The 72,089-nt window shown below is 37.5% G+C and overlaps 1 protein-coding gene across 2 annotated transcripts; it reads right to left on the bottom strand.

Annotated features, from left to right (window-relative positions):
• Positions 1–30,866: 30,866 nt before the first annotated feature.
• Mcad (Medium-chain acyl-CoA dehydrogenase) lies at positions 30,867–71,761 on the bottom strand. Of its 2 annotated transcripts, none has more exons than XM_071589845.1 (11): positions 71,524–71,761; positions 71,127–71,220; positions 50,967–51,134; positions 50,351–50,451; positions 47,807–47,887; positions 47,354–47,484; positions 45,348–45,456; positions 40,897–41,037; positions 34,820–34,921; positions 33,265–33,435; positions 30,867–31,676 (listed from the first exon to the last, which is right to left on the bottom strand). In XM_071589845.1, exons 1-11 carry the CDS (start codon positions 71,536–71,538, stop codon positions 31,530–31,532), a joined length of 1,260 nt encoding a protein of 419 aa, XP_071445946.1. In that variant the 5' UTR covers positions 71,539–71,761; the 3' UTR covers positions 30,867–31,529. The 2 variants fall into 2 exon arrangements, with proteins under 2 accessions (XP_071445946.1, XP_071445945.1); XM_071589844.1 differs by lacking the exon at positions 50,351–50,451 and adding an exon at positions 50,196–50,296 and having other exon boundaries at positions 71,524–71,759.
• Positions 71,762–72,089: the final 328 nt, after the last annotated feature.

The raw sequence follows: 72,089 nt of genomic DNA, 5'->3' as shown, positions 1-72,089 counted from the left end.
TTTCTGTTGGTGACTAGATGGGTGGCCGAAGCTCAGGCTCCCAGAATAACTCGATGACCCATATCTCGCACAAGGTCACAACAAGCACATTTCGTGGATATTGAAGGAGATGATACACCTCGTCTTGCATTCATTCTATTCGTGTATGTCGCTGCAGCTGCGAGCTGATGATCAAACGTAATTTCATCACTGCGGACCGAGATTTACGGCCCGAAAGAAGAGGGAGCACCAATTGCACGCTTTGCAGAGACGTAATTCGTACGGAAAGTAATCAAGGAACGGTAATTTTTTTATCGGCTCGATGAACACATATTATGCAGTATTTTAGTGATCAAAAGTCTCAAAAATCAATTTCTGGGTCAGAAATGTACTCAAACCATGCCATAGAGTAAAACAAGGCATTGAGAAATCAATCAATGAGCTCAAAAGTGGAAAAGAAAGGTTTTCTCCCAATTTTCAATATCATTTTACGATATATTTCCATTTTTCTGCTATTTTACCCAGGCCCCTTTTTTCAATCATAATTTTCTCTACAGTCTGGGGTTACTCTTTGATTATTGTTCCGGTTAATATTTCTACAATCCATTTCCTCAGCTATCTTTCCTGTTTTGTCATCCTGAATATTGAGTTACACTATTAGTATTATATTATATATATTTGAATCCACATCTGCTCCCGGGAACCTTCAAATTAATCACACTATTCCAGTTAAGCTTTTATTTCTACTCATAATATTTTATCACTCACTTTTTTATGATTACTACGCTTCTCCCTACATTTTTGGTCATCATTATTGTTACCTCTTGAAGGCTCTATTCCTCTCCGATTTATATCACTCTATAACTTCATTTCATCAATGACCGCTATCTTCAGAGTCCTAAAATATCTTTATGTCCTCTCTTTTCTCGCTTTATATTTTCTTATCCTCAAAATCGTCCTTATGTTCGAAGTCCCTATTTTAATTGGTTTGGTCCTCTTCTGTTTCTCCTGTGGTACTGCTGTCGATTTCGGTTGGCAAAGAGTTCGTGAGATGACGGCCGCATAAACCTTACCTCTCCTGCTGCTAGGTGCCACACGCGGTCCAGCGTGTCCAATCCCATAATTGCCAGGATTCATGCTCTGATCTATGTCCATTATTGTATAGTAGCATGGGGTAAATAAAGGAGGTGGTTCCCCGTAGCCTTCCTCAATCGCGTTTTTAACGTGACATCATCACTGAAATGGCCGCCCCACTGTGGTCAGGCGCCTTTACGGCCGACTCACCACAGAACAGTGACGCTGAGCAGACTACCTTCCACCTGCCTTCTAACATTTAAACAATCCGGCATGAGTAACAACCGCAGCAAGATCAATTGTCATTACTCCTATCGTTACAGCCTTAGGAATCATCATAACGCATCAACCCTTTAACTACGCCAAGTTTTTAGTTCATAGGGTAGGGGTGTATGTATGCGTGTGCGTATTTGTATTTCATACTATGCCATCTGGAATTTGTAAAACGTTAATATTATGTTTCAAGTGCCTTTTTGGAGTAGTAGTTGTGGTAGCCATTGCTACATTTAAATGTTACGTGAGTGTAACATTGAAATCATGATAATTTTAATAGTATCACTGAATGTATTCTAGCATGAATGCCTTGGATGAGAATCTTAACTTATTCAAGAATGCTCTCCAAAAATTATTTCTTGCCTCTTTGGGAAGCTATGAAATATGAGTTCACCTAGCTTTACTTCCTAGGGATGTTCTAACATTTTTCTCCTACAATGCAATGATTATAAAACGTAAAAATCTCTCATCTTGGCCAAAATCCCAATCAAAGTGAACGATTTTTACACTTTAAAATTTTCGCATTGTCATGCAAATTAGCAGATGACTTTGTTAAAAGTTTCAAAGTGTCCCCGATAACTGCTGATTATTTTATTAACCTTTGAATCTCTCATGGCACAAACACTTTTTGTCCAGCAACATATCCTTTCTTAGCACCTCACACTAGACATCTCCCCCATGCTGTCCAAAATTATTGTTTTTCTCTTCCGCCTTATCCGCTTGCTAAATTCAACACTTTTTCCACTCCATTACTTATCCATTATAACCTTTAATATCTCGCTACCTCTTAAAATCTCTTCTGTTCACTTTTTCCGACTTCTGAGAATATGCTTCATCAATTATTTCTCTTTTCATACCATATCTAGATATCAACGAACTTCTTTGCCCAGCTAGGGTTACTTAGTCTGTTTTAACCCCAAACATGTACTTTTCTGGAAAATAGTTATTTATTTGCGCGAAAACAGGAACATTTCCATATAAGTAAAATACATCTAAGCAATTATAAATTTTCAGATTGAAGGTACCTTGAACCCGAGAGAGATGTTCTTTTTGCTCTCTAACCATCTACGGCATTCATAGTATGAGCGTGCTGAATTTTATATTTTTGTCAAATATTTTTATATCAGCCTGCAGAAAAAAATCTTTCATGCTAGAATACGCATATATTTAATTCCATACACATATTTTACAGCTTTTGTTTTTTTATATACGCACATATTTTGATACATCTGTTTAAGGCATGCCTATGGCTTGTATCAACCCAGCTTGGCCAGTTTTGAATTCTACATGAATTCAACAATACATATTGCATAATACCTCGCTTGAAGATTTCTTCTATGATTTTAGTCCGTCTATTCCCCTAAATTCTGACAGCCATATGTAAACCAAGTCATTCTAATTCTGTCTTTTTTGTTTGGTGCAGCCATAATGTCCGAAGAATCACCAAGGTGAGGTGTAGAAAACAATTACGGTACGTGGCGTGGCCAGGAAACAATTTACGAAGTCTACTGGCGCATGATTGCTCCTGCCGCAGAATTAACTGGTCGCGACAGGAACTTCGCCACCAACCTCCCACTCTAAACATGTTGACGGCTTCCTTTAATTTCGAATCCAACTGTAACTCGCAAAAAAATTTTTAAATTGCCGTTTTTGGAACATTCAGAAAAATGATATGTGAATGCAAATGGCACACGAAGGCCTTAGCGCTGGAAAAATTCACCAGACATTTCATCAACCAACTGCTAATAACATCAATTTAAAACTATGCGATAGCCTCGAGGGAATTAGATTAAAGAAGCAGAAAATGACTAATTCAACTGTTCAAGTTGGACGAAACCGTTGGCAGGAATCTATGAAAAATAGATCAAGCACACAAGTGATCATCCAGTGGTGTATCTCAAAGGATGGCATGAATTTAGTTAAGGACATAAAATGGAGATTCAAATGATTGGCTGTGGGAATATTTAAGAGGGTTAAGAATTTTTAGGAATTTGGCACAGATCAAGAAACGCATTTTTATCGCTATCTTGGAAATTGATCCTTTGTCTGTATTCGAACCACGGCCTTTGGATTGACTGGAAGTTTTCCTAAACACCGGAATAATTATGTAGACATATCATGCCATAATATAGGTATGTCATTCCTGCAAGATGTCACTTTGGCGTGTTGCGTCAATTTTGAGTACTGGAACACTAGGCTTAAAACGCATAAATTACGATTGTTTAATTGTGTACTGCCAAAAGAAAAATGCAGATGAAACAATGGTGTACTCGTGTTATAGATATCGGATTACCTCCTCCGTTTATGCCGAATCTGGCGCCATACCTTCTCCTAAACAAACCTAATGAGACTGCTGTTATTTTGCCCTCGACAACACGCCCTTGACTTTTTTGAGCGCAGGACGGAGTCGAATACAAGAATATCCTGGACCTATGACATTCAATTTTCGGGCCCGAATCCTGGTATTTACAGTGAGACTAGATGAATTAAACCGTCCACACACGGGCAGAAGAGATTCATTCGAGAGCTGAATAAAAAGGAAATATCGCAACTTCGCCTCATTCCGCAAGCAATACATTTTTCTCCGTCAAGTGGTTCACCTAAGCGAGACCGATCTACTCACGAATGATGAGCTCCCAACGAATCTGAAGGAAGAAAAACAATTGGATGGGTTGAGAAGAGAAGATCGTCCCTAATTGGCGCGTATGGCCTGTCCAATCACTCCCTCGTGGAAAAGATAGATGGACCGAGCTGAAGGCGCGAGAAGAAAAGACATCCAAATCGCTTTCTTTTCTCCACGTGCACCACTCGTAAGAAACGAAAATGACTGTCGGAGGATAGAACAAACACCGTAGCGGTGTTTTTTCTATCCTTCGCTCCTGCTCCCCCCCCCCCACCAGTTCCCCTACCGGCATCCTCCGTTGCCTTCCAAAATAGAACAAAACGCCTTGTGTGCGGGAATCGGGATTGTTTTGCAAAACTGCCTCTGGTTCCACGGGCTCCTTCAATACACCAATGAATCTATGAATTATTCCCTTCGGCGCGCCGCGACAGGCGCGCGAGAGCGGCCAGACGGGAAGTTATGCTCCCCGCGAGTCTCCGGAGTGGCGCGGGTGGTGTGAGCGACATCCGCGAATCGGATGCGCGCCCCGGCATGAGATAAATGGCGCTGCGCGATGCTCGACTTGATTTTTTCACGCTTGAAGCATGCAGTCATTCACATGTAAATGGACAATGTGGCACTCACTAAAATAATGACATCGAATTGCATTGCATTCACCTTGAAGCATCGATGTGCAACCTTGGTTTGTCTACCAACGGGCCAAAATGCAAGGGCTTTTCCGATCTTGCGGGCCCCATTTAAAAATGGCAGTAAAGGCTGTGCAATATCACTACTTTTTTAAAGTATGTCAGTCTCTCTATGGACGATTAAGTGTGGTTGATAGGTATAGGTTGGCGAATATGGGAAATATAGGGTGTTTATGATGTACGTGAAGGTATTAAAACATAGGAATACATAGGAATGAAAGATTATGGAAAGCATAGGCACACAAAATGGAACGAATGAAGGTGTATCAACCACCAACATATCCTAAAATTAGTGTATACATTACCTTTTACGTGTCTTTATATTTTAAAGATAACACCGTAGGCATGTAACCACTCAACGTCCGCTAATTATCCGCCACTCTTCCAAGCCTTAATTTTTCTACGTGACTTTCGGATCTCCTAACAGTTTAAACTCTAGATTGGAAAGTACGATCAATTTGATCAAAATGGCGATCAATTTGTTAATTCATATGTCGTTGGCATCGGAGATCTAATTTTGCTTAGTTAACTTTTACTGACATTTTGGCACCATAGCAGCGTTCACTTAATGGAGAAGTAATATTTAAAGATTATTTTGTGAAATTTCAACTTCGTCATGCCTCATTTTCGCATAAAAATCTATGTTTTTTTGTGAAAACAGAAAATACAAGTTTCATAGGCGGACTGGTAGATCCTTGACTTAATATAAGTTATAGCTATTAATGATTTCCAGGGGAACTGAAATCTGTGAAAAAATTACCACCATTGTTACGTGAGCTATGGGCTAAAAAGACACAGAAGAGAGGTAAATTCTGTTCAAAATACTTAAAAATAGGATTTAAACTCAATGCATAAAATTGAACCTTAATCTAGAGCTTTACCACTAGCAAAAACATCGAGAAGGGGTTTGTGCTCAGTATCTCCATTTTAGCTTTTTCGGCTCTTTTAATTCCCATAAACCCCAACATGACCAGGAATAAATGCAAAATTAAATTACTACAGAGAAATGGAGAGGCTGGCGATCGCATATCCTGGACGAGAGGATTAGGAAGGGAGAATCCGGTAATGGCGTTCATATTTTGTAGATAATGGAGAAGAGTACAGATCCTTGACCTAATTCTACTTCGTTCCATATTCTAGTTCGATCACTATCAAACCCCAGAGTTAATTAGATGCAACATGTCTTTATTCAGGTCACCGTTTACTAATTTTCTTCCGACCTCCCTTTGAACAGGAAGAGTTCTATTCATGAGCATACCCAGATTCTTTTTTCTAAATTCCCACATTTAATATACATCCTCACCATTATCTTCTTCATAAGTAATTATAGCTTCGAAGGGCTAGAGTACGAGGTGCCTTCAAATTCGAAGGAATCCTGATTTCTTTCTCAGGACTAGATATAGAACAAAAAATGTGTAAAGCTTAAAATAAGCGATAACTCTTCATTAATACAATACATAGATGTGGCTACACCATGCAGGGCACAGGGTTCTTATGGCTACCACTAGGGTGATAAGAGTTTTCAGGACTTAAAATGGTGTCGCGGTGTAGAAGAGTAGCGCATAATCACTCGTTTTCTCCATTTGCGCGTTTGAAAACCAATGGAAATCCATCGCCGATTGAGTGAGACATGCAGTGATGGTATTATTGAAATGAAAATTTGCATCTAAAATGTGAGATGGAAAAGTTAAAGAAGGCCAGGAATCATTAGAAATTTTTCAGCGGGCTAAAGGGCTAAGGAAGTACTTTCGGTGACCATGGAGTCATGATATGTAGGTAAAAATGTACACGTCTGCAAGAGTTTCAACTTAATGAAGTAAGCAATTTGCTAGAAAGAAATTAGGAAACCCTTGAGCCCGATGGTATTTCGTCACTTATCTTTCTACCCTTGGAATTTAATATTCCTAAGCCATATAAATTCGTATTAATGTGAACACAAATCCATTTCCAGGCAGTTAAAATTTTCTTTACTTGAAAACTACTTCCATACAAAATCAGTTAATATAACGGATTTTTTTATCACAACTTTGTTGCATTCTGCGACCTTTTCTTTTAGATTTTATCTAATCTTGCCTTACTGCGTACTTTTTATCTAATTACATACATTCATAAACACATATTGATAAATTTTTTCTACATACTATACATACCTCTCCACTGACGTTAAGAACACACATGAAAATAATTTCCTTTGCGAAGTTTTATTTCTGGATCGAATTTTCGAATTATTTCCGTATATCTTTTCAGAACGATTCAATTTCGTAATGCTATTCAAGCAAAAATACCATTCTCAGTCACACCATTTGAGACATTTACAGCTGACATGAACCACAGTTTCCGCCGCTCTTAAAAGTCATTAGATACAACGACTTCTTTTAGTGAAATAACAACGAATTTCAGTAAATACAGTAAATCATTAGCCCCCGTTGTTAAATTACCCTTTTCGGGGCAGTTTTAGGGAAAATATTGAAAAGAGAAACATAAATTTGCACAACAATTTTGTGAGCCGAAATATATTGTTTCAATATATTGCTGATGAGAGAAGAATGTAAAGAAACTAAGCCCAAAACAAAAAAATGTTTTGCAAGTCTTCAATCTCTTCGAGCTGCATATAGGTTATCATCTTACGCGCATGTTGTAGGTGGGGCGGAGTGGATGTTGCAATTGGATTACTTGGATTTGATTCCTTTCTGTTTTTCCTCTTGGGATCACATACTATATGCGGCGCTCTGCGTGAAACTCGCAGAGCGCCGCGAACCCGAGTGGAGTAGTTTTAAGGTCTGATATGAGGGGTTAAACTGGCAGCGAATCCCGCAATACATGCCGTAATGCATTAAGCTTATGAATAAATTACATAGGAAGTGCCGTGATAAATACGACCCAGTTATGAACGCTGAAGGCCGCGCAATGGACAGAAAATGAGGAACGATAAATTTCCAACGTTGAGTTAATTAAGAAGCAACGTATGAAAATGCGAGCGCTTGTAAGCGCGTTTTTTTAATACGGATAACTCCAATGATTTATTACTTGACGTGGGACTTATTACTATGTCAACTTAATGCATATTAAAAGAGGTTTCCAAGCTTGTGTTTCCATTATATATATATATATATATATATATATATATATATATATATATATATATATATATATATATATATATATATATACACACGAAATGGAACGCTCTTCGGCAACGCACAAATATATAAAAACACAGATGCAGATTTTTAGAAAATAGAGACACAAAGAGAGGACACTAATAATTTGTTATTTGACGTTTCGTTATTTGACAGCTCGGCTGTCGTCTTCAGAATCTGATCAGAATCATTTGACGTCGAAATGTCAAATAACAAATTGTGAGTATCCTTTCTTTGTACCTCTATATTCTAAAAATCTACATCTGTGTTTATATATATATGTATATATATATATATACATATATATACATATATACATATATATACATATATATATACATATATATATATATATACATATAAAGCCTATAATATGAATTAATTTAAGGTCAATTCTACCATGATGGTTGGGTTAATTAACCATTTTATAGTTGAAAAAATGAAGTAGTTATCATTTTGCGAATACAGATATTATGCATCCATATATTCTGCGTACCATAAACAAGGCTCAAATTGCTAATATTGCCGATTTTCACGATTCCAGCTTTCTTTTAGCCTTAATACATGTTTGCTCCAAAAATATAACATTTTGAGTGTATATTCAGGTTTATAGGCGATGTATCACAAATTTGTACTAGTTAGGGGAAACGACCAACAACGGAGAACACTTGCGCTATAAGGGATATGTGAGATATATAAGGAATATGTGGTGATTTGGTTATGTTGATATTCAGGGAATGGGTGAAGAATGGGTGGAAAGAAACCTGGAGTCGGCATTAGCCTCATCTTAACGGAAAGCGCCATAGCATCCACAGTTCGACGGTCCTTCTGACTGACGAAGTACTCCACTCTGCGTGGCACCCAAGTAGGAATTGGCATACTTCTAGAAAATCCTGCTGCGACCAGGATAAGGAACAGCATCCGCGGGGTTAAAATTCATGACTCTAGTCACTGTACCTACCCGATCCCTTCTAACTACTGTTTACTGGTGAAATTGCATCGGGAGACGAACGGTGAGGCATGTAAATAGCAGTGCACTGTGGATGGTCCATTTGATGACATATTTTGTCACAATGGTCACTAGATTTCACATACTTCATGTTGCCTGATAAATATTATACCCCAACCCACGTATTTACGTGCAAACTTTTTCACCTAGAAGTGCTGAAAAGTTTCTTTCATTTTAAAGCCACTTTCCGCTATTCTAAGTGTTTTATATTTTAACAGAAACAGAATAATTAATATGTATTCTGTGGGTCGTAACCAATTTGAAAATATATTCGTACTCACCACTCATGTTAATTAATGAATTCATTGGAATTTTTGGACTCCGTAGCTTTATATTCCCATACATAAGTAAAAAGTTTTTGAATCCTCTTTTTGCATTGCTAATTAGGAATATCGAAAATGGCGTCACCCTTGAATTATTATATTTTATGATTTCCTACTAAAGCATGGCAATAATATTTTTTACCATTACGATAAAGAGGATGTTTATCTAGCATTGAATATTACTAGACTGTTGTTTATGAATGTCAGACGATCGATAGTCACATGATACTAGCAGTACGGGTCACACTCCAGTCTGTTTTCACCCATTTTGGAACTTTAAAACTAGGTCATTTAACTATATATGCCCGGTTCTTGATCTTGTACATAAGTAATACATTCTAATAATAGAAATAAACATGTCCACAAAGTGTTAACGTTAGGACTAACATTCAATATGTACCTAACCGATGAAAAGATTTAGAAGCTTATGCAATAAATAATACACCTTACATTGTGATATGCTCAGCTCCGAAACTAAAAGAAAAATATATATCCAATATCTTATTCACTCAACTATGCGTCCCCGAAAACAAAACGCTCTTAGAGTTTAAAACTAAACAAACTTTCTAAACGCTCTTGGATGAGAAGGCAAGACTTTGCATGGCAAACCGAATTATGCCCAAATGAAAATCAAAGCAATAATTGTTTCTTTTATCTCAAAATCGTTATCGATCTGGGTGATTTTTCGAATTACATATAAAATGAAACTTACCAGACGTGGTTTATTCCACAAACTCTTATTGTTTATCCTTAGAGTTCGCTCCACTTCTTCAACCAACATTTATAGAAATATTTTAATAGGAGTCATCATATCTTCCGGTGGAGCATTAATTTGGAAAGCAGTTAGATAAGTGAGAAATATATTTAATTCAGAGTGTACTTGACCATTTTTCCAAAACTATTGCGTTCTATACACCTTTCATATCCATTGGCCACATCCTCGGAAGAAAATTGCATATGACGAATAATTATATCAAATACTTAAATGAAACGTATTACCCTAATTCTGACTGGAAGATGAATATATGATTCAGGACTTCAACTGTAAGTTCATGACGGCCAATCAGTCTATCAGTATAAACTATAGATGAAAGGAATAAACACCTGCTTACAATGAGCAGTTCAATTAACGCTTATCCCCGAGGAACATGTCAAAAAGAGAGGACTAAAAACTGCATCACCGGGTCTTGCTCTTATATAGAATGTGTAATAAACCTCTGGTAATTGAGATTCGGAGCAAAAAATGTTAAGAATCTCCACGTGCTGATTCCTGAATTGTATTTCTAATTATCCATTCATGCATTTTTCGTACTGAAATAATCTCATAAAATTGGGAAAACCAAACCTCAGAGAGAGTGCCGAATTTTCAATTGAGTATTCTAGTAGTATACGTATTGTATATGCCAATTAAATTACTGACTGTACAAAAATGAGCCAAAACAAATTTCCTCTTTTGCGATAGTATCACCAAGTTTAATATTCCGGAAATAAAAGAAATAAATACTCCGAGTCACGCCAATACTCAAGTTTTTAAAAGACAGAAATTTTAGATGAGTGGGCTTACAGAGAAAAAGCTATACATTTTTTAGAGTGGATAAGAGCGACGTTTTGACGTCACAGCCCAGCTATTAGTGCATAAAAATCGGAATTTGTAGTGGTGGTGACGTCACAACGTTGGAATTTTTGAAGCCCACCAATTTTGATTTCATTCTGAGTAAGCACCCGGTATTTCATCGGAGCTAAAGTATTAAGTTGCAACAGCAGTTTTTCTTTGAGTCCTATCAACTTTGTGGCAAAATTCAATATACATGTATGACACAATGGGCGGGGCAGAATTCCGCAGCTTCCGAGTTACCCGGGAAACCACTGAAGTAAATGGATCCTACTCGAGAAAATAAAAGACTTTTCAAGCGATTGAAAGAAACTATCATGCAGTTAAAAATTATGTCCTCGGATTTCTAGTGGCGAACAGAATAATAATAGTATATAAAATTCCTTTCATTTTCACGCAAAAAACTCTGGTCATATTTTAAGATGCTATTTGGGCAATTTAAGATGGTACTAATATCAGAGTGATAGGTATTATTTCCTTTTTTGACAAAGTTTAAAAGTTTTTACAATTCCGAAATGACTTAAGAAAGACACGACATCGGCCAACATCTGACCGTTTTGCATGCTGTTTCTACACAAATGCCCTTTTTCCCTTAAAGGGTAGGTGGAAATAAATACCATAATTCAAGCTGAAACAGGGAGCTCTCTTATTAATTTCTCCAGGATAATCCCTGTACCATCAGTATTGGCTCGTTGAATTAAAGTGTGGGGTAACTACGATTATTGGACAGCCGTATACTCGGATTTCGCGTATTCGGCTAAACGGAGGGCTGATAATGCCAGATCAAATAATTATTCACCATGGAAACCACAACAAATACAATTCCTGATTCCAACATTTCTTAATTGCCCTGATTGATTAAGGTTTATTTTGTGCCCTGTTGGGTTTGTAACATCATAACATATTTTTTTTTATTTATATACCCTGAAAGCCATCGATAGGGTGTGTGGCAGGCGGTGAATACACACCAGAATAATTTTACCCGAACATGACCCTACCGTGGTCGAACAAAGCCACTACGAATCCCCATCGTTCGTGGAAAAAATGACATCTTAAATCTATCTGTTCTACACTTAATCTCTCTAATTTTAGTGACATAATCTCTCCTACCGTAAGACGGTGGGGGTAATAATACATTTTCAACATCACTGCTAAAGAGACCTTCCAATTGATGCAACAGCTTCAATCTGCAATTTAACTTTCACTCCGTGAGTGATCCCCAGCCTAGCTGCTCTAATATTTTGCATACGCTACTTAGTTTATCATAACGTTTTACAAATATGGCTCCTCTATTCTGCACGCGATTCCATTCGGCAATCAATCTAACTTCGTGAGGATTCCATGTACTTGCAGCATATTCTAAATGAGGCCTAACCAGCGACAGATAACATTTCTTTTTTTACCTTTTCATCATATTTACCAAGTACTTTTCTAATAAATCCTAATTTTTTGTTAGCTTGTCCACATATTTCCCGTATGTGTTTCACCCAGGAGAGATCGTGAGTGAGGGTAACGCCTAGGTATTTAATTGAGTCTACACGTTCTATTTCGGTGTTCCAAATGCAGTAGGCGTTCGGGAGGGAGTTGCTCTTTTTCCAAAAATTATGACTACGCAATACGCACCTTAAGAATTATCAACCAAAGTTCATTTATTTTATGACTGTCCGACCGCGGCAGGGATAAAAATATTCTGGTGCCTAATTTTTTCCTTTTGTTCTATTTGTTTTCCTTTCCTTTTCCCAAGTGTACACCCTCTACCATACATCCTAGTGGTGGCTTGCAGGATACCAAAAATATAAAAATACAAAAAATTCATTCAAAAACGTCTTAATCTCGATTTTTGAAGCGAATGTGTAAAACAATTTAGGTTAAGGAACGTGGAATATTAATAAATAGCTCATTTGCAACGACTCGTACATCGAGCCTGGCTATCAATAACGCACAAAATATTTCAGGAATATTTCCATCGACCGCACGGCTGGGGCCACGTTTCCTCAAAAAAAAGTCGTAAAATAGCGTAGGAGTGCATGACCCCGGTGAAAATTCATATCGTAAGCAGACATGAAGACGCGAGAGGTCACGCTACTTGGTGAACCGCACAACAATACTCTTTAGTGAAGGTAGCGCCGGCGCTGTTTACTTCCTTTTTTTCAATCCACGCCACCACCTCCGGTGGTGTAACGTCAGTCGTGCCATCCGAGAGTCACGAACAATTGCGTGTCCGGGCACGAGAGTAGGGAGCCCAAGGAGTGACTCTGGAGAAAATAGAAGCAGGGAGAGGCCTTTTCTATGTCAATTACAGTTTTGCTACTCGCCACGTGCGAACACGGCGAGTGCGAAGATTAAAGCCAAGAAAGAACTGCTTCCATTTATACTCCCGAGTTTTCAGGGCGGGAAATTGTGCTTCTGGCTATCATAGCTCTTTCTCATGAACGGAACGGTTGAGTCGGGACGTGCCTTTTCCTCTTCCTTCGTCGTACAATAACTTCACTCCATCCGATAGTGGCTAAGTTGAAATAGGTATAGATTAATTTTTAAAATAAAAAATTCTTGGCAATTTAGACACAAAGAGAACAACTTTAACGATTTGATGATTACTAGAACTACCCGAAGATACGTGTACCTGCTGCAAGTTTGGCTATGTTATGTAATTAAATTAATTTTAAACGCAATCTTTGAAATTGATCTTAATGTACCTAATATTCTGATGAGTTGAATGAAAGCTTACTCCGATTTGATTCAACCTAACTATACAAAATTACGTACTGAGGTAAAATATTTGATTTTTCGCTGTCACCATTGACAGTAAATATTTCAGCAAAGTACAGCCACAATATTTTATCTATCTACGCAAGCTGTACACCTGATGAAATATTTCCTAAACTCCAAACTCTACCGCCTTCAATACAATTCCTCAGGCATCTGAATGAGTGCTAGACACCTTTTCTGTTGCAGTGGGAGCATAGCTGGAAGTAAAACACGTCGGAATTCAAAGAATCTTGTAGTCTGTACCGCTCTACCTCAAAACACATTACATCATCACGAAGAACCTTTAATTATTTTATTACTATTTACCCGTTTTATGCCTCTGATCATTTTGCATTTCACATTCTTCGAAAACGGATACTTGTATCTAATAAAATATAATTTTGAATTTGTTTTCTATTTTGCAAAAGGCGCACGCCATGTTTCCACGATCATTCATCATTCAAGTGGGAACTAATTCCATCCATAAAAAAGGCAAAATGAGTTAGACCAACCGTATCGTGCCTAACATTAATTTTATTAATTCACCCTTTATTCATTTGCAAAAGCCAACGCCTCGCGGCCTGAAAATATCGTTTCGTGACTCGCTCATCTTAAATTTGGGATAATTTATGTTTTAGACTAGTGTGTTATTTTGGACGGTTTATTCAAAAGAAAATGAAGTGATTTATAATGCATGGAAATTACCTCCCATCCGATTTAGGGTCCATTGACCCTTCATGACTACGTCACGGAGGGCTTCATCTTGTAGTGGTAAGTACTAATTTGATTTTGGTTGCTCCGGTAACCGAGGTGGTCTCCCAAAATTCAGTAAATCCCTTTCTGTCAACTATACCGTGCTAAAAACATCTACATATTTATGAAATACTTGGCTTCTTTTCGAGGGCCACATCGCATTACGAGATTTAATATTCAATTAAGATGAAATTTAATATAGTGAAGTTTATAATGAACATTTTTTAGAAATCAAAGCAGAAAATATGTTTTCAGTTTAAAACACAGATATTAAAATAATACGGCAATCAACCCTATGATTGTTACGATAGGTATCTACTGAGCTCTAGGATGTGAACACACGTCAATGTATGGGGGTAATTCCTTTCCCTCTTCTAGCCAGAAATTTTCTGAGGAAATTTTCCCAGAGATTTTTGGCAACCGAATAATCAAATAGACAATTGAACCCGGGACCTCTAGTAGTAACCTAGAACCAATCAACTAGTTTAACATGTTTGAAATGACCCATATTTTTGCCTAAACGGTGAGGATATTTCATCACGTCCAATTATTAGTGTTCCTTCTGCTTCGTATATGGGCATGATGAGCGGACAGTTGCCTTATTTCATAACTGAAATTCCACCTAATGAGGATGGCTTTTTAATCATCTCAGCTAACAATTGCGCGGGTAAACATCTTCCTCAAGCAAAATTCTCAGCGACCGTAGCGTATTCACACAGTGGAAGTTGGCAATTTTTGCTCTTTCTTCCCACTCTGAAGAACGAAATATTCCAGCTGACGGTTAAACATCAAATTAACCGCCTGTTACTGACAGGGATGCCGACATACTGGGGCGAATGGGCTGCCAAAAGGCTTGGGTGGGGTCTACTTTATACGAGTCATACGTTCCAACTGCCCCTACGCGTGACGTTCATAAACGCTCGATGAATTCAACGTGTAAATCAAACACAATTCAGATGTGATCCCTCACCCACGGATGCTTCCGTGATGGACACAGAGGAAGCCGGGAAGGAGAAGAATCGAGCGAATGAGGATTCAGACGTAGACAACAAGATCCGAACGGAGGAAGCAAAAGTGAATCGGTGAAAGGCTGGCAATAACGAGGGAAATGATCAATGGACCAACGCTGCTAAATCCCCACCGAGAGTTCGACGATGGGGAAATTAAGGGCGGCCTCGGAGGTTGAACCTACCTTGACCTGGAAAAGAAACAAGGGCCTGCGGTGGATTGAGGCCCTTTTCGCGGTCGAATCTCTCCAAAATCGAACAAAAATCTAATGGAATCACTGGAATGAAAAAGTGACAACTGGGGCATCAGCGGCCATATGTGATCCGTGTCACCATATTCACGAAATAGTTCGACAAGCACAGCAATACAATGTGTACGCTTACTCAGAAGTTATAAAAATACGTACGATGAGCGTCTCTCTGGAGTTCGGAATATACTAGGTAGTGTTTGTGTCTCCCTACGTAGACAGATAATTGAATTTCAGCAACATATTGGAGGAAGAGTCATTAACCAATTTCAATAAATTAGATGCAACAATTTCAGAGTGTAAAAATCATTCGCCTTGACCGGTATACGAACCAGGATCCCTCGATGTCCGCCTGAGTGCTATAGCTAGTTTAGCTATCGAGACGTCCTCTTAAACTCTGAAAAATCGATTCACAATTTTTTAGATTTCGTGAGCATATATGCTTTAATTTAAGAACAGTCTATACGAGTAAATCTTAGTCATAAAATTGGAATAAACTTTGTTAGCATACAGAGGAAATAATAAAAGAAAGAGTACGACTAGTTTCGCCCGCCAAGGCATCAGGTACAATTGCGTCAGCCTAATTCCAAGAAGTTGAAACATTTCTTTTATTAACTTGTGTATCCAAACAAAGTTTATTTCAATTCTGTGACAATGTTCCTTATCCGCATTTGCAACGCCTGCCAATCTATAATTGATGGAGATGTTCATAGTTGAGGATTCATTTAAATATTTATATTCTCAGCCAAAATTAAGAAAGCATAATGAAAAGGAACCGGCGGAACTATTGAGATTTTATTTCTCACTGTTTATTGAAATGACTTTCAAGTTAAAAAATTAGAGCCACATAAATATCTTCATAATATACTAGACGATTTGTTCTTTTAAATTCGAAATATCTTATCTAATTGCTGTACTTTTTTTATTGATTCACTGAGCAATTTTTCCGCCGTGTACTTATCTGACCATAACAACTTAAGGTTGTTTCATTCACATAAAAAATTATTATCCATCATCTTATGGATCTATCATCAAAAATCTGAGTAGCTGAGTCTGTTCAAATGGTTCCCGACCTTTTTATTAGCGCATCTCGAGTTGGTTATATTTTAATCCACTTAGAGGCGTTATGTACCGAAAACTCCCCAAGTAACAACTTTTAACCACTTAGTTGATATCTTGTTTGTTGATTACTCTCGGCCGTTTATGTGAAGGGATGTTCGTAGTGTGCGGCGAAAAAACTGGATCTAAGGAAATGAGCTCTTTGAAGGAGCAGCATTGCCCTGTTAAATTCTGCGTGAAACTTGGTAGATACCTCAGAGAAATTTTTGAGTTGATTAGCAAGGCTTATAATGAGGATGCTATGAAACATATCGCGTGTTTTGAGTGGTTTACTCGGTTCAAAAAGGGGTGGCAATCAGTGGAAGGTGACGACCGTTCCGGAAGGCCATCAACATCGACTGATGACGCCCATATCGAGAAAGTGGTCGATCTCGGTCGTGAAATGTGACGCATAACTGTTAGGGTACTTGCTGAAGAGTATGGTATCTCGATTGGTTCATGTTATGAAATACTGACTGAAAAATTGAGGATGCTTTGAGTCGCCACCAAATTCGTGCCTCACTTGATAACAGAAAACCAGAAATAACATCGAGTTCAAATCTGTCAGGAATTGTTTGATCGAGCTGAAGAGGATAAAATCTTCTTGTCCAGCATCATAACAGGTGATGTTACAGGTTTATAGATGTGGCATCGAAGCTAAAGAGCAATCTTCACAATGGATTGGTGAAAAATGCCCCCGGCCCAAAAAAGTTGGGCAAGTTAGTTCGAATGCCAAGGTGATGTTGATAATTTTTTAATCCAAAGAGGATTGTACGTCAAAGAATACCTACCTAAAGCCTAGACGGTCAACACTTAGTACTACCTGGGGGTTATAAATCACAAAATAGAAAGAATCAGGCGAAAACTTCCCGAACTTTGGAGGAGAGGCGAGGGGTTTTTTCATCACGAAAACGCGTCGGCTCATTCGTCTCTCAGAGCTCGTGAGTGTTTAGCCAAAGACAAGACCACTGTACTTCTTCACGCACCCTACTCACCAGACTCACCTTATGTGACTTTCTTTTGTTCCCAAAATTAAAAATCCCGCTCACAGTAAAAAGATTTTCCACCACTAAAGAGATAGAGAAAAATTCGAGCATTCCAAGGCTGTTTCAAAAAGTGGAAACAACGTTGGGATAAGTGTACTTATACGTATAGGAGGGAAACTAATTTGAAGGGAGCCCTGAACAAAATTTGACAGTGAAGTATTATTTTTGTCATAAAATATTTCGGGAACTTTTTGAACAGATCGTATTGCTGCTTTTCAATTCGTGCCCAACTAATGCAAAATCTTTTGAATAAGTGGAAGAGGAAACACCCAATTTAGTTTTTATCGAACGCCGTCAATCGTTGTTTAGAACAGCCAATTTCTTATCAATTGGAAATTTTTATTCACATAGATTGCCTGGATAAATGCCCTTCCTCATTTTCTTTATTGAAGAGACTAACTCGGTAAGCCATGCTGCAGATTGTAGGAGGAGAGAAAAATTTATAAATAAATAATTACATATATATATATATATATATATATATATATATATATATATATATATATATATATACAGTAAAAAACAATACAGAGGGTGAGGAATGAGTGACTCATGAAAAAATGTAGATTGGATCCAATGATCATAGACCGGTATGAAAGAAGTGTGTTACGTTGATTAGGCCACGTTGACAGATCGGATAAGATTCAAATGGCCAGAAGACTTATGAGAATAGAATAAATGGCGTTAGAGTAAAGGTTATACCCAAAAATTCATGTTGGCAAGGATATGGTCGCAGTTCTAGTTGAAGAAATCCGTGGGAAAATAAAGATCTTAACGTTAGTGTTCTCTGTATATTTTCAAAAATAAGGTGGCATTAGAGCTTTTTTTACTTAAATATACACGAATGTAGTTATTTGATGGATTCAGTTTCAATCATGAGGGAATAGAAGTAGGATCATTATTGAGATCAATTTTGAAGAAAGTGAAAACATCTGCTTTGAACACTACAAAAACAAGTGGACGTAAAATAATTGTAGGCTGGGATGGTATTTTCAAAATTGCTTAAGAGCATTTACGTTAAAAAAGGAGGAAGAGAGGTTTTCCTCAATTTCCAACGAAAAGTATATAACATTTTCATTTTATCAGTCTTTAAACAAAGAACTTCCCTCAATATTAAAACTCTCTTTCAATCTATTTCCTGTTCCAGAAAATTGTAATTAAAAGTCCTTTAGATATTTCCCAAATTCTCCGCCCCTTACAGGGAAGCATGCCCTGGAATAACGAAACGTCGACTTCTATTAGACTGAAAAAACGTTTATCCTTGTTTAAATAACATATACAGAAAAAAAACCAGCGTCGCCTAAGAATCTAATTGATACCAACCATTCCATGTCTCTCGTAGACTCAGATACGCCATTTCAAAGGCACTACCTCTACTCGGATTAATTAACTCCTTGACCCGTATGATTTTATCTTCATCCGCAAATCTGTAAAAATTTTAAATTCATGCATAGCTTCTCCCTTTTCCACTTATCTTTATACGCACAACCCTATCGCAATTTCTACCCTGCCGCGCAATCACCATTCCCCCACTCTGCTTCCCTTACTTACACAGCTCCATCTCTCAACCCGATCAGTTTATTTTTTCAGTTATTCTGTTATCTCACCATTCCTGAAGAAACGACTTTGCGACTTCCCCTCTTACTCCCTCTCATTTTATTCTTAACCTTAAGCAATTTTATTTTTCACACCCATCGCTCATTGTACCCTCATCTACCTTTATACCACATCCACGCCCTGGTGAACCTTTTATCTCGTGTCTCTCCATCACAAGTGCTACAACAACAAACTGATCCTCCAGGCGCACATCGCCAACGTATTCTCAGTGAACGGCCGGACCCCATAAGTTAATTTCTTTGGCTGACATATCACTTAACATCTATTCAACCAGTTTCACAGCTGTTTCTCACTGATAAATTTCAATATGAACCCCCTTAGGCTATCCACAAAAGATCCTATTTAAAAATATAATGGTTGGATCATATGAGATATTTTGATAAAAAATAAGTAATTGGTTGCCCATCTTTCTAGTACACAAAAATAATGTATTTAAGGGGAATAAATTAAATGCACGGATCAGTGAATTCTGTAGTTCAATTTTAGTGTAATTTATTAGCAGAATACTAATATAAAGTTACCAAATGATGAAGCCCAGGCTTTGTTCGGAGGCTTATTCTGTGCTAAAGTAAATTATCCCTCAAGATGGGGTTCATCATACTCATGAAATCAAGTTAGAAGTATTTAACATGGCCAACGCCATTCGATCCACTCAAAGAAGGCAAATTGTGGCTTATTTGTCAATGGTTCCTTTACTGAGGTTCTGAAGGTAATATACTTATTAATGTTGACCGTTGATGGGTTTTCAGCGTCTTCAAATGGATTTCCAAACGAAGTATTCGAGTCTTTCCTAAAATTCTAGAGAAAAAAGTAATCCTAGTGACTTAGAAACTGAGATTACATTTTTTCATCCGAATATATTAAATGAAAAATATTGAAATTAATAAATTTAATCGGTAAAAACGCAGCACAATATTGGGCTATGAACATCTGGGAGTGAAAAACTAACGAGTTTATCTCGACTATCCAGCAAAGTTCGCGTCACAGCGAAAGAAGCTTCTCCGCACGAAATGGATAAAATGATTCAAGTGGAACTCTCAATTGCAAGAAAGGTTTTCTGATCTACCTCTCAACTCCAAAGAAAAGGAGGGTCTGGTGGCTATGATGAAAATTCCACCTTATTACGACTTTGCGGCAGACTTATTTTGAACCAAAGCTGAATTTTGTACGATAAGGTACACTATTTTTTTGTTTATTTCCAAAGGTATTGCTGCGAGCTATTTATCAGGTTTTTGGAGCGTTGAAATGTTACCAAAGCGATCTGTTAAAGAATTTTATAACCTAAAAGAGGCAGCAATTTTAAAAAGCAGCTGTTTCAGTATTTTCCATTTTCTGGCATATTTGTCCGCTCCTTGGTTTTTACTAAACTCTCTGACGAAATAAGGGTTTCCTTCTTCACTGACATTTTCGTTATTTGCTCATAAATTCAATGCTTGGAAATCCAAAATAAAAAGATTGACTACACTGCGTTAGTGTCAAGTCATTATATTGGTGAAAGTATTTAAGGTTCTTTTAAACCTAGTCTAATTTTTATTCTACTTACACTACTGCCGCGAAGTAGATCTGCAGTACAAGTAACAGCATAGTTACATGAATTATCATAAAAATAGAGAGAATAAGAATTATACAAATTAATGTTGATTATTCCAAATCTGAAATAAATACACCCCACATTAAAAGGGAATATAACAGTGTCATACGACTATAATTTTCAGCCTAATTTAATAGTAGCTCAAGCCTTGGATAAAATCTAGTATTAAAACGAGATCTTTATTAAATATTTAGGGATGGATGGGTGATAAAATCGAGGACGGAAAAGTTTTAGGAGTAGGTTGGGGTAATTTGTCAGAATACTTCGTGTGTACATTTATAGTCCCTAAAAATTCAGTGTGGAAAAGAGCACCTCGGCAGCTCAAGTGGTTAGAGCACTTGAACGAAAATCGAGGAATCCACATTTGAGTTGTAGTAGCAGTTAGGGGAGGCGACCGTTAGCTGAGGACATTTGCGCCAATATGGCAATGAACAAATGGGAATGGAAGAAGAGTGGAGAGAAATCCGGCGTCGGCGTGAGATATATAGATAGAGGTCTTATTTGGGTGAAATTGAGACATAATGGTCCCTTCTTCCATGGAACCCGGCGTCGGCGTTCACCTACTATAAACGAAAGGCGTCAAGGAGTCCACAGTATTATATCCCCTCCGACAGTCAGCGTAATCACATTAAGTGCTATCCACAAAGAACCTCAAGAAGGTTTCGGGATAGCACTAAAAAATCCGGCCACCACTGGGATTCGAACAAGGACTCTCTGGATGGGAAACCAATACAATAGCCACCACACCATCCGAATCCCATTCCAAATTTGAGTCTCGATTTAAGCAATTTATTTTTCCAGGATAAAATTCCTCGCGCACAATGCACAGGGTTCGTCCGGAAAATAAGTGTACTGAGCTCAGGAAAAAAAATTTATTACACTTTTACATATCTTAAGCTAATATTCCTCAAAATAGGACCCTTGTGAGTCGATACACTTGTTCCAGCGGCGTTCCCATTCCTGGAACGCTCCCGCGAAGGCATCATCGGGAACCTCTCGAAGACACGTCGTCACGGCCTCTTTGACGGCGTCCAAAGTCCCGTATCGCGTTCCTTTCAAACTCCTCTTTATCTTCGGGAACAGAAAGAAGTCCGGTGGTGCCAAGTCCGGGCTGTAGGGCGGGTGCGGCAGCGTTGCCACGCCATGCTTGGCCAAGAGTTCCGACACGACAAGCGCGGTGTGAGACGGCGCATTGTCTTGATGCAGCCGCCAGATGTTTTTGATCGCTGGCCGGACGCGGGCGACTCGTTTTCGAAGCCTGTCGAGCACTTGGACGTAAAATGCAGCATTTACAGTTTGTCGTTCAGGTACAAATTCGTAGTGGACGACTCCCCTTTTGTCAAAAAAGACAATGAGCATCGCCTTGATCCGAGATTTGCTCATGCGAGCTTTCTTTTGACGGGGTGATGATGGGGTGTGCCACTCCGCACTTTGTCTCTTCGACTCCGGGTCGTACTCAAAGATCCACGTCTCGCCACCCGAAACAACGTTCTCTAAAAAATGTGGATCATTTTTGCAGTGATCCGCAAGTTGTGTCGCGATTTCCAAACGATTGAGTCTTTGATCATCACTGAGCACTTTCGGCACCAACTTTGCACAAATTTTTCGCATCTGTAATTGGTGCCTAATAATCTCGTGCACTATTGTTTTTGGCACATTACACTGCTCTGCTATCATCCGAACACTAAGACGACGATCAGAGTTCAGTACATCGCGAACTTTTCGCACATTTTCGTCGGTGAGTGTCGTTGATGGGCGTCCAGGCCGTGGTTCGTCGTCGACCTCTTCTCTGCCCTCCACGAACATCTTGTGCCACCGAAAGATCATGTTTCTGGACTTGGCTGACTCCCCGTAAGCCTGGTTAATCATACCGACAGTTTCGGTAGACGATTTCCCAAGCTTTACCGCAAATTTGATGGAATAACGCTGCTCCAAAAACTTAAGCATCGCGTTCCGTGACGTGGGTCGAGCGTGGAGGTTCGCGTTAACAGAGCTCCTCACTACACCACAGCTCAGAGCCGACTGCCTTTTTCAGCGTCGCTTGCCAACATACCCCCCTCCAATCGCAGCCCGTCAGAGCGGTGCTGGGCGCGCCTGGAGCGGCGGGAAAAAATCAGTACACTTATTTTCCGGACGAACCCTGTATGTACCCAACAGAGGGTGACTCCGTTCAAGTTACTTGTGCGTCATTACTCCCAGATTCTTTGGGACAGTCCCGTGGAAGGAACTGTTTTGTTCTTTAAGAATATTGCGAGTAAAAGGAATATGCACGGCTTTCAATCGTGAAGTTCAGCCCCCTCGCTGGTTGTACCTCGCAGGTCGTCTATAGCAATTTTAGCAGGGAGTGATTGAAATCCAGGAAGGTATTATTCACGGATCCAATTGAGAAATTACAATATCATTAAAATGATAAAAGAGCCGAGGTTTACAAACTCTTTGAGAAATATAGAATTTAACGTTTAATTGCTTCTCCACTTAGGCAAAACCTACTTTCATTAGTGATTAGAATACATGCACAGTAGAGTCATGCGCAAATCAACTTCGAATTAAGATACCAATTCTAACTAATAACTTCTTAGGTGAATTAAATCACATATATTCTGATCCCTTATTCTGTTTTATTAAATCTGACCTTCCTACCGATATTTTATTTACGAACCGGCCAGTCGCAGTGTGATGAGGTTTGTAATCATCTTCATAAAATAGATCTGCTTCAAATATACGTCAGGATATAATGACACCGTTGAATGAGTTCTGTAAAAAGCCTGCAGATGTCCATCAAAAACATAATTTTAAAATTTTTATAAGATCACAGGAAGGCATACGCATTCACAACGCCCTATAGACACGTTTGATTGAACAGTTTGACCCAATTAGTCGGCGACCTCGAATATAGAGCGTCCTTCACCTTCAAAATACGGAGATAAGATTTCCATATATCTATTGCTACGGCGTCCATAAAATAAGCTGGCTGTTTTTGTAAAAACCTCGAATTACATCAAGGCTGAAACTTAACTGGTTACAAGGAATTTACTGTCGGAGAAAGAAAAACGTCTAGAATAAAATAGAAATATTCTATCTATAAGGAAGCGATCTGACTTAAGTCTACGAGTGCGAAGTTAGTAAAGAAAGTGGAACGAAGACAAACACCACTTATATGATAGAAAGTATTAATTAGATAAAGTAAATCTAGAGGCTGAGGTATGTGCTATTCATTTTGTTTACCAGATTCTATTGGTTGTCAGTGGTCGGCCCAGAAACAAGGATACTACCACATCAACTGAATTGGTACTCCATCACCGAGCTGTCAACGATATCGAACGATGCTATCAAAACTCGCATGGAGATTGACCAAAGGTGTTAACCCAGGAGTGAAGTGAAATTGCCATGGATGACGGGCCACCACCAAGTTTACAACAGTGATTTGCCTTGTCTAACTTCCAGTAGACTCATAAGTATTTTATACAGATACTGAAGATCAGAGCATGTGGCGTCGGTTGAAGACTGAAGGGATCAAAATACTTGCGTCAATGGACAAATGCACATTAAATTAAAATTACATCATTATTACCAAAAGCTTAAACGAGTTGCTATAACTATTGAAAAACTACACTACTGATGTATTTTCTAGCAGTCTGTTTGTAAATGCTACATCATTTTCAATTCGCATTAACTTAAAAATACGTAAGTAAAAGCTTTAAGAGGAATGCTATCACGAAGTCGTTTGGATGAACAATCTGCTGCTATGTGTCTATTTAAAGTAAATGACCGATTTCTTCAAATATTTGCAAATTTTACTAATGGAAAATTATCAATTTGAAATAGACGACATATAGCTTCCACTGGTTCAAATTAATGTTTTCTTGGGATAATCTAATCTACTTAATGCAACCATCAATTAGCTCATGTATCCATCAACAAAAGCATCAAAAATGATGGTCGATTATTTTCAGTCAAACCTCTGATTTACAGAGCACGAAAAAGAATCAAAGACTTTGCGTTTCCACAGGAAACGCAGTCTTTGATTCTTTCTACACAGTATCCACAGGATCCACAAAGTATCAGCCTCAAACATCTCTCAAATCTATTTACAAAATTATATGATGATATACTTGTATCATGCATGCTTTTTACTTCGATTGTGTGATGTTTGATTTCCAAACTAAAATAACCGGAACAATTAAAATCTTTTACAGCTATCTAAAATAGAATCCATGGTGCATCAGACTCAAATGTACCTACACTTGAATACTCAATATGCTGTATTCGCTGAATCTACGCATTTAAACAAGATATACTACTCTCGAATAAAATGAGAAATATTCAAGAAAAATGCCCTACCAGGAGACGTCTTCTGCTCTGGCAATCTCTGGTCTCTATTACGTGTTGACTCCAGCTCACCCGTTGGGCCACACCTGTTTCTGAAAGAAATTTGTTTGAGTAAATTTCGAAATAAAATATTACATTTTTCGCTTGAGCGTTTTATTTTGATCGCCGATTTCATTCCACCTCAATTCACACGTCCTTCACGCCAAATTTGAACCCCAACGACCGTGCAACCGTAAACTGAAGTAAAAAAGGACGCATCAATCGATTCGGTGCAAAAGGCGAACATTAAACCCTCTTACCGAAGCGAAGCGACTTCAGCACCAGCCAAAAAAATAATGGAGCCATCTGATGTGGCTCACAAACGAACGCTCTCATTAAACGTGTGCTCGTTCTCTATAAGGCACGAAGTACTTACATAAAATGTCTTACCTGTAAAATATTGGTGGAATATTTTCATTTTTGTCTCGTGACAGATAATATCCGATCAAACGTAAACAAAAGCCCGAGTAAAATAATTCGTCTTTTCCCAAATTAGAAAGTATAGGAAAATCGATGTGGACAAGAACGATTGAATACTTCGCTATTTAATATAATTCATCAAGTTTCAGTTCAATTATATATTTCACAATATAAATTAGCGACTGATATTATATCTGTACATGTATGCTTAATTTTTCAAGTTTCTCTTTATTCTATTCCGGTTCAGAATCATCATGATCAAAGCAATCAACAGTAAAATTGGTTTGGATTAGTCAGAACTGAAGTTCTCAGAAGGAGTAGGGTCTTACTTCATTTCCCTGGGTTACAATTTGATTTCCCGCGAAGTTCTACAGGCATTAAACTCGCATCTCTTGGAATTATTTTAAAAGGAATTGTCCAAAGACATCCATGACCTGACCAGCTATGGTCTATGGGTATGAGCATGGAAACAATCCCCACTTGGGGATTTAGGATTTTTTGCAAAATTCAACATTAACTCGACTAATCGGTCCGAAATACTTATCTCTAGAAAATACTAGGTGCCATAAAGTTCTAGAACCTTTTCATTTTTTTAAGACAAAATACTTACATTTAGAAGTTTAAGCGTCTGTTACTTCTCAGCCTAAACTTCTTCTAGACGAATGAATTTTTCACAGCTTCGACGCCATGGTTTCATGACCGCTGAGGTCGCCTCTGTTGGAATCCTTTTGGCCCACTGGTAAATTGCTGAAGGTCGAGGATTCTTGTATTCGTTGTCACACGACGCTCGGCTTTTCTTTGAATTGAATGAAATCCTCTCGGTTCTTCCACCGGGTTAGTGCCTCCACTGCTGCCAACGTTTCGAAAACCGACGCGATCATCGTACTAAGGACTTCAGAATGCCGTTTCATCAATTTTGTCCGGTATACAAGTAAATTAATGAACAAATTGAGTAGCTTCAAGCGTGATGTGGTGGAAGTCGAACATGATGAATAACTGATTGAAGCACTTTTCCACCTGACAACAAGTGGAAAAGTGCTTCAATCAGTTATTCATTAAATTAATGAACGTTTATCTTGGGATCTTGTAATGTACGTTTATCCTGGGACCAGTTGCTTTTTGATTGATATGTAGACCAACTTCCATTTTGGCGTCTCCTGATTGGCTGCGCGTTTTTCTCGCTTTCTCATGTGCGTTTTAGAATAGGCCATTACATAATTGAAAACCTGAATCCTTAATCAAATTCTTCTTTTGCAGACTGATTTCAATAGCCTCTTGGAGTAACCGAACCTAATAGCCACACAAGTGGTACAGTATTTTTGCCTCGTCCCATTTGATGATTTCGACAAAAGATTTGTTTGGCGCTCGCTGATTTCTCCAACTGTCCCAAATCCGATCCTTTTATATTCTTTCATACATGTCTCATTTGTGCGCCACCATTGCACTCACAGGGTATCTGACTTACCCCGGGAGTTTTGAGGCCAATCGGCTCCTTAACGTTGACCAGCTGGGCCTAATTTTGGCTGATGGTAAATGAATCGTGGTAAAGTTGAATCTTCGGAATACTCGGAAGATTTTCCCGGATATCTTGGAGATAAATGGCAGGCAGGTTGTGGCGAAAGTTTTTTCGTCCGTCTCATGTTCTCTTCTTTCGCGTTCCTCCAAGGACATATTTAGGGCCCGGAAGATTTGCCGCTTACTGAATCCGTTCTGGAAGAGCGGTTTCTTCAGGTGTTTGATTTCGCTTGGTAAGCTCTCCTTGTCGACTATGGATTTGGCCCTGTGTATCAATGATGGTAGTGCAGCACAGCGTTGGGAAGCGTTGTGGCTGCTAGCGATGAGATTGAGATCGGTGTGGATGGGTTTGCGATAAACAATAAGCCCCAGTATTCCGTTTCCTTTCCTGAGAATTAGAATGTATAGGAAGGGGAGCAGGTCATTATTTTCCACCTCAATCGTGAATTGGATATCCAGATATTGGGAATTCATTTGGTCCAAGAAAGAGGTTAAGGTGTTCAGTCCAATTATAAACGTGTCATCCACGTATCTGATGAAACACTTCGGTCGTTGAGGAGCTGAGTTGAGTGCCTTCTCCTGGAAATCCTCCAAGAAAAAGTTCGCGACGGCCGGTGAAAGTGTAATCCCATGGCGACACCATCCGTTTGCTCATAGACATTTCCCGTCGTACTCGTAAAGGAAGTATGTGGATGTTACGACGTGATGGAAAAGCTCTGTAGAATCTTTTTTTCAAGAGGCGCAAATTGTCGGCAAGCGGGACTCGAGTGAATATAGAGAAACTATGTGGAAGCTGACTATAATTTCGGTTAGCTTTAGTTGAATTCTTTCAAGGGTTTTAACAAATGCAGCCGATTTTTTACGTGATACTCATATGTGCGAGTCGGGTTTCGAGCCGTCGGTAGCAATGAAACACTAACTCGGTGGAAGACCCGTGAGAATTTATCACTCAAGAAATATGCCGGGAAAGGATAAGATTTTTCTCTAAATGTTTGCATTAATCAACGCACACTGCTCACACCCATAACACACTCAACGCATGCTTCACTCAATTGAAGACGCATTTCGATGAGTGCTTTATCACCCAGGTGGAGACAACAAATGATCCGACGATTCTTGCACACAAAAAGACGCCGCAGAATCTGAAAAATGCAGCCATCTGCCTTGTACTCGTATGGAGCGTATTTATTTTACTATCTACTCCCACTTCAGAAAAAAATTAGAATACCTTAGAATTTGAAGGAGCCTCGTAAAACTATCTGTAGCAGGTTGCGTTTTGACCTCTAATTTGGAGCGATTATTTTGAAATTTAACTGGATTAACATTCTTAATAGGAAAAATTATAAAGCTATACCTATCAGGATTTGAAAATTCCCCAGTTTTTAAGTATTCCCCATCCCCCCTTAATGGTAATCTATATCCCTAATTTCACCTGCATTCAAACCCAGGACTATCCTATTACTAGCTGAATGCTCTACCCACTATGCCTGTGTCAAGCAAACCTCCACTATCATCAGTTATTTTAGTCCTTGAAGTTGAATGATCCATCTTTAAAAACTTATATAAAAACCTTATCAGGGAAGTTAAAAAAAAACCAGAGTACATTTTCATGATAACGATTAATTTTGGAGAAAACTACTAGTGGTTTTGCTTGTAGTCTCATGCAGGTGTCTTGATAAATAGAAAGTGGAGCTGAGCTTATGCTTAAGGCCTTTACACGAGTATCCCAAGAAATGTTTACAAACAAAGAAATACCTAAAAATTTACCTTCCATCACTTGCTCAATTGGTTGTTCATTAATATTCACCAGGAGACAATCTGTCATATTCTTATAGGGTGATAAGTACACCTTTTTACTTTTATTTACATTTAAGTCTAGATAGTACACCACATGTTTATTGCAAGTTTAACAGACCTTGATTTTTTCACAAGACTGGGATGAGTGTGTTTATAATATTATATTAGTGTCATCAACAAATAAAACTAGTACCATTCCTTCATAATCCTTTAAGCAGTTAGGTAGGTCATTAACATATACCAGAAAAGGAAGTAGTGTCCCCAGGGTTAAACTTTGTGGCATGCCTTTGGAATCTTGGCATACTTAGGATGAATGAATGTCTCAACCCATCCACTTGCAACACTACCTGTTGAGTGCAATTGTGGATATAGGACTTCATCCAATTTAGATGAATGCCCCTAATTCCAATTCTATTGAGTTTAATTAGAAGTCTTATGTGGTTCACATGTTCAAAAGCCTTCGGCAAATAAAAAAACAACCCAAGAGTTTTGTGTTTAGCATCTAATGAGTCTAGAATACTGTCAGTTGCCTGATATATAGTATGAGTCATAGTAGAACTTTCAGATCTAAATCCAATCTGAGAATTGGAAATTATTAAATTTTGTTGGAGAGAAGACACAATTTGCATATACATGGCCTTTTCAAGTATTTCAGCAAATGTATTTTGGATGGCTTTTGATCTGTAGTTGTTTAAATCATTAACACAGCCATGGTTTGGAATATGGGCACTACTTTTGAATCTTTTAATTGGAATAGGAATATCCCTTGCATTCAAGACTCATTAATTAGAAATAAAAGGTGTTCTATTATAGCTTTAAAACAATGCTAAAGAGCTTTACCAGGAATTTCATCAAAGCCAATACTGGATTTGCTTCTGAGTGTGGTTACAATGGTTTTTAGATTAGTTTTAGAACAGGTCTTGACAAACATTGACGATGCTTTTGCAAATGTACATTAGATTGATTAGTCAATTGCTCCTAGTTTTAAGCATTCCAAATTTTGACTTTTCAGATGAATGAATGGTCACAGTGTTCATGAAGCATGTTTATGGTAACTGGGGTCTGGAAAAAGCTGAAACATTGAAAATCTTCAAATTAACAATGAAAAGATATGGCCATCTCAGTGTGGCACACTTGAAAATTCTCAGCAGTATTAGTTAGTATATACACTACTATATACACACACACACATTCAAGCATGAAAAACCTACCAAATGGCATACTAATATTCATTCAGGTGGAAGAGTAGATATAAGGAAAGGGGATCGGAACACACATAGAAGACCAACACAGGAGAGGTAGGGAAGGCTGGAATCGACCAGATCACAAATGCAAAAACATATCTTTGACCGGGACATGATGATGGGTTGTATCATTACTTTCCCTACTGTCCTTTCCTCTTGTCATTGCCCATTTCTCCTTTGGTGGGTGAAACAGCTCCTTAACACAATCTCCTGGTCAAAGAATTGAGGCACTTGGTTGCATAAAGCCCCGCACAGATTTCAGTATAAATTAAGTTTCCTCGATAGCTCAAGTGGTTAGGGCATCAGTCCGGCAAGTCAAAAGATCTATCCATGAAAAAAATATTAAAAAATCTACCATATTCACCTGACTTGACCTTCATTGATATTTTTACTTGCAAACTTGAAAAAATGACTGCAGAAAAATATTCACGTCCAACCTTCCAGAATAACAATTTTGATCGTTTAAAAAAGTTGAAGGAATGCTAATCTAGAGATTATGTAGAAAAATAAAAACAAAATCTAACCAAAATAATATTTTTCTATTCTTTTTAGAGGATGAACCACATATTTTGATTGGAAAGCTCCTCATTAAGAACCCAGGACTAAATTAATGTTTAATAATAAGATGAGCAATGGTAACCTATGCTGAGGTGACATGTCCTTCATAGTTTGAATAATCAAATAACAAGAAAGAATAACAATTTTATAAACCTTTTATTTAAACAGGTACCATTCACCCAAAAGGGCATCCTTTGATGTCAAAATAAGTGGTTTCATTTAACATACAGACATGACTCGTAACAAAGACTGCACAGCATCAAAGCACACATGCTGCACAGAATCAAAGAGGGTTGGTCCATGTGCTTCCAGTGTTGAAGTTATCTCATAATCAAATGATAACAATATCAAAACGAAAATACACAAGTTACACAAACAAGAATAAAAAATTAAAACTCTGTTTTTGGTAGTAAAACTTAAGATGGTATATAAGGATTGATTAAAATAAATGGTAAACTTCATGACCTCTCCATTACCCAACAAAGTCAACTATCAAATCATTCCAATGATAGTCATTCCAAATTATGAGGTTTGGTACACAGGTATTTGCATTGATGAAAAACTAATTTATCACTTTATATTTAATGCAGAAATTCAAACTTCTATAGCATTGCTGGAAAATATAATCAAAAATAGGCTATGAGGAACATGATGGAATCTCACATTCGAGACTTCCTAGTTTTGCATTGATGTTGCTATTCACATATTTTACAGTTTTTAAAAGGATGGAATAGTTAAAAAGGAGACCAAATTCAATTGATAAAATTCAAATCTATAAAATACATTCTTTCAGTCTTATTTTACATGCTCTTTGCACGTTCAATGATCTCACGAGAGATGATAAGTCGCTGAATCTGGGCAGTGCCTTCATAAATCTGATAAATTTTTGCATCTCTCATCAGTTTTTCCACTGGATAGTCACTGTTGAATCCATTTCCACCAAAGATCTGTGGGTATCAAAAATGGTTTCAAAAATTAGAAAAACCAAGAGGAATTTACAGACTTACACAGGACTAATTTCCAACATTAGTTTCAAACTTGTAGAATATACTGCCTGTTCTCCTGAATGCCATCTTCCATGAATTAGTTATCATGATCAAGACCTCTTGAGTAAAAATTCAATCAAATATCACCTAATTATTGTGCTTTTTGTACACTATATATCAACTTCTGATTGTCTGGAAGAGATTAATTGCTCTTTCAAGATATGAATGAGGGGAGAAGAACTAATCATGGCATTTCCTTCGATGCAAGAAAAAACTTTGATTCAACGGAAAATAGTTCAATTTTCAGAATAAATTCACCAAACAAACTTCGAACAACAACACCCTCAACAAACAAGGACTTCATGATTTATACGTTATTCCTCCTAGTCTGAACAGGTAATATATTTCATATTTTATCTCTCAAGTGATTATTCACAGAAACAACAGAAGGTTACTAGTGTTTCCCAAGGATGATAGCAGGATAAAATTTCTACACCCCCAACTTGCATATTACATTTCCTTATTTCTTTAAAATATGCTCCATCAAGGAATTGAAGAAGGGACGGATGACATGAAGACAAACTGAGGAAGACACCTAGCCTTCTCTTCCACAGCATTTGCACCATAAACTCTACCCCTGTGCCCCTACGCATATAATGCTGATTGGGCCAACCCCAATCATGCACAATACTCATATAATATCTCATATTTTACCAGCAATAATTAATCTCATCTCTCCTTGATTTTTATGCATCTCATACTACAAGGTTATTTGATAGATTTAATCATCAAAGTGACGCAGAAGATACTTCCATACTTCATATAGGTAAATATAGTACAGTACTTACAAACCATAAGATTCTCTTCTTTATCTTAAGATGCAAACATGCAAATTCACAATTATAAATCGTGTGTCATGTATTTCTATTTTTGTTCTACAATCATGCCTTTCAGGTTATCTGCCTAGTAACTCAAGAGCACATAACAAACACGGACAAGGAATCTGGTTGAAACTATGGAAAAACTCACAGTTTCACATTTATTCCCAAAATCTTGAACCTGAAGTTGAAAGACATGTAGTTCGATGCATTGGAAAAGTTTAAAATTGACCAAGAACATAAGAAAGGAAACTAATTGAATAATTTGACATTCCCCAACCATTCCCGTCCTTTCACATTAACCTCTAAACACCACACCTTCCTCCATAAACACCAATGCCACACTTTAAGATTACTTAGACACTCCCTTGAAAGAGAAGCCCTCTCTTTCCAATTAATACTTGACCCAAATTATCTTTAAGCTGTATTAAACTTCTGATAGTGTTTTTAATGTCAAAACACATAGCACATTAATCATAAATTGAGCATTGGAAAAATACAAATATACTTTCATGAGCAGTGTATTAAACATTGCACTGCATTTCAGTTTGAATTAAATGTATTGCTTTTACTGCATTTCTTTTTGTGCAAAATCATACCTGGAGCTGGGATCATTTTCCACATTGCATTCAAAATGGATCGATTCTGAGGTGAATCTTAAAATAAAATACCTGAACAGCATCAGCAGCAGATTTGTTGGCCACGTCTGCAGCAAGAGCCTTAGCAATGGAAGCATAGTAAGTATTGCGCCTTCCTTGGTCAACCTCCCATGCTGACTTCATCCATGCCAGGCGTGAGACCTCAATCCCAATTGCCATTTCAGCTAACATAAAAGACACTGCCTGAAAATTAACCAAAAACAAGTTTTCTTGTTTTTCCGCTATATGAATCTTTACAAGGGTTGGATAGGATTTTGTTATTATTAAAATAAGATGATTCTTTTGTTTTCAGTGGATATCTAAAGAGATACATCAAGAGCCACATAAGAACTTCACTTCTCCAAGACTCCACAATAGAGGAATCCATCCAAAGCCAGTAGCATCCAGAGAATGCATTTCATAGACACACTTAATCAATGCCACAGAAACCTGCACATGCATATAAAACAGCACATAACCACAATGGCTCTGGTCCCAGGGATTGCAGATACTTGCAAAATAATGTTTTCGTAAAAATTGATAATGTGAGTTAAAACAGGTAGAGTAATTTAACATTATTTTAACAGTTACTCAACAAGGGATAGTCAATTATGAAATGTTTTAAAAGTAAACTGTCCCCAGGAAAATAATTGAAAGAAGTTGCACAATTTTTCCATTCAATATTTGTAGATATAAATTATTTTACAGCTGTCAGGAGTTTAACACGGACTGGAGAGACTAAACACATTAAAGGAGAAAAATAAAACTTAAAGGGTATCATCAGAAAATTTAGTAAAATAACATGAAACCTGTTTTTAAATTTGTATAATAGAGAAACAGGAGGGAATCATGAATGATACAAAAATAACGGAATCTGTAATGTTCAGAAAATGCGAGAATAATAAGTCTCATGGTAGATGATATAAAAGAACTATGCTATAAAAGTCTCATGGTTGACAATAGAAAACAACTATGCTTACTACTGGTAAGTTTCTCCTCTAAAATCCTAAGTACTGTACACCAGTATAGTGAAACAAAGATCACTGCCCCTTGGAATACTAACTATCACTCTTTATTAAAAGGAATCAACAGAAGATTGTCACACTAGGCTGTCACTTGGATATAATATTTGAAAACTGGTATCTGTTGTTGTACCTAATTGCTGATAATCTTACATCACATCATGTAACAACCTCATCCACTGGATTTCATTTAACCTTAACATTTTAAAGCTGCTTTAAACAAATACATTTGACTGCATGGCTCAAATGCTCACATTATGCTTTGCCCAGGCCACATGAGAGCAAACTCTTTAGAAATACTTTATCTTTTAATCAGTTAACCTCTTTTCTCATTCATTTAATAAAAGTGTCCTAATTATTATCAGACATACTTTTACATTCATTCAATCAAAAAGTAAGCAAAATAAAAACTCAGGATGAGGACTACAAAATCATGAGAAGTTCTATCATTCTCATGAGAATAAATTCACAAGTACGAAGTATTAATTTTGACTGCAAAGTACAAGAAAGGAAGCAAATCCCCATCAAAAATTATGTGCATGTCAGCAGTGCATACTAAATCTTACTTGGTGATTGGCAATAGGCACACCAAAGGTTTTTCTCTCAAGAGCATACTTCGTGGCCTCATCCATTGCCCTCTGAGCCAGTCCTACTGCTCCAGATGCCACCTAAGGAAGAAGATTGCATTCATAAGCATTATTGATGTCACCATTGGATAATTAAGATCAATTGAAATATTCGGCACTACACAGAAAACAGTTCACAAGGTAAAAATATATTACTTTCACTAATATTTCAAAACATTTGATTCCTGTAAACGTAATCCTCTGAATTAGTTAAATGTGAATTCACCCCTAATTAGACAAGAAAAATGAATATAAATTAAATTGAATGCAGCCCCATCCCAATTGTGAAACAAGTAGTGCTTGAAATAGGAAGCATTGATAGCACTAGTTATGCAAAAATTAGGCACTAAAATGATGCAGTTGATATTCAATTAGGAATAATTGCTACCAATGTCATATGATTCTCAAATAAACATTCAAAACCATATCAAATACATATACTAAAGAAAGGTTAGGTAAGCTAGGAATGTTGTTAGCTCCTTCCAAGCTACTTCCCAGAAATGTAGCAGCTATTCCATTATCTAAAACAAAAAATACCTACACTTACAAAAGTAGTATCAGCTATTAAAATTGTTTTGTTTCAACAGCTTACTTTACTTACATGGTGGGGCCCATAAGTACCTGGCCTGACCGAGAGATGGCGGTAGTTGTTTGAAAAATATCAGTATAAGAAAGTATGCAACCTATAAAGCATAATTTTCAAATTTGAGACGTCACATTTTTTAGTATTTGTTTGGCAGCCATCAATAGTGAATGTTTTCAATGAACTTGAGAAATTGAAGAAAATTGGTCCTCATTATCAGATAAAATACTTTTATTTGAAAGGCCTCAGCCCAACCAATAATTAAGTTGAACTAGATTCTATTCTGAGTGAGCCTGCTTCTCCATTTACAACAGTAAAATATTGGGTGGCAGAGTTTAAAGGAGGTCATACGAGCTGTCAATACTAGCATCGCATTGGTCAGCCAAATGCGGTGAAGACTCCAGAAATGGTGAAGAAAATCCTCAAAATGATACTGGATGATCGTCAACTGAAAGTGCACGAGTTAATGGACATACATAAGGGGCATTTAAAAAAGTGTGGTTCATCACATATTAACTGAAAATTTGGACACGAGAAAGCTGTGAGCAAGATTGGTGCCGTGTTTGCTCACATTTGAGCAAAACCAAGGTGTGAAGATGTTTCAATTGAGTGTTGAGCAATGTTTCACTGCAACAAAGCAGAATTTTTCACCATTTCATAACCATGGATGATACATGGGTCCATTACTTCGCACCAAGACAAAAGAACAATCAAAACAGTAGATTAAAAAGGGTTTCCAAAGATGACGAAGACCGTATCATCTGCAGGCAAGGTCATGGCGTCAGTTTTTTTGGATGCGCGTGGGATAATTTTCATTGACTATCTTGAGAAAGGAAAAATTATCAATGGGGAAAATTATGCGAACTTATTGCAATGTTTGAGCGAAGAAATCAAGCAGAAGCAGCCGCAATTGACTAAGAAGAAAGTGTTGTTTCATCAAGATCAAGAGCCAGTCATTTTGGCAGGTTTCACTAAATTTAACATATACAGGGTCCAGCAACATAACTTCCTTTTTTGAAAGCATTCTGCATTTGAAAAAAGGAATTTATGTTACCACACTCAGTATTAGTCGTGAAGCACCCTTTCTCTATGGAAAATAATCTTGTAACAATACCACAGATTTGGTGTAGGGTGGAATTTGAAGTCTAGATTATCCCTTGTGATAAAAAAATTATTTTTATGACAGATTTTACATCTACCATCATTACCTTTAATATGGAAGTTTATCTTTTAAGTTTTACCAAAAATCAGAAAAGTTAACCTGCTCAGTCTGAACCTCGTAATATAAGATGTAAATGAGGAACTGAAAGATTATAATTTCTCTACCTCTACCCCCTAGACTTACATTGTACACCAACATAAGATCAGCCAATCACCTTCAAACAAAGAGCTTCACTTAATGAATCTCATAAGATCAAGTTTCCAGAAATGATGTATGACCACCAAGTAAGGCTGCAGTCTTTTTGGTGGCTTTTTAGCAACTAAATCCATGCTGATCTGCTCTACTCCATCATTATTACCATCAAAATCCATACTGCCTTGCTACATGGAGAATACTTATCACAACTCAATAGGAAGAATAAACAATATGAGGAAGGAAGGAATTTTGGAGGAATCAGAGAAGACGAAGATTACATGAATTTGAAGGAATAAGCTACTGAAGGAATAGGTACTTTAAAATAAATCAAAAATATGAATTCAGTTGAAATGCAAGTATATGAAGACATCCTGTTCCTACCATAACTGCTATAAAAATACTTTGTTAGAAATAATTGGCAATATACCATGCAAAAACAGTAACTACTATAGCAGTTTACTATTTGCTAACTACAAAATACCTAATATATTTAACTGGTTTTCCACATTATATCATTGCTCTGCCTCTTAAACTATCTTTCTCCAGGGCTGCTACAGGTAATTAATATGTATTTGAATTCCAATTTTCTAGTTTCTAAATTTTAAAATTTATTATGAGCACCATGCCAATATTTTCAAGTATTCTTACTTTTATTTCATTCATTTCTCAGGAAAGATGAAGAGAATAGACTAAAAAGCAATTCAATCTAAAGAGCAAAGAGTCTCATTGGAAGATAAGTTTCACACCATGGCAATTTAGTAACTACAGAAACACCTACTTCCCAGGCATCAGTAAACTCAAGGAGTGCTTTTGATTTAAAGAATAAGCATAATTTAACCCTCCTCCCTTCCACTGCTTACCATTCCCCAACCAACCCTACCTATTGACAATATATATACAAGTGCATACTTTTTATAACCAGTCCAGATGATGTTACAGTGCAGCAAAACTAGTTGATAAAATAAATTCTTTCCGGTGGAAATGCGAAGTCTTTGATTCTTTCTTTATGCATTACGAATTAGCAGAATATTTTATGAGCAATTTCTTTCACCAGATGTTTCAAATCAAGCTAGTCCTAATCTTCAAAGTTTTTCAAAGCAAAATTGTCAATGTCACACCTTAAACTTTCAAGGTGACACAAAAAGAGTACAATAACCTCGTAGTATAACAAATAGCCGTACAGAAAAAATTTACTTTCAAATAATTACTGAAATAATACGAGACCTCTCTAGGACAAGCATCACTGTTTCACCAATTACCATCAGTTTTTGAAGACATGGGTCAAATTGAGAGGAATGTGTAAAATGTGATCCATTAGCAGGAAAGTACAAATCACCACTATCACCACTAATAGCATGAACATAATGCCATATCATACCAAATACAATCCATTTTTCTTGTTTCAATCATCCATATTGTTTCCTATGGGTGAAATTCTGAACATCAAAAACATTTTCAAAGCTTAGTTCTTCAAAGGTGGTAAGAGGACCTTTTTAGAGGGCATCCACAAACCACTCACAAACACAATATATCACATTTTAATTCTTGATTACATTCCTTCCCACCTGTGGAAAAAGGGAATGTTAGTACGCAGAATGTACACACAAGTGATCACATTAATTAATTTGGACCAACTACCATGAAAAAAGAATCTCTCAAGTGGGTACAAACTGCTTTAATGGTAGAAGTTCACTTGGTAATAGTAGAAGACAGCATGGTACCATTTTTCTTACGAATCATACCCTAGGGATGGATGGATGAAGGATGGAGAAAAACAGAGATGATGAGGATAGGATGATGACAGAAGAAGAGTGAGATTTGAGAAGTGAAATACAGCCTAACAAAAGATGAGGGAAATGGCTATTTGAACAAAGTAAAATAATTTGGGTCTAGTTAATAGACATTCCAATTGTTTTCCCTCAGAATAACTTGACTCAAGTCATGCTTATCGGCCAGACTGTAGGGGCATTTGACACCTGTACAGCATATTCAGAATATGCCACAAAAATACCAAGCCCATTATGGTGATATAATGGGAATAATCACTTTTTAAAACCACTGAAATCCTGGGAATACTTCATTTAAAGTACAACAGTGGCTAAAAAGACATTTCACACGAAGAGATCCAAATATCTAAACGTGTAATTAAATTGGACTTAGAAATGTATTTTTGATAGGAAATACTACCTTGATCAAAAAGTTCCCGGAATAACCACCGTGTGGCGCTCCCATCGTTCCGATTTGAGTTCTGTTTTTTTTGTTAAATTGGTACATCTGTTGTTGATATTCCCTTTAAATCTTAGTGTCATAACTTGACATTTGCAAAAGTTACGTAGCCAAGAGTACATCTATCTCTGTGTGTGTTGGCGATTTTTTACAATTGCAGAAATGGATTTAAATTTGCAACAACGAACTTGTGTTAAATTTTGCGTAAAAAACGGATTTAGTGGCGCACGGACGTTGGAAATGTTGGAAAAGTGTTTCGGCAACGATTCTCTAAAAAAAACAGTCGTTTACCAGTGGCACGAGCGGTTCAGAAGTGGTCATGAGTCAATCGAAGATGATGAACGCAGTGGCAGACCATCGACATCGAAAGTCGGTGAAAAAATTGATAAAGTAAAAGAAATGTTGGTCAATAACCACAAATTAACCATCAGAGAAATAGCGGAGGACTTGAACATTGCCTATGGATCCGCCCAAGACATTGTGGTTAATGATTTGGGTTTCCGTCGTGTAGCATGCCAAAAGACCTCAATTTCATGCAAAAAAGAGACCGTGTTGACGTCGCAAAAGACATGATTTGCGAGGCTGAATCCGATCCCACATTCATCAAAAGGATCATTACTGGAGACGAGACGTGGGTTTATGAGTACGACACGCAATCCAGACATCAGGCAAGTGAATGGCGTTCACCAAATGAGCCGAGACCAAAAAAACCACGTCGTTTTCAGTCAAAAAAGAAGGCAATGCTGACAGATTTCAACGGTGTAGTGCATCATAAATTTTTGCCAGAAGGCCAGACAGTAAACAAAGAGTATTATTTGGGCGTTATGAGACGTTTGCGTGAAGCAATTCACCGAAAGAGACCAGAAATGTGGGCAGAAAACTCGTGGATTTTGCACCATGATAACGCACCGTCGCACAGTGCTATCATTATTCGTAATTTTTTGACGAAAAATGCAACAAATACCATCCAACAGCCACCGAATTCACCTGATTTGGCTCCCTGTGACTTCTTTCTGTTCAATCGAGTTAAAAAACCATTACGGGGAACGCGTTTTAGCAGCCGAGAGGAAGTAATGGAAAAATCGCAGGAAGCACTGATGGACATACCGAAAACCGAATATAAAAAATGTTTCGAGGATTGGATCAAGCGCTGGCATAAGTGTGTTGCAGTCGATGGGGATTACTTTGAAGGGGACAATATAGATTTAGATGAATAAACTTGTATTTTTAATTTTCTGAATAAATTCCGGGAAATTTTTGATCAAGGTAGTAGACCAGACCAAGGTAGGTCAATAGAACAATAATCATTTTTATAATTGAGTAAAATATGCTTTAATCAAGTTAATTAGTAAAAAAAATTATTTAAATAAGAGCAATGAGTGATACAAATGCATAAACTTAAAAGTTATAAATGAAACTTGAGAAAAAGTATGATAAAAATTGGCTAATCATCTATATAAGATTTTAGAGAAATTCTTAGTTTAGAAATATCCATTTTAAGTTAAATGTGCATTTACTTGTATAAAGACCAGTCTATGTCACAAAAATATGACATCCACTACACAATTATGATATTCAGTGTACATTTAAGTTTCACCGTAAGGGCGTACCTTCATGTTTGAAAACACATCCCTGTAATTTTTCAACAATAGTGCATACAATAGAATATTTTACAATCATGCTATGTATCATGCACCATTCTTCAGCCAATCAAAACATGTCAGAAAGACATGGATCAAGAGTTGTGCACATTTTGTTCCTGATACCTTTCTTTAGCTTGTACCATTCCCGTAATAAGACAGTTGCCTGCTTTTGGACATAAAAACAAGCATAAGCGGATGATTTACTCACAGGGGGTCGAGTCTTATCAAAAGCCCCCATGGCAATCTTGAAGCCAGCACCTTCACCTATCAGAACATTTTCCTTTGGGACTCTAACATCTTCAAAGGTTATTCCTCGGGTGTCAGAGCATCGCTGGCCCATATTGATTTCCTGTTATGAAAGAAATGTACAAAACAAAATAACATATTGGTAACAGTTCACAGGCTTTAATATAAACACAATTTATACTCTTTTAAACCAGTTTAATGGTAAAAAAAAAGAAAGTTAGCTCAATGTATGAGTGATAGGATATGGTTGAACTCTTTACTTTGTGGTTATTTTAGTATTCGGTTTCCTTAATTTAATTTAAGATTTTATAACAATTTCATAGAGCAAATTGACACTGTCTTCAAAAAATTTAATTTGATAATTTCAATTTTTTCATAGCAAAAATTGGTGCTAAATAGATTTTATAATTTCTCAAAAATTTTCTTGAAATTAGGCATACTTTTAAAGATGGTTATCCTTAATTTAATGAAAATATTGGAGCTTGCCATTTAACCTAAGAAACACATAGCTTTATTGCCAAAGAGCCAAAATTACATATACTACCTTGATCAAAAAGTTCCCGGAATAACCACCGTGTGGCGCTCCCATCGTTCCGATTTGAGTTCTGTTTTTTTTGTTAAATTGGTACATCTGTTGTTGATATTCCCTTTAAATCTTAGTGTCATAACTTGACATTTGCAAAAGTTACGTAGCCAAGAGTACATCTATCTCTGTGTGTGTTGGCGATTTTTTACAATTGCAGAAATGGATTTAAATTTGCAACAACGAACTTGTGTTAAATTTTGCGTAAAAAACGGATTTAGTGGCGCACGGACGTTGGAAATGTTGGAAAAGTGTTTCGGCAACGATTCTCTAAAAAAAACGGTCGTTTACCAGTGGCACGAGCGGTTCAGAAGTGGTCATGAGTCAATCGAAGATGATGAACGCAGTGGCAGACCATCGACATCGAAAGTCGGTGAAAAAATTGATAAAGTAAAAGAAATGTTGGTCAATAACCACAAATTAACCATCAGAGAAATAGCGGAGGACTTGAACATTGCCTATGGATCCGCCCAAGACATTGTGGTTAATGATTTGGGTTTCCGTCATGTAGCAGCAAAGTTGGTGCCAAAAGACCTCAATTTCATGCAAAAAAGAGACCGTGTTGACATCGCAAAAGACATGATTTGCGAGGCTGAATCCGATCCCACATTCATCAAAAGGATCATTACTGGAGACGAGACGTGGGTTTATGAGTACGACACGCAATCCAGACATCAGGCAAGTGAATGGCGTTCACCAAATGAGCCGAGACCAAAAAAACCACGTCGTTTTCAGTCAAAAAAGAAGGCAATGCTGACGGTTTTCATGGATTACAACGGTGTAGTGCATCATGAATTTTTGCCAGAAGGCCAGACAGTAAACAAAGAGTATTATTTGGGCGTTATGAGACGTTTGCGTGAAGCAATTCGCCGAAAGAGACCAGAAATGTGGGCAGAAAACTCGTGGATTTTGCACCATGATAACGCACCGTCGCACAGTGCTATCATTATTCGTAATTTTTTGACGAAAAATGCAACAAATACCATCCAACAGCCACCGAATTCACCTGATTTGGCTCCCTGTGACTTCTTTCTGTTCAATCGAGTTAAAAAACCATTACGGGGAACGCGTTTTAGCAGCCGAGAGGAAGTAATGGAAAAATCGCAGGAAGCACTGATGGACATACCGAAAACCGACCGTAACTTTTGCAAATGTCAAGTTATGACACTAAGATTTAAAGGGAATATCAACAACAGATGTACCAATTTAACAAAAAAAACAGAACTCAAATCGGAACGATGGGAGCGCCACACGGTGGTTATTCCGGGAACTTTTTGATCAAGGTAGTATGCAATATCAATGCAACAATGCAACAATTTCAGAGTGTAAAAATCATTCGCCTCGCTTTATTCAATATGGTTTAATAACTTATACATAGAAAATTATCAGATAACAGACGAATATACATGATGTTCTGAGAATTATTAGGTACTACTCCTGAGCAAAGTATATACCTAAATGTCAGTGATTTACTAATTTGCCAGCCCTGGTGGCAACCATGTAATATCCTCAAATGCCAAACCAGAGATTGTGGGTTCAATTCCTGCCTCATTGGGTTTTCCTCCACCTAGGGCATGACTGCTTCTGATTGTCTTCATTGTAATGTTAAAAAAAGAAAAACAATAAAACATCATAGGGCCACAAATTATTGGAATAGTGAAGAGGAAATGGACAAGGGCATCATGGATAATGGACAACACAAGAGAAAGAGGTAGTAGAATATAAACACAGAGTTGTGTAGAAAGAAACAAAGAGTTCAATAATAAACTAAGGCATAAAACAAACAAATTGAAAGACTAGTGGTAGTAGATCCAGCCTGAGGCTATGGAAAGTTTACCGAGGAATTGTTTGAAACAGAGAAGATTCAAGAAAGATGGAAGGAATACATAGAAGAACTGCAGGGTAAATACATTATTCCAGCCAGGTTAGACATAGAAATGGAATAGGACATTGATGAGGATAGCTATGGTCCAGGCTCACTCAATGGTGAGATAAAGAGGACATTATGGGAATTGAAATCAAATAAGGCCATGGGGACAATATTCTCACAAAGCAACATAAAGATTTAGGTGAATGTGGGAGTAAAAGTTTTTATGGACTAATTCATGGCAGAGGAAATTGGCTGGAAGATTTCATCAGATCACTGTAAGTTCTTATCCCAAAAAAGGCAATGGCTACCATATGTGAGGACTAAAAAAATAAGTTTGATTTCATAGACAGTTAAAGTAGTTCTAAGGAGCATCAACATGAGAACAGAGAGCAGATTGAATTCATTACTTAGAGAGCAATCAGTTTGGATTCAGGAAAAGGTGAGCATAATGCCATCGTAATACCAATGTCAATAACAGAAAGGAACATAGAGTACAATCAGGATGTACTTGCCTATTTTCTAGATTTCAAAAATGCATGTGATAGAGAGAATTGGGAATAACTGATGAATGTTTTGCAAAAAATAGGAATAGATTATAGGGATAGGAGGCTAATCCTCAACCTGTACATGTTTCAGACTTCTCAGGTGAGAGTGGGGATGGAGAGTGCTAATAAGTCGGGATGGGTAGTGCTAAGAAGAGGGATAAGAGATAGGGTCATCCATTACTGCCCATGTGGTTCAATATATATGTGGAGGAAATCATAAAAGGAGCATGGTAAAAATGAGGAAGGAATGAAAATCGGTAGGGTATTCATAAAATCACATAGATTTGCTGATGATCAACCTTTAGTTTGCCAATCAGCCAAGGATTTGAGCTAGCGCACATTGGGATGTCAGAGCATTAGGAATAGGATGAGAATAAATGCAAACAAAACAAAGGATTTGGGGTATTTGCAAAGGAGGAAATTTGAGTTTTATATTAAAATAGAAGTTTATATACTATAGCAGGTCAAGCAGATTACCAATCTTCAAAGTAAATGAAACGGTTTCTGGCGTCACTTGGTGGAAATTCTTCATATTGAAATTAAATTTAAAATACTTTGCCTTTCCACATAAAACACTTTTATTACGATCTAGGTTTCGTTTAATATAACGAAACCTTGGTCGTAATAAAAGTGTTTTATGTGGAAAGGTGAAGTATTTTAAATTTAATTTCAATCTTCAAAGTGTTCGAGATGAAAATGGACAGAGTAGTAGGGACATAAAGAGAATAATTGCATAAGGCAAAGAAGTTTTCACTAGGAGGAGGGAACAGATAGATAGATAGATAGAGGTCTTTATTTGGGCAAAATGGAGGGACATCAAGTAAGGAATATAATAAAATGCTTATCAAAACTTTAATATGGAGTGTGGTTTTATATAGCGCAGAGGCATGATCATTGGAGCAGGATGATAGACAAAAATTAGAGTATTTGTGGATGAGAATGGTGAAGGTGAAGTGAAACTTTAAATTCATAATAAGTGCTCTTAGAAGCATAATTAAAAAGCTGAGCCATTCAATTTTCATAAGTCATGCGGTAGTAATCATGCTATGTGTCAATTTGAGGTCTTCAATAACCCAAAAAACTAAAATATGTACTCTAAAATAAATATTCCCTAAGTCTCAGAATGAAAATGTACTTCACAGCTGATCCAACCTAATCCAGTGATTTTCCAGGTTTGTCAAGATTCATTTTTCATATTTTAACACTCGAGTAGTAGCTTTGGAGGTCAATTTTTAGACATCATTACACTGTTTACAAAAAACATTAATTTACATCAAAATACAACTGTAGGTACACACTTTGATGTGAGGTTGCCATATAAGGCGTTCATGGTCACAAATTTATTTTCAAAATCGGTGAAATATTTTCCCCAATGGCTAATAGAATTACATTTATCAAAAGGTTAATGGCTTTACCTTACGACCTGGGGTGAGTCCTGGAGTATCTCGCTCTACAATAAAACCTGTGAATGCCTTGCTAGCAGGAGTTTTGGGGTTGGGGTCTGTGCGAGCCAGGACAAAGTACCTGCAAGAAACCAAGTCACATATTTCAATCAAACATGCATTATAAGAACACAACAGTGACAATCCACTCGGTAGAGGGATTTTGGCCACTGGCCTTAAGAATCAATGCTCAGCTGAATCCAACAGGGATGATATCTTGCATACCATATCTTCCTGGGAAATGAGACACAGCAAAGGCATAGAAACTTGACTCCCTATCTTGAAGTTGGAAATTCACATAACGAGGGTCTTAATATGAGGTGGCCTTTGTCCTCATCTGATATACAACCCTGTGGCTTGATTATTGATTATAATTATGACTAATAAGGGAAGTGTCATGTCCTCAAGGTATTTTAAATTGTTTCGACTGGATTTCAGATTGTGATGAAATCTGACAGGAAGATTGTACTAAATAAAGATATAAAAATCATCCCATTCCATCCTACGGCCATCTACCATACCATTAATAATATTATATAGTACCATAGCACCAGCTACGATTCTCTTTCAATATAGAGGAAGATATAAGTAACTCTGGAGATAAGTACTGTGGAACCTTGCACAACGAGCATAATTTGTTCTGGAATCTTTCTCATTGAGTGAATCACTCTTTAAGTAAATCAATTTTTCCACATAAATTAATGCAATATACAATATTGCTAAAAAAATAAATGATGTGTGATGGTTATCAAAAAGAAAATTATATGTGCCTTGTTTTGGATCATGAATCACCTTCATCTTTTCTTCTATCATTGAAGAACCAACTGGAATGTGTTTCCCATTGGTAGAAAACAAAAAAGAATCAAAATAATTAGTTTGCTTTTAATGATCGAGGAATTGCAAGGCATGGAAGGGAGGAGAGAGGATTGTTGGGAAAATCCAAAGAAGGCAGGAAAGATCAATGCAGAACATTTTGATTGGTGGCAAGATGTTGAAGATTGTGATAGAAGGGAAAATGTTTGGCTAACGAGGAAGTGGCAGGAATAGAATAGGAAGATGTTGGGAGGAAGGAAGTAAATAGAGTTAAAAAGGAGCTCATTGTAAAGTAGGATGTTGGGTAGTGTTTAGTTATGAGAGACAAGGAAATTATTGCTGAACCATTTTGAACGTTGTGTCCATCCAAAGCATACCTTAACAAGTATATTGCCTATAGTAATAATAATAAATATCAGAAGATGATTCATAAAATTTTATAGGAAGCCTATTGCTCTAAGGATGCAATATTGAGTTGAAATGAGCAGAAGCAGCATCACATTTTAATGCTTCAACGAGGAGTTAAAGCATTAAAATATGATGCCACCAAAGGAAGATGATTATAAAATGGATGAGAAAAGTTTACAGAAAACATTAGCAAGAAGAAGAAGGAAACTATTTACATGTATTTAAAATTTACAATAAAGAACAGCAAAGCTGTAATGTTAGAATCTCAGGAAATTAAAACTAAAAACGAAGGACAGGGGGAAATTGTGAGAAGCAAGTCAAGGAAGAAATCAGTTCAGGTAGCTATTAAAGAATGAAGATATTGGCATGCCATGAGACAGCTATGAGAGCTGCTGTAAACTAATAATCCATTATGGAAATAATAAAATAGATATTTTAAAGTGTTATAATGCTAGAATAAATCATTGCTAACAACAAAAACTAAGCATGTATTGATGCCAACAGTGCATGTAACAATGTCCTATTTAACAACCATTTCATTTATCACATGGCCTTATGATGTTATTACTCTACCCATTATTGGCTGGACAAGATAATTTCATAGAGAGAACTTAACATAGGTAATTATATCACAACATCTTCCATAACTATCCAAGATCAAATTGGCAGCTACTGATAGTTTAAAATAAAAAGGCAATGCTTTCATTTCATATTCTACTGATAATTTAAAAATACCATAATTAAAATACTCTATTCACCAGTTTGCAACACCACCATTGGTAATCCACATTTTCTGTCCATTGATAATCCACTCATCTCCTTTCTTTTCGGCTTTTGTTTTTGCACCAGCGACATCGGAACCAGCACCAGGTTCTGTTACACAATATGCCTGAAAACGGAGAGGTAGTTTGAATTAATTAGACTCTTGGAGGGAATCATCTTCAGACACAGATATGATCATTATTTCAGGCCAGAATCAACAACATCCCAAGAGATTTCACTACAGTAACCTCTCCACATTTCACCATCCATTCCTACTTAAAAACTTGTGAAAAAGCAAGACTATACTAAGGTCAACCAGTATAATGCATTTTTATATATTTTTTCTCACATCTTGTGAGAGTCAGAATTACAAATTAAATATAAGAAGAAATCATGATATCAGGATTAAAACTGCTCACCACAACAGAGAATATATAAAAAGTACTCACTGCTACTAAAGGTTCTTCAATTAGCCTGCCTAAGTACTTCTTCTGCTGCTCCTTGTTACCCGCAATGATGACTGGCATTTGCTAATGTGGGAAAGAAGAAATAGATATCAGCACTGAAATTTAATTCAACATAGTAAGCTCAATAAACTAAAAAAACACACTAAAATATGGATAAATAAAACTATACAACTCAAAAGAGATAAATTGTGCCGTTTTAAAATTGAAAACTTACAACATTTCGACAATTAAACAAACTAATTAAATTCTTTGGCTACACTATAAAGTGTAAAGCATGCCAGGATGTTAGCATGATGAGTACAATTTTTCCAGCTGCATTAAACCCTCCAACAACTTTCTAAGTTAAAAAAACTTTGCATACTAAAATATTTCACAAAGTTTTTTGTTCCAGAATCTGCTCTAAACACCTCCAAATAACATCAATTATAACAATACAGAGAGAAGCATACAAATAAAATTCTTAGCCTGCTCTTGCCTGGTCTATGGTTGATTCTGACATGGCATTTGGAGTATTTGACAAGCAGACCCTTTAGGCAATAAAGTGGGAGGATGAGCTTCACATATGCTCATATCACTTATAGCCATATGGCACTTGATTCAAGCATCTCACAACCATCAATATGAAACTTGGGGGGGGGGACAAACAAGTTGAGAGAGGAAGATCTGATGTATGAGACATCAATTTTTTTCTGTATCGTTTTCCTTATTAATACCAGAGATAAGTACAGCATTTAATCACTGACAGTAACACATTGCATTATTCACTTTAATAAAAGGATTCATTTGTCTCTGCAAGGAAAAATGACAGAATAGTCTCGTAAGCATTTCCTTCTATGCCTTATTCTTGAATATATTGCTTTGAGCAATTTCTTTTCTTCCAGTGTACCATGGATTCAGAATTGTTCCTAATTAATGGAATGATTTGCTGCTGAAAATGGATTTTCCAAGGTGAACATATTTATTTTTACCAAAAAACACAAAAAATCTCCATTTTAAAGGCTTTTCATGTGAGATAAAGTGTAAAATAAGACTAAGAAAGACGGAAGTAGAGAGAATAAGAAATATCAATCCATATAATGCTCTACGTCCCATTCTTATAACTCAATCCTGTCATTTTTTAACTAGAGGAATAAAATGAGTGATTCATGCCAACTAGCTTTCAGTTTCAATAAATAATCTTCTCAGATCTCCCACATAATGCTAAAACGTTACTCTCATTGGGTCATTTTTGGCCACAATCTAATCAGTTCATCTGCTGCTAATTAGAATATTAGTTATAAAATTCTGTACATATTAGGTAAATATATTTTGAGTCATCATAGTCCAAAACTTACCACATGCACACAGACTGACACTATTTGGAAAATGGTCTAAACATGTTCCAGTAACCTCAAAACATGACCCAAAGCTTAATTATTTCTAGAAAAATGTACATACTTCCATATTACTTTGAAAGAAAGTAAAATTGGACAAGAAGGTGGAGTATTGCACAATAGAACAGGGCAAACTCTGCCCTTAGTTATAATTAAAATTATATAACTTCTGTCTATGCTTTGGAATAAATATGGTTGCAAAACAAAATAGCATGAACTTTTGAAGAACTGATAAATTTTTCAATAAATAACATTTTAAAACTATATTTTCCATGATTGTGTATCTGTTTTATAAAATCTGACAAACACAACATAATTATTCAACATATAATCCTGAAATAAAACTTTGAATGTATTTTTTGATTAATCATTATTTGATTAACCACACAGGTGAAAAATTCAATTTAGGATACATAAGGATGCCTACTGTACTGGAAAGGGTCAGGTTAAATTTCTAGCAAATCAAATAATAATTGTGAAAAAATAATACTTAAGTTTGCCCCAAAAAGCTAGAGGTTAAAATCCTTGGCCAAAACTGATTTCTATTGATTAAATTTGATTTATTTACAATTGAAATCTTTTTCCCATGATGAAGGCCTTAGTTGAGAAAACACAGAACTAATCACACTGGATTTTGAATGTTTCCATTCTAACAATGGCCTACATCTAAAATTTTGCGAGAAATTAGTGCTCAGGAAGACTTGGAATGCAGTGACTTGCTAAGATTCATGGAAGCTTCACTTTAAATTCAAATCCCAAGGCTGAGGCATTTAAGCAGCTTGAGAAATTATACTTTCAAAGTATGTGGTTAGCTAAAAAATAATGCATTTATTTAAAGTTAAGGTTGTAGACATGAGAGGTTCCAAAACCACACTTCAAAGGGAGCACACACATGGGAAATACCTAAGGGGACTAATTTAGGGCAAGTTCATGAGCTAATAATTTCCCGTGCAGTATCTGTAGCTGCAATATGTCCAAGATATTCAGTGGCTACTCACTCCCAGACCACTAGCTTCCATGGCTGTCATAATTCCTGTGCAACCATAAGCCAGCTCCTCAGCAATCATACAGCCGTCGAAAACACCTGACCCCATGCCACCTGGAAGGGACTCAATGCATTAAAAGTCGCAACACCTGAGTCTTTGCTACTTACACCGAGCTCTGTTCCAGCAATACCAGTTCCTATTCCACTGCAACCATAAGACAGTTCCTCTGCAAGCATACAGCTATGGAATACACTCAATCCCATCCCACCTGAAACAGTCCACTAATGAAGCGATGTGGAAGGGAAATCTACTTACTAGAATCCAAAACCTGCAGTTTACATGTTCCCACTACATGTGCAAATGACCACAACCCAAAGATAATAAAGCAAGACTAATTCTGCTGAAAAAGGGCCAAACATTTTAAAGCACTTACTTTTTTATGAAGGTAAAAGTTAAGGTAACCACCATTTATCTTCAAATGCACTACACATGAAACTGGCAGCTTTCTCCCAAGATTTTTTTCAGTACAATAAAATAATCTTGAAAAATGCCTGATTGATACTGCCAGCTTCTATGAAAAAAACAAGCTGCGGGATTTGCTATCAATTTGTAATAGTTTCTTTCAGATATTCATTAAAAGGCTAAATAACAATTAGATGGCTGCACAGTGTTAGCAGTCCAACGCTCATTTTTCATCAACCAATGCCCTTACTGAGGTCTGACAAACTGTGAATTATTTAAAACCACCCACCAATCAAATACTTGCAGTATCAATGAACTCACCACAATGAGTAGGAATGTGACCATTCATGAGGCCCAATGACCAAGCCTTTTTCACAATGTCCCAAGGGTATGCCATTGTCTTATCATACTCTGCTGCTTTGGGAATGATCTCCTCTCTCGTAAACTTCCTCGCCAGTTCCTGAAACTCCTTTTGAGTTTCATTGAGCTCTGTAAAAAATTGAATGTAAATAAAAGAATGAAAAATTCTATGCACTTTCCAAGAAAAAAATTAACAATGGGACAGGACATAATTGGTTCAAAATGTTGAGGGGTAAAATGCTCACAAACAAACCACAAGCAAAAGCCAAAAATTACTAATTCCACAAAAATGAAGTTTCGTAAGAAAAATTCAATTAATTATCCATCAGGAGGAAGGTTTAAATGTAGGTAATGGTAATAATTGGAATATATATATATATATATATATATATATATATATATATATATATATATATATATATATATATATATATATATATATATATGTATATATATTTCCAATTTTAAACAAAGGCATATGATATGAGTTTAAGTCTATGTTCCTCATTTATCCAACATAGCCAAATGAAGTTTCACTGTAAGTTAGAGAAAATGACAATGTTCTCTATTTATAAAAAGTGGAACATATTTGTATTAAAAAACAACCGTTGCACATATAATTTTCATTTATTTTCCTGGAAAATCATGACTACAGTAAGTATGGACTTACATGCTTGTATTGCAAACTTATCATTAAAAATTGGAGTGAATTTTAATAGCATGTGGTAGTATGTAAATCCTGAAGAATTATATCATTTTGCCATTGCACTTCTCTACAAGAAATGCCATAAGTGCATATACAGGGTCCTGCAACATAACTTCCTTTATTACAGGGGCTTTGCTTTATAAAAAGAGGAAGTTATGTTGCCCTATCCTGTATAATTAGATGCACTAAGTTAGAGGTCACATAACATCCTTCATTAATTTATGCTTATTATGCTTAACTATCCAAAAGTAGCGTTGGGCATAGAAGCAAGATAAATTTTGAATTTTATAAAAGCCAAAAATATTCTTCAAGGGAGTAGGAGAGACCTTGGAAGCACCCTTACACTTGAGACATATCATACTTATGGAAAGCAGACCCAGTAAAGCTCAAATACTTGGAATCCATAGTCTATAGATTAGTTTGGATAATTAAAATGAGAGTAATCCCAAAAGGAAGGTTTCCATTATTTTTATAATTTGAAAGAAACTTTTAATTTTCACAATTGATTGCTCACTGTAAAGGTTAAATTTTTTCTATTTTTCTACATAATAGCCATTTCGATTTATTCATTTTTGTTGGCACTAGGAGAGTTTTCGCATGCCCACGTCATACCAGCCCGCCTACATGTCGTCGAGCAAGCGTTGGATGAATGCGTCGAAATGGCAATTATGTGGAAAAACAAAGAAATATTCAAGCTTTAAGTTTATGTGTCCATTATTGGAAATAAACGTTTGTTTCTCTTTCTAAAAAATTCGAGACCTTCCGTCAGGGTACCCTCGTACAAGAAACCCTTTCAATAGCGGGCGTCATATGTGAGGGGCACTTTCGGGCGTCTCGCCGACAATGAGTAAATTGGCTCCATTGTGACCGCCTTGCTTTCTTCAAGAGGAGCTTCACGCACATCTCGGGTAAATACGTCATTTGACCCAGCCGCCCACGATGGAATGAAAATAAAAACAAGACGCGGCCCCAGCGCATTCTTACCGAGAACGATATGCCTCACATCCCACAAATAAAAACAAGATCTCATGCTAACACGAAGACATGCTTATTTAAAATAAATAATGCTGGATGCTACCGTTCCCCATTACAATTATAAATGAGAAAAATAACTATCGTGGCAGGCGCCAGGGTGGTGGGGCAAATTCTCACAATGACTTGGAATTTACCCATAACTTTGATTAGGTACTTTATCTTTCTAATTACAGGGTATTAGAAAAATCCCTCTTGTAAAAGTTTTTTTTCCACGGCCTGTCCACGCAATAGCGTAGAACAAAATACGAAATGTGTTTGCAACTAAAAGAAATATTGTGTTCACGGGGAATTCTCGACTCGCATGCCACTGCCTTTTCTTTACAAAAAGTCGATTATTTTCTCCGAGTTACGGCAAAAATTCAGCAATTCTTTACTTCTTCCCCGACTGCTTGACCACCATGGAAAATCTCATTGCTAGTCAAATGAGAGATGCTTGACGCTTATTTCATAATTAATTTTTTTCAATGTTCGTATACCTATAAGAGAGGCAGGGAAAAGTATCGTAATGCCGTTATATAGGGCGTGTTCGTCCGAAACTTAACACAGGTTTAATACCAATAATAATCATGTACGCGAAGGCTGCATACTACCGGGTTTCACCGCGTGTTGTGTCATTTTGACCAGAACTTCAACCTGAAGACGCCAGTTGTGACGTTGGCGAAACTGTTGTCAGCAGAAAAGAACACACGCCTTTCATATAAATAAGCCATAAACACAGTAATCAACCCAAAGGTCGGTTTGGTAGGTGACGGCAGAGTTCACCCAGTTTGTAGTCCGACAGCGTGTGAAATTCACTCATCAGGGTAGGGGGGCCAGTGTCTTTCCCTGTACTGCTTATGGTTTCCAAGGAAGATCTGGCACCCGAAAAATCACATAGCTTGGGTGGAGCTGCAGGTGCCTAGAGTGGCTTGCCCGGGAATCGATCCCGGGATATCTTTCATTTAGAATCTTAGGAAATTGTTCGCCAAATGTACCACCCGGGAAATATCGTGGGAAAATGTTGAATTTAATCATTTAGCTATGCCAACAAAATCTGAATACACCAATGAAAATTATATCAATATATTCAAGCAATTAAGTTACATCAACCGATTAAAAATGCAACTTTCATCTAGGAACGTTTTTCAATTACTCGATCTAAGAAAAGGAACATTTTAATTCTAGTCTCACATGAAAACAGAAATACCACGTAGGTTCTTCTCGAAAATACACGGAGAGACAACCATAAGGTAAAAGCAAAATGACTAATTAATGGTACTTTTCCACTAAATAAAATATACTGCGGACCAGATTTCGATGTCCTACCCCATCTCCAGGAACAGAGTAATTACAATGACGTTTCATTCACCTTTTTACTTGGAAGGAACCATGTTTGGGGAAAAGGGAAGGAGAGAGAGAGAGAGGAGCGGCTGGGAAGATGAGGGACAGGATGACGAGGAGGGGAGGGAAGAGAGTTGGTATAAGATTAAGAAACTAGCGAAAATCAAAATTAAATAAAAGGTTCACAAATGAAAAATTCTCTGGGTTCCGACAACTTATGTTCTCCGGATGTCTGGATGTTTTTACAGCCATATCTGTGCACCTTTCGACAGCAGGAATGAAGCCTGAGGCGAGCGGAAAAGGGTTTAAGTCAGCCATGCCTATGGGATCAAGGCCACATGGATGGGATTGAAAGGGGCGGGAGGAGGTTTAAGCAAGTAAAGAAAGAAATCTCAATAGCAGCCAATATTAATAGATAATTGGAATCTTAAATAAAAGAGGAAAAAAGTGGATGATATAAAAAGCATATTTTGTGACTGTTTGTCGAATTGAGGGAAAAATCGCAGTTTTGCAATACCATTACTAAGCAAAATGATTAGCAAGCTCGAATGCATTTGCGCTCATTTATTAGGTTACCGAAACTAAACACCATACGATTCAAACCAGTGGCTTACAGAGCATTGAGTATATCGGTTATTTTCCTCCTTCAAACATTACCGATTGGCACCAGGAAAAATTAGACCAAAACTGGAACGAGGAGGTCAGCTAATAGGAGGAAATTTAATTTCAACTATATCTTTATGAATGATAAACCATTATTAAATAAAAACAAAATATATATTTTAATAGGGCTACTTATATTTCTTCACTGTTTCTGGGATTATGAATGGATTTGAATAGCAATTAAAATCAATAAGATTGGTCAGCATACCTGCACCATGCCTTCCGATTTTCGATTATTGTTATCTAGGGGTCAGGAGAAGGAAATAGTGCATTGATAAAAATTCATTGAGAACCACATTTATTGAGCAGTTGCTGAGATGTCTACCTTGCCAAACAAATATTTTACTATCGGTTGCGTATTTTCGCTCAATATCGCAGTTTGCTGACAAGGGCTTGTTTTGCAAACTCACGCAAGTTGAATTGTGCAAAGCCATATCTTTAAAATAAATTAATACACGAGGAAGTTTCAAAGGTTGAGTGTATCAATCATCCAAATATTGATGAATAATTTATGGCTCTCGACATCTCTCATCTGTAAAAAAGGCATACTTGTTATTCAAATCATGCAATTACATTTCCTAAGAAAAATGACTTCACAACGACTTGTGAACTCTCTATAGAATATGCAGGTGTCACTCTCCATGCGGTCTCATCGTGGAAGCGACTTCAACATATCCACCAGATAAAATATAAAGGTAGGACCCAAGCTGCAGTAGAATTCGGATCAGCAGTGTTGGACCCCCCTTCGATACCCAGATCGGGGAGGGGGGGGAGAGGAGTAATGTCATGAAAACTGATAACAATTGTCGTTTCTGAATGATAATTAGTGACATTCAATCGCTAATGGTTATGACCTCCACCTACCTCTTTTCCTAAATCATCATAAAACACTCCCTTTCCATTGAACCCTATTCCACAGCTAAGCTGTTAAAAATAAAAAATGTACATAAAAATGGGCACTCTTCTCTTTCCACTATCATTTTCCACATCTAACTTGACCAATTTGTACCCACAAACGAGTTCCGTCTAAAATAAAGCCCACGTTCGATTCAAATATCATGCAATACCACGCTGGTCGCATAAAACATTTTTAATATGCTAATTATTCATATTTATGCAAATTTCTTATCTTCTAAAAATAAGATATCGCCAAAATAGCCTATTGTCAAAAGCCACAAACGATTTTACCGCCTTCAATGTTCAATAGGTTTAAGAAACGCCTAATGCTTACATGAATTGGAACACTGCTAATGGAATAACATGATTGCGATCAAAATGACAATAAATTTCTGCCTCAAACAATAACCAGAACGAATTCCCACGAGGCGAATCACTGCTTTTTTGGTAGGGTAGTCAATTTTACAAACACCTTCACCGTTATCACCAAGGTTCTGTCTGTCCGGGTGACCTTTTGGCCAGCTGGTCCTAATCGCAGGGCTTATCTTTCCTTGAGATACCTCACAACACCCTCCAAACAAGTTTTATCTATCTACCCAACGAACCAATCGATTGCGCGGCAACATTTATCAATAGACTCCATGAACAAATACACTGAACATACTGAAACAACGAATAAAATAAATTCCACATAACATAGTCTATGTCACAACGTCATTCCGCAACCATTATGCACCAATTGTAATTTTCACCACCGCTTTAATGCTGAGGGTGAGTTTTCAGTCCCCTATTACACATTTCTTAGTACAGTACCGTAATTTAAACGAAGAACTAACGAATAGACGGGCTTGCTAACTCGGAGGTGTTCAGGTGGCTTTTTGTTTATCATACATAAATAGTTGACTGCCACCGACATATCACACTTTCCTTGGCGAAAAACCATGCATAGCAAGTAGTGTATGCGATGTCACCTTGAATAAGCAAACAATTGCGAAACATCATCATTGGTAATGTATCTCTTAAAGGCAGGTTTTGCACTTTCCTAACAACTGATAGAGACTACATTCCGCATCAATTTCCTTTTGTTTGCCCAATATTATTTCCTTCCTCAGTTCTACACTCTTCCTACCTGCTTCCTTCTCCTTCCCCGCTTACCAAACACATTCCCATCTACTACGGCTCACATCTCGCAACCATTTAATACCCCCCTCCTATATTTTCTACCTTTTTTCGGATTTACCCAAGTAACATTTTGAAACACATAGTTGGAAACAACAAAGATAAAAACGTGAAGGAAGGATGCTATTTCTCATCGGACCCTACATCGAATGTTCAGCTAAGCATTCGAGAATTCAACGAAGAGCAGGGAAAAGCAGTCTGGTTCTTGGGAAACTGCCATGAAAGAGCAAAAAGCATCACGAAATTACAATGTAACTATGAGCTGAAATGAGGTCAAATATTCCAGGTTCCATACCACATCAGTAGGTCGGAGGATGGAAACAATATATAGAGCCTGTCAAACAGATATATTTAAGGTTAAAAATAATTATTTATTTTGCACACAAAGGTGATGTGCGTCGGGATTACACCAATTACAAGTGATATTTTTCTCTCACACGAGTTACGACCATAACATAAATGAGAGAGAGAGATACGCCAACATTAATGCATGAATCCATATTCTTCAATCCATTACCATAAATGGTGCCCTCAAAGCCTCAGGCACTTATTGTGACCAGCGGGATATTTTGTGTTTATGGCATTTAACTTCTTTGATTGATTGCGAACAAAATAGACATAAAACTTACTGTCATAGAATCGGGAGGGTGCATTGGGAGAGGTGTTATCTCAAGAAGCAGTGATAATGTTAGGATCAATAATCAAAAAGAGTATTGGCACTGTTCGACAAATTGTGCATTTTACAAGGAGAGACGAACCCTGAACATATCAGTTCCACTTCTCCGCACGCGAATTTATTGAGAAAAAATGGAATGTTAAAGAAATAATTTTGCTGTCCTGTTATGATTGAGTGTTCACAAGAATTGCACTGAAAAGTTATTTTAGAAATTAAGGTGGTACCCAAACAATGGGGTGATTTAATACATTTCATTAACAACTTTATTCCTATCACTATCCGCCTTATGTTCATCATCACTTTTGTGACATTAGGGAGCCCACTAATTAGGAGTGTTTTGGAATGTAGCTGGTAATTAATACCTAATTCTATTTACTTTTAATACGCATGCAGAAAGTAAACTTCTTTTCCTTTTACGTTAGTTCTGTATTCAGGCCCCATAATTGTTAACATACTTCACGACAGCTGAAATACTTGTGATTTTCTTTCCTCTTTGGCCCATACCTAAAGTTCTTCCTTGTCTTGGTAATCAAAATTCCGTTACCTCTCAATACCTCCCTCATGCCCATTTTATTCCTTCTTCCAATTTCCCTCAAATTTCCTCTTTTCCTCTAATACATAATATTTTTCATTTCTGCTCCTCTCTTCCCAGGGTATGCTGTCCGCCCTTCTCTACATATATCTCGTTAGCTTCAGACACATGCTAATTCAGACGCATCCTAATTCGTCGAAGACCGTTTACCAATTAACAAATATCTACAAGACTTCGCTTCGATAGTTTTTCTTTAAGGTTACGATTTCGCCTTGTTTTGAACTACACTATTCGGTTTAGTAATATTTTACGAAAAACTGATTATTTATTGCGGGATGTTTTGATAAATTCCGTTTTCTATGTCAACCTTGAATACGCAGTAGGAACCGAATTAAGACGACGAAATATATGGAAATGTTTCTTACCTCACTCCAGAATTTCAAGAATTGGAGAGGAAATCAACCGGCGTATCAATGGAAAGGACCATTTCGGCAGCCAATAGAAAAAGATATCTGAGCGCACAAATGTACAGAAACCAGTCAAATCTTCTGACACTTGAAAAAGAAGTATTGCAAGGCCTGCACGCAAAGAATTGCCGATGCTGACACAAGTTTGACTCGCCTCAGCTTCTGGGTAAGAAAGCTGGATTGTTAATGGGAGGTTCACCTGCTAGATACAAGTACGTCCACTGAGGCATCCCTAGACCATCTCTAAGGGCTCTAAACAGATAAAATATATTTCATACACCTTGTGTTAGCATTACTCACTTATGTACGGATATGAAATTTCAAATCTCCGGCGAAACACAGCAAGAAGAGCCATTCTTAAGGATAGCTTTCACCCATACTTTCACCCACTATCTCCAACGTCCACACCGAGATAGCATTGAGTGAAGTTAATGCTGCAAGCAATACCTCCGAAGAGAGTACATGTGAACAAAACAATCAGTATTCTGCGTTTTGTTGACGACATATCTAATGTGGCAGAGAGTAGACGATCTGAGGAAGTCGCTCATCGATTTTGAGAAAGTAATGAAGACGATAAAGAAGAACAAGACAAAATCATGGTCTTTAGTACATGAGTAGAAGTAGCATAGAAACTAAGCCGATCAATAAAAAAACTACAAGAAATGAAATAGTTTGATTAATTTGGCATTAGAATCAGCAATGATTTCTGAATCGCAAAGGTCATAGAATATCCCTTAAGGCTTTCCACACGAAGAAAATTGCATTGATTGGGGGCAAGGCAACCCTAGAAATAATTATTACTTCATTATAACACACTACCTGGTCTTACACGCACGAATTAAATTCAAGAAATTATTTTTATTATCTTCCCCTCTGCATGTTGCCGAGATTGAGAAAATCAATGGACCATCATACGGGAAATAGGCCACGATTGCTCCTACAGCGAACTACATATTGAATAGGAATTACTCCAGCTTGGACAATGAGATGTACGCAGGTTAAGGATGCCAAATTTGCTTTTACTTGGGCAATAATTATAATTCCTCATACTATGTACTAATTTATCCAAGAAAATGCATTAGGTGTCCTTATGCTAGACTTTCTCAATGCTTAACTTTGAGGTAGAGAACGATGTGACAATTTCGCGTGGTTACTACCAATACACACGATTTGAACTATTTCACTTACGATCAAATTCTTGAGTACAGAATTCAGGAACAGAAGAACCCATTAGCACAATAAAAATATTCAGCATGCCATGTGTAAAAGATATCTCTGGTGAGTAACAGTTTTTATTTAAGCACAGTAAAATCAATGTCAATGAAGGACTGTATTGCATATTGCGGTTTCTCCGTAGTATTTCCCATGAATTCCTACTGCGATATTGCGTTCCTCATCCCCTTGTGTATAAGAGACTTCATATGGGGTTCTTCAATTTTTCTGTTAGAGTTGATGTAACGACTATCACTAGGTCAGATTGAAACTACCCGTGTCTTCTATAAACAAGCTAACAGCATTTGGAGCATAAATACTACAGTCACAGAATCCATGGTAGTGAGACATCGGCAATAACCATAGCTAAAAACGATCGGAAACATGGTAAGAGGAGAATTATAAGACCAAGTAGAAGGGTAGAATAATACAGACGAAGGATGGACGAACGAAAAAATAACAGAAGTCACAAAGACGAAACATGTAGAAATGAAGAAGATATTAGCCGATAGAAAAATTGAAATCAGGATTCAATCTTAGGATTGGTAACCAGGAATCATAATGATGGATGCTTTTCCTATTCTGGAGTACTAACGGAGTGCGCCTTGCAGAGAAGTGCCATGCATATGCCCGAGACACAGGAGCAACGCACTCAAGAGGAATGTGTCGTGGAACAGTGAATTTCCCGGAAATGGCTCTCTTCTTAAATGGAATAATTACCTGGCGTCTCCGAAGGAAAAGGGGAGGGAGGAGGTGGTTCCACCGGTGCAAAGCGAAACTTACGATGCTTTGAATACGACTCAGTGTGCCCCACCACTGTACGCCACTTTCCCAAGCAGAACTTTCACATACCACGGAACACCAAACATGATTTCTAACCTATGGATCCGCCAAGTGGGAGTGTATTACAATTCATGTTCTCAGTTGTGCTGCTACCTCCTCTTCTAACGACTGTACAATGAGTTTGGACGGACAGACGACTACGTCCATCAATTCAAATCAACAGTAATATCTATAGCCCGTCCTGATTACACTATTGGCCATCAGAATGATATGAAATAGTATGCATTTTCCTAAAAATACCAGAGTAGCAAATCCTACTTTTCAAATAAAATGTTCAGTAGTTTCAAACACCAGGTTATAATCCAAAAAGAGTTATAACGAAGGGCAATTGATTCTCCAGTTTTCTAACGGCATAAACAAAATCTCAACCAGTGAAAATGCGATGTACCTACTGCATGGCTTCCGAATGCATTGCAATTTGCCATTCAAGACTGTAATTATATTAATGATGAGAATCTCATCTGCCTCCTTATTTAATTATGACAAAATACAGAGAAGGTGCACAATTATTCGTGTAAAATGGAAATATTACTTTAAGGAGCGTCAACTATTAGGAAAATCAAGGAATTGTAATGGAGTTCATAGGTAAGAGACGCCTTGAGACTGGCCTTGAGGAAAAACGGGGTTTCTTCAAAGAAAGGAATAGAGACTGCAATTCTGTTAAAGTAACGGGCATGCTTGAAATAAAACCAGTGCAGAGCAAGCTAAAGAAACAAAGAGAAGACGTCCTACAAACGAAACAAAAATAGAACGTTGTGAAAGGTCAAAACTCCCACAATAGGCGGAAGATCGCATACTACCTTGATCAAAAAGTTCCCGGAATAACCACCGTGTGCCGCTCCCATCGTTCCGATTTGAGTTCTGTTTTTTTTGTTAAATTGGTACATCTGTTGTTGATATTCCCTTTAAATCTTAGTGTCATAACTTGACATTTGCAAAAGTTACGTAGCCAAGAGTACATCTATCTCTGTGTGTGTTGGCGATTTTTTACAATTTCAGAAATGGATTTAAATTTGCAACAACGAACTTGTATTAAATTTTGCGTAAAAAACGGATTTAGTGGCGCATGGACGTTGGAAATGTTGGAAAAGTGTTTCGGCAACGATTCTCTAAAAAAAACGGTCGTTTACCAGTGGCACGAGCGGTTCAGAAGTGGTCGTGAGTCAATCGGAGATGATGAACGCAGTGGCAGACCATCGACATCGAAAGTCGGTGAAAAAATTGATAAAGTAAAAGAAATGTTGGTCAATAACCGCAAATTAACCATCAGAGAAATAGCGGAGGACTTGAACATTGCCTATGGATCCGCCCAAGACATTGTGGTTAATGATTTGGGTTTCCGTCGTGTAGCAGCAAAGTTGGTGCCAAAAGACCTCAATTTCATGCAAAAAAGAGACCGTGTTGACGTCGCAAAAGACATGATTTGCGAGGCTGAATCCGATCCCACATTCATCAAAAGGATCATTACTGGAGACGAGACGTGGGTTTATGAGTACGACACGCAATCCAGACATCAGGCAAGTGAATGGCGTTCACCAAATGAGCCGAGACCAAAAAAACCACGTCGTTTTCAGTCAAAAAAGAAGGCAATGCTGACGGTTTTCATGGATTACAACGGTGTAGTGCATCATGAATTTTTTCCAGAAGGCCAGACAGTAAACAAGGAGTATTATTTGGGCGTTATGAGACGTTTGCGTGAAGCAATTCGCCGAAAGAGACCAGAAATGTGGGCAGAAAACTCGTGGATTTTGCACCATGATAACGCACCGTCGCACAGTGCTATCATTATTCATAATTTTTTGACGAAAAATGCAACAAATACCATCCAACAGCCACCGAATTCACCTGATTTGGCTCCCTGTGACTTCTTTCTGTTCAATCGAGTTAAAAAACCATTACGGGGAACGCGTTTTAGCAGCCGAGAGGAAGTAATGGAAAAATCGCAGGAAGCACTGATGGACATACCGAAAACCGACCGTAACTTTTGCAAATGTCAAGTTATGACACTAAGATTTAAAGGGAATATCAACAACAGATGTACCAATTTAACAAAAAAAACAGAACTCAAATCGGAACGATGGGAGCGCCACACGGTGATTATTCCGGGAACTTTTTGATCAAGGTAGTATACCGATGACTTGGCACAGCAAAGAAAACTTAATGAGTTCCTCTTTATGCAACATTATTCGGCTCCACATAACCTTAAATAAATTACTAATAGAACTGTAACTAAAAAAAGAAAAAGAACAACGCTTCGCTCGAATCTAAATTCCAACTACATCAATTTTAATTACATCTTAATGGTTCAATTTAAACCTTGAAGCCTCCAGTTTGACAATATACGGCTACAAAAGGCGAACCATTTATGCAAATAAGTTGTTGGTAAGGTCATACTCAGCACTGAAAGTAGCACTCAGAAGGTCTATTACGTAAAGCTGTTCGTTATTATTGGCTGGACTTCGTCTGCTCTCAGCTGTTGCTATGGCACTTCTCCATGTGGTATTTACCGGCATCTACTCCCATGTAGGACAAGGGTTTGTTTCACCTTATACTTGGCAAATTTAAGTCTAACTTACAGAACCATAAAATCGTTATAAATATCATATTAAATTTTAATGTCATAAAACATTTTTTTTGTCCCTTGAAAAATATTCTTGACTGCGAAAATTCCCATATTTCCCTGTTCTAGATGATGTCCAATATAAAACAATTGCCAGAGGAGAAGAGCATCAAACCAATGGGAACAACCCGGAACAGAAGTCCCGGCCGTTACAAAAGATGACCTTAGTGGGTCCAAGGTAGAGTAGCCAAGTCAAGACCGGAACATGGCGAAGGTCATGCTGGCAGTTTTATTTACTTCAAGGAAGTGGTTAAGTAGATCTTCCTTAGCAGGCAATCGACAAAGAGTACTGTCTTACAGTTGTCCGTCACCGACCACATATAGTGCTTCGTAAACGATCGGAATATATTACTGTCAGTTCCATCACAAAACACTGTCGCCAATTCATCGCATTTCCTTCGAGTAATTTATTCGGAAAATGATTCCTGGAGGTGCAAAAGCACCCCCTGCTCTTGAGACATGGATACCCACGACTTTCAGCTATAATCTAAATCGGGTAGCAACTCGTTTTATGGATTTCTTATTCCCGATTGTTCTCCGTGAGTGTTTGGAATACGATAATATTCTTTTCGTGGATTCTCATCGCTTCACGTGCCGTTGTTATCACAGTAATCAGTGAGAAACTGTAGTTTCGGTTTTTGCCAGGACCTGCGCGTACGATAGGCCTCGGTCAACACACATCGATCCCACAATGAGATGCTTTCAAGTAATAAGGTCTCCTAATTTTTCTGCCGAACGACAAACACAGAAAGGTTGACACTTCGGAAAGTTACCAACATTATCTCCATGTAGATACGCACATTTTTCGCAACGCCTATGTTACCTACGATTCCACGGCCGCCGAGGACGCTTCTGTAAAATAGTAGATTTTCACACTTTCCCCACGACATTCTTTCGCCCTCTGGAAAAGTTTTGCCCATGGCCGAGGCTTTTTGGGTTCGTTATCACATCCATGAACTGTCACACCCACGAAAGCACATTTTTCACACCCAAAACACCATCACATATCTCACTCAATAGGCGATAAATTTCAATAGGTGCTAAACCCGCAAGTGAAGAAAAATGATGTATTTCTTGTACACAAAACGACGCCATTTACAGTAATGAAAACACGACCAACACAGCGACACCTATTGGAACCCTGCGCACGGTGCAGCCATCTATTTCTTGTCTTCATTCAGAGTGTCCACGTATTTTTAGCTCATCACATCTTATTATATATGTACGATACTCCCGGTTCAAGAAAAAATCGAATCATTATAGAACTTGAACGCCATTTGGATCGTAATGTATGTTCTCATCGAGAATTCTCGATTTCTACACCATGTTCCAGATTCATAGAGATATCAAATTATCTATTTTGCAATATAAAATAATAATAACTTATTTCATCCAAACAGGTAACGCATATAAATCAATTACCAAAAATTCACAATCACGTAATAGGCAAAAGCATACAATTATAACACTTCACAGTGTACCACAAATAATCAATTTATACAATTTAAACTTCCCAAATTTATCGTGCATGTTAGTTTAAAAACTAATGATTATACAGGTAATACCTGTATTACTTTAACAATTCTGTCGTCGATAAGAAAAATCATTCAATAAGCGTAATATCAGCGTCATCACGTCTACTCTCCATGTAGGTTCCTCCAGAAGATGGTCTCTTGAACTCCTCATCGATGAACAGAAACTAATTCCAAAGAGAAATTCACTCGATTACTGAAGCTTTTAAAATATTACCACAGAGAGTGCTATCAAAAGCCTTGAGTCTGTTCAAAGTGGAAGCAATCTATACTTGGAGCGCCCCTTTGCCCCATTCGTTCCCGAAATTTTGAAGTAAATGACATACTGAGTGGCCATCCAGCAAGTTATATGCGCGATAAATTACGAGGTATCTCAAGGCGACACAACACCTGTCCCCGAGTCATTAAAATGGCCCAAAAATGCTTACGGGGGAGACAGGATGGTCGGAATGAGTGTGGTATCTGACGGGTCTTATTTTCATCAACGGTTGGATCAAAGCCACTCGAAGAGCTCTGTAAAATCTTAGTATGCCTTCTATCTGGTCTCTAAAAACTATTAGCGGTTTATGGCGAAACTGGAATCTTGTCATGTTCTGATTTCAAATTACTGTGTCATGACCAGACGCGTACACCCCAGATATTTCTTGGAGTCTGGCTATGCGACATACCACGAGTTTGCAAAGCAACCGAGCGTTGGCGGGACATTTCGTCATCCGACCTTGATTACCATCGAAGCACCTACAACTCAGAAATCTACTGCAATCAGGGACGTAGGAATTATTTATACACCACAACGTTTAAGAGGGGGGGGGGGAGAAAAATTGGTTTAGGCTACTAAAAGAGAAGGTTCTGGTTTCATCTTTCAAGGCAATATTTGTACTACCATTAGAACATTCACCGTGGTACAATTCGGCCACTTCTTTTAAACGTCCAAATGCTTCCCCATCACGGTGCATGTATCCTTGACTGTATTCAAATATATTTTTAACGCACCTTCGACCTTTAGGCACTGTCGAAACGACATCCGAAAGCATTATGCAAGTGGCAAGGAGAAGAGGGGACCATGATAAACGAGCAAATGACTGCGCAACATCACTCCATGAAGGAAATCTAAGCAGTCGTGAAACTCTCTGGATGAATAAAAGTTAGGGCAGATAAAAAATGTAAGTTGTACATAAATACACGTTTGTCCAATGACAGAATAGGGGCTCTAAGGTTAGCGATTTCTAAAAAAAAATTTTGAAGCGGAAATTTTAATTTGTCAGCCCCTGTTATGACTCAGGATGACGGGCAGTAGTCACAAACGCCAAGTTGAGCTGGACGTCCAAGGTGGACTGCATTAACGCAGAGCACAACCACTGGTCAAAATACCAATCGAAAAAAGTAGAGTACAGTCGACAGCCATTTACACAAAATATACTGCCAGAATATTATGGATACATCCATTTTCTTTCCAGAAAAGCTAATGGAAATATTGCAAAACAAGGTTATAGTTAATAGAGATAAAAGACTTACTCGAAACATCTAAACGAATCAGACAACGCAGGTAGGAGTAGCAATGGACATTCAGTATGAGTAATGATTGGAGGGAGACAGGATTTCCCGTCACCGCCGCTGCTTTTCAAAATACGAGGATCGTAATGTTTAGGGAGGCATGGGGGGCTTCAGCTGGTAATTCAAGCGGGCGGCGAGATGATCAAGTCAGGCTTGCATATGATCAAGCAATAACCACTGAGACAGCCAAGGGATTCCCTTTTTATTGAGTGTTTACAAGGACAGATAGAGAGGTAGGGGATGAGGATTAACAACAAAAACAATAAAGTTACGAGATTCTCGGGAAGATGAAAAGCGTCAAACATTCCAGTAGGAGGGCATAAACTGGAGCATATGTAGCAGTTTATGTATGTATTTGAGCAATATTTTGATGGAAAGGTGCATAGCATTGGGGAAATCAGGAGAAAAACTGTATTAGCCAAAGAGGCATTTGTAAAAAGAGGGAGGTTGATGAAGGGTACACCGAGTAAAGACAATATTAGAGTAGATTTTTAAATACAGTGTAATGCTTCATGAACGTGAGAACTAGTTGATCCAAATAATTTGAAAAATTTCAACTCCACATTAAAATCTTTGATACACGACCTAGGATTCGATGCTATGGAACATCTTCAGGTTCACTTGAAGATGACGAAGAAATGAAGAAAGGAATTAAGTAAGACAAAGAAAAAGGAAATCCTCCTCATATTTTTTGTCGGAAGTAAATAGTCTTTAGGAACCAGGCAAAACCTGCCTTTAAATAGGTAGTACACACCTTGAATGAACCGTCATTCCACCTTATTTTATTCGGGTTATGTCATCAGCAAAAGCCTTGTTTATTTCGCCTGTAATATATTATCATGGAATAAACCACCCCTTATGTCTATCAAGTCTACTAACTAGAAGCAACGGAGTCAAGAGGAATCTAACGTTAATTTCTCCTTGGGAAATGTAATGTTTCGAAATAGCTCAACAAACCGGATTACCCTGGAAAAATGTTGCAGCCGCCCCTGAATGGAAACAGCATCGTAGGCCATGAACGTATCGTTTATGTGGCCCGTCCAATAAGCCATTAGCAAAAAATAGAAAAACAAATTATTTTGAATAGATATTTTTATTTTTCAGCATAATCTCCTCTTAAAGGTCCATACCAGCATTTCTCCCAACTTTTTTAAACCATCCAAAAGGTATGATTTCGTGAGGTCCTAAAAATAAGTGTGTTGGCGATTGCCTCCTTGTTCGACATGTATCGTTTTCCGCAGAGCCATTTTTTCGAGTTAGCAAATAAAAAAAATGCCACCGGGGGGAAATTAGGTGATTTCGGTAGATTTTTTAACAAGTCATTGGAACATTCATTTCATAATTTTCGTCATCGAAACTGCGCAGGTGTTCCTTATCACGTAGGAAGATGTTTTTTTTTCTTCTCCAAGTGAGAGATTTTTTCCTTGACTTCTTCAGTCAGCCGGTGCAGCAACGACGCCAACTCTCCATTTACCGTTTTTTAGTAATTGACGTAATTAACCTTTTTATAAAGTAATTGACGTAGATGATTCCACGGGCATGCCAAAATAACCGCGGCCGTCACCTTGTCGGCCGATTTCACAGCCTTCGCAGCCGGATCGCCTTCAGAAACCCAGTTTCGATTGTTCCTTGTCTCTAGAGTGTAGAAGTGGTTCCATGTTTCGTCCACAGTTTTGAATCAACGCAGAATCTCGTTAGGATTGTGACGGAAAAGGGCCAAACCAGCTTCGGAATAGACCACACGATTGCGTTCATTCTCCACTGCGAGCCAACGCGGCACCTATCTAGCCGAATTTTTTTCACACCCAATCTTTCATGCACAATTGAAAACGCTGTATGTACCTTGTGCTTTGCCTGTGGCCTCCACTATTTCGCGAACTTTGATTTGTCTACCACTTAACACCATATCGTGGATTTAGTCAATCGCAGAGGTAGTGACTTCCGCGTGACGTCCCGAAAGATGTTTATCATTTTTGGATGCCTGGCCACATTTACCGAGAACTTAATCCAACTCGGCGTTGATCTTTTTCGATGTCAAGCCTTTAAAATTAAGTGTTTAATCGCCGCACAAAACATTTTTTTTCATTTTTCTAAATTAAAAAAAGTTTGTTGCTTCAATCAACTATAAAAATGAACCCACCAGATGGAAGTGGCTGAAACTTAACCAGTATTCTAGGGAGAGAAAGAGAGGCCGACGAAAAGCTAAACTTTTTCTGATACTATGAGCGCCTTCTCTTGAATTTTCTAAGGGATCATTGTACGAACTTGTGCGAACGAACGTGTACGAAAAATGTATCTTCATAACGTTTACAAAGCACGGTCAAAGATAACTCTTTCTTGTAATCCATTATGAATGCCCTTCAGTTAATGTCTGTACTAGTATGAACTTAGATAATTCACTGGAAAACAGATGCTAACCGCGTAAGTGTTCGGGTCAATTATTGCTAAATGATTTGTATACAATACGGATCCGCACCATTTTCCACCAGTTCTTTGAAATGGAACTTCGAATATCAACCGACGTGACATGATAAAAGGTGAAACCAATTTCAAAACGTCACCTTTTCTAGAATACGATTAATATGGGTTTCCTCAGGACCAGGATACGATTTGGTCATATTTCTCCTTTCTTTGAAATAAAGATACGCACCGCTTCTCTTTCATATCAACATAAATTGCAATAAGGGTTTCTGTGATCCGGAGTTCGCATATGATTTAAAAATTATTCATAGTTACATATAAAAATCCGAGTTTTTAGCTGAATTGTTATATACACATTTACTCTCTCGACACTGCATATCTGTATGGGACCCTCGAAAACCGATATTTATATTTCGAGTAATATATCTGCTCCCGCCGTAGCATATAAACAAAGGTAAGAGCGTGGATAAAATGGACACAGAAATAAGGCAATTTCATAGTGAACATCATTGATTAATTTGGCAATATGCATTTGTTTCAATATATATTTAGATTGCATCTTCATATTGTGTAATGCATATTAATATTATGCATTTTAACGATATGGCCCAATGTCAATATCGCAATGCATAAAGAGCATATTAGGAAATATATTTTTTCACACATTCAAGTCATATTTTATATTTGGCAGGGTCATTTTTACAAATACATTATATATGCAATCATAACACATTTCAAGGTTCTTCTAAAGCTGTTATTTGAACGAGGGAACCTCCGGCTAAAGCATTGGTTTGAAATAATAGCACTGCACGTCACGGAAAAGCTCGTCCATTTCTCTGATTTTTCTTATGCACTAAATTATTATATTACGAATACTTGGTCAAGTAAACTTTGCGCTCACACTTCGGTTGGTGCGCCAAAAATACAGAACTCGCAACCAATTTCATGACGAGCAGGTCTTCTGTAAAATTATCATCACCCCAAAAACCATTGATTTAAATAAAAATTGATGAAATACCAATGCCCCAGTTGGCTAATAAAAGAAGTGGCAGGAGTCGTCACCATCATGGTCCTACATCATCAGCGACGTCATAGGGCTAAAAACAATTTCGGGGGTAGGCTTTTCAGTTAAGCCTTTAACGCTGGTGAAGCAAATGATTAAAGAACAAATGGGCTTCCAGGATACCGAAAGGAGACAAACGACCACTGGAGCAGAGGATTGGCGAGGTTGGCAACAATTTAGAGAGAATGGAAAATGCCGAAGGAGTTACAGATATGAATGACTAGGTAAAACGATGGCCATTGGATGGAAAAGGAGGAGACACGACAGGTTTACGAGCAATCAGAGCCGGCCACTTAAAATAATTGCCAAAATGTATGGCCTATAATCACCAATAAGTTGAATTGCACAAGTTTCACCCACTCGGTTTCAACAAACTAACGAAAGCAATAACGAAAAAGATATGATAAACTATTATTACTGCAAGAGCCCACAAGTCAGTTACGTAGGACTTTCCTTAAATTTGGTACTACTTATACCACGATAACATAATAGCTTACGTTAGGATTTAAAGAGATTCCAAGTATGAACGAAGGCTTTCGTCAGGCCTCGGATCATGCCTATTTCCCAATTACCTACACATCGGTTGAAAGACCTCTTACAGCTTCACAAACCAAAACGGAAGTGAAGGTTACCTACCAGCTGCGAGCAGCCTCAGATGACCGAGTGCAAATGCACCCACCACATAACAGGACTACGCCCACACTCAAAACATGGACCTCACCGCCGAAACCGCTCAACACAAGGTGAACCCTACTAGGTCAAGTACACGTGCACTCACAAAGCTCGTTAACAAATTCTGATTGAATACAGCCGCAATTTCATTAAGTATACACATTTCGAAGCTAAAAAAAAATGCGAAGTGTTTCTTTCAAATACTTGGCACTTCTTTCAATTAGCTAAAGGTATGAAGGTTTGTTTACTGGTGTCATTGCGGTAGTGATATTAGTTAAGTCAAAAGAAAATGCATTGGGGTATTGACCTTCGCGATGATATATTAGCTGGTTGGTATGGCTTTGGTCGATATGTTAGCTGTTGTATTAGGGTGCATTTCTACAGCCACTTAATAAACGATAGAATATAATACACCCTAACATCAATATTTCGACGAACAGGAGAAATCACTATTGAAAGAAAATTTTGAAAGTTCGACCAGAAAAGAATTATATTGAAGAGCCCCTTTATCTTCAATCATAGAGAGCTTGTTGACGAGAGAGCCAACATCGAAAATTATCTTCTTTTATGCCCTAATTGACTACTATTTGATACCAGTTTAAGTAGGTTAAACGGTGCGATAAACGGCGGATACGAACAAGAGCACGCAACGCAGAGCAATATGTGAAAGTGCAATATATATATTAGAACTGATAAAATTAAGCACAACTGGGAAACTTATGCACTTACCAAAGGAGTACCCATTGGGATGTTTGGCTTCAGAAGAATTAGAGGCAGTAGTGGAAAAAGCTCTGAGACAAGGCCGTAAACTAGTACGGGCAAACTAAAACGAGATGAATAATTTTGTTAATAATACTTCATTTATTCAACAAACTTCTTTTCATAATCAGCATTAACTGGTGACTTCTAGAATAATACTATTTATATCAGTAAAGGACACCTATAAATATGTTTCAAGCCTTGCCAGCGTCGTTGAATTAAATGGCAGGCTCGTAACCGTATACTATGCAATCTCTATCATGGGAATGTACAGGTCACGAGCATCAAATTTAGCATTTCAAAAAATCCTTAATTCCTGCTTCATTTATTTAAGTATCTATTCCAAAAATATGCTTGGCGTACCTACCTGAGTTACAGACATTTTCCCTCGGGCAAGTGCGTTTTTCTGCTAGCAGTCGAGAACAGTAAGGAAAAGATCAACGGTCTCTCGGATACTTATATCTTTCTCCTCAATCTTCGGGAAGCCAACTTCTTCTTCGCCCTTATCTTTAAAATGACTACAGAGACCAAATATCGCAGTGACTTGGCACTACCTTGTGAGGCGCGGACAACTAACGACTAGTTGAAGTGAGCTGAGCAATCGGAACCGAAGAAATCGCCACAGCACTACTAGAGCTTAAGTCCTTAGCTGCCATCTTGCGATATGTGAAAGAACCATCTGTGAATTGAAAATCACAGTAGGGGGATGTTTGATTTGGAATGATTGAAGAGAGAATAGTTGCTTATTATATGAAGTTATTCTATGAGCATTCTCTTTTCGGAGTCACTTCACTTGCTCTAAAAGCTTTCATTTTGAATAAATAACACAATAAAAATAAATAAAAAACCAATCATCTGACATTTTATGCAGAAGGAAGATGTTTTCATTTAAAAGTTCTCTATGCATCAAGTGCTAGGAGCGGTGAGCTACAC

The sequence above is a fragment of the Hetaerina americana genome, unplaced genomic scaffold, assembly GCF_022747635.1.
Source record: "Hetaerina americana unplaced genomic scaffold, ioHetAmer1.1.p SCAF_4, whole genome shotgun sequence".
NCBI lineage: Eukaryota > Metazoa > Arthropoda > Insecta > Odonata > Calopterygidae > Hetaerina > Hetaerina americana.
Note: the sequence above shows the minus strand (reverse complement) of the source record. Positions and strands in the feature narration are given on the sequence as shown.

What these genes read in the sequence shown, in the direction of transcription:
- Mcad (XM_071589845.1), bottom strand. An exon ending in TTGATAAGACTCGACCCCCT is followed by an intron (nt 34,922 to 40,896) that starts GTGAGTAAATCA and finishes CTTCTTCCTTAG; the next exon opens with GTGGCATCTGGAGCAGTAGG. An exon ending in CTGCTGCTGATGCTGTTCAG is followed by an intron (nt 31,677 to 33,264) that starts GTATTTTATTTT and finishes TGATACCCACAG; the next exon opens with ATCTTTGGTGGAAATGGATT.